The sequence below is a fragment of the Citrus sinensis genome, chromosome 5, assembly GCF_022201045.2.
Source record: "Citrus sinensis cultivar Valencia sweet orange chromosome 5, DVS_A1.0, whole genome shotgun sequence".
Taxonomy (NCBI): domain Eukaryota; kingdom Viridiplantae; phylum Streptophyta; class Magnoliopsida; order Sapindales; family Rutaceae; genus Citrus; species Citrus sinensis.
This window is the reverse complement of record NC_068560.1, coordinates 21,126,975-21,196,681: the sequence shown is the minus strand read 5'-3', so window position 1 is coordinate 21,196,681 and position 69,707 is coordinate 21,126,975. Positions and strand designations below refer to the sequence as shown.

Genomic DNA, 69,707 nt, shown 5'->3' with positions numbered 1-69,707 from the left:
AGAATTTGAAGTTGGAGGATATCCTTAATAACACAAGTTCATTTACTTTGGATTGGCAAGTCTCGGCAGTTTTTCGTATGTTCTTACTTGATCAGAACCAAGAAAACTACTGTGTAGTTCAAGGTTAAATCAAATTTAGTGTGCAGAATTGTATATTGCAACATTAGGAAAAAAATTTGAATGCATGCATAATGAGTGGGTGCTTGTAATGTGATAGATATAATGGGAAAGGAAAGACGGTTTAATGGACTGAAGCATGTATGGGGTTTTGATAAATTTATCCCGCTTAGAGATTTCAATGATGCTTCGAATGGATACCTTGTCGAAGATACGTGTGTTTTTGAAGCTGAAGTCCTTGTTAAAGAAAGAAACAAATTCAAAAGAGAGTGCCGATCTATAAAAGAAATTTCAATTAGTTGTAAGTGTGTTTGGAAGATCGAGAACTTTTCAAAGTTAGACGCAGGATATGAGGAATCACAAGTTTTCGATGCTGGAAATCACAAATGGTATCAAAGATTTTAATTTTTTTTTAAATTTCTACAGGTATAATAAATAATGAGTTCTTGGGACAAAGTTGTCAGTGAGTGTATGTTGGAGACTTAACACATATAACACTAAAAAAACACACTATTTTATTTGTTCAACAACACTCCTCACTAACTACAACTCTTATTTTTCACTCTCTACAACTTAGAGATTTTGTTACTTCACTTGATACATAAACTAAAGGGGAGAGAGGGTATTTATACATGAAACAAACTAATCACAACCATTCATTTATTCAACTAATACACAAATCATCACCATCCATTAAAACCTATTACTCACTTACTTCACCAACCACACCTACTACACCTAACACAAATAATTTAAACCTCACCAACCATACCTACTCATGGAAGGTTCCATGAGTTGGGCTTGAATTTATTCATCTTAGATCAAGTTTATGATCCAACATTGTACAATTAATAAAATACCGTTTCGGTATTTTCAGGAAGACAGAGCTACACCCATGGGAACTGGGCCCGATGCTGGTCTTTCCTTGTTCTTGGTTTTTGGAGATTCCACAGTTCGGAGTACTATTAAATTATACGCAGAGTTTACATTTCGAATCTTAGATCCAGTTCGGGCAATGCATGAATCTTCTTAAGGCACATTGCTTGTTTTAATACGCAACTAATTTAGTTGCCACTGGCAGCTTGACCGAGTGATTTTCAAGCAGTTTTCTTTAACTTTTGATTTTGAAAGTACCTTTAACCCAAAATAATAATAATAATAATAATAAGCTTAATTTGAGGCTATAGCATTCAATGAATGTGTATAATGAGAATGATTCTTTTTCTCTAGGAGGTAGAGAAAGGTTCCATGCACCAGGCGATAATAAGTGGGGTTGGTCGACATTCGTTTCATTGAGTAAGTTAAATGACCCAGAGAATGGGTACCTTGTGAACGACGTTTGCTTTGTGGAAGCTGAGATCACTGTGCTCAGAATCTCCGAGGCATTGTAATAATAGGTATTCTTCTTTGTTTCTCACAAAATAAAGAAATTCATTGATTTTTTGCTTACTTATGCGATCACGTTTGTTCATTGACATAATTCTTAATCCTGGAAGGAAATCTCTGACAATCTTAATCCTGAAATAAAATCACATCTGTCAAATATTACCAAGGGAGATGGTGACAAAAACTCTTAGTTTTTAATTAAAGAGAAGTATTGATAAGATAAATTTAGTACAATAGGGCAAGAAATTAATTAATATTACATAAAAGGAATATCATTTATGGACATTTAAGAATTCGAAAGAGGTAGTTTCTAAACTAAAAAAAGGATCAGTAGCTAAAGTACTACTTAGTTACGTTTCACAAAAATATGTTACTGCAAAATAAGATAATTAATTTGGTGAATATCAATGGTCATAACAGTCCACAACAGTGAATTAGATATTAGATTTTTATTTGTGCTTGATAAAAAAAGAGACAAGTTCTTGATTCTTCAAGGTTAATTGTTATACTCAACAATGTTTATTTTGTTCTTATTTAATTATTTAACTAAGAGCTAATCAATGATTTGGGGTCACCTTCACGTAATAAATGCCATGGGAAATAAAAGAAGCTTGAATTAGGTTTTGATCAATTCAGAATTAACGATGCTTCGAATGGATATCTTGAAGGACACAAGCGTGTTTTTAGAGCTGAAGTCTTTGCTAAGAAAGGAATAAAGGCAAAGGAGAGTGCCTTTCATGATGAGATTCACAACTGCTTCCATTTATAAGTATAAAGTCAGAGACAGAGATTGTGAAAAGGATGATTTATTACTGTAAAGCCAAGCAATTATATATACAAGTTCATGAAGCTGTACACAAGTTTACGAAGCTGAAAAAGAAAAGTTACAGAGGATTCCTTAGTCTATGGAATTGCAGAGATCACTCCTAAAGTCAAGCACAATCATGTGAATCATCTTAATTTAAGGAGGAGATTGATTCTATCCTTTTATGCCCCCGCAAGATGGTGCCATCAGTGACACCAATCTTGGATCGAAGTAAGGCAAAACGAGACTTAGCTAACGGTTTTGTACGGACATCGGCTAGTTGATCATTGGTGGAGACATGAGCAACTTGGAGAGAGCCAGCTGAAACTTTTTCATGCACAAAATGATAGTCGAGGGCGAGATGCTTCATCTGTGAATGAAAGACTGGATTGACACACAAGTGGTAGTGTCGTTAAGGTGCACCAAATTTAAAACCTTACCACTAATATAAATAATTAGTACAGAGCGAGTAAGGATCGATCCCACAGAGACTATGCTAGTTATATTTATTATTAACTCTAAAGCAATATTTGAAATAAAATAATAGTAGTAATAATAAGAGTAATAATAATATAAATTAATCTAACTAAAGAAAATGTCAATTATAAATAAAAAGGGGTTTATGAATTTTTAACTAAATAGTAAGAAGTAAAGAAATTAAAACTACGACAAGAATTTGATAAAAACTCTAATTAAAGGAGAAAGAAATAATAATGATGAAAACTTTGGTTAAAGGATCATTCGCCACCACCAAACATGCACATAATATATCAATTCTATTATCAATTTATATTGAAACTATCAACCGTAGACAACAATAAGCTCTGTTAGTCTCAATATTTCCTTAGTGTGTTGTTAGGCAAAACAAGCTCTTCATCTAATCTCTAACCATTAAATAATTTAAAACAAGCTCTTTAAATTTAAGATAATGGAAGCATTAAACAAAGAAAGATATTAGGTTGATTTAGGCAATAAACACACAAGCTCGGATTATTTAACTTAAGTTATGTTCTCCAATCAAAATCATTGATTCCAACCTGCTACTAATGATTAAAATATCAAGACAATTACGGATCAAGAATTTTAATCTAGCAATAAAATTTATTCAAGTCCTATCTAATTGGCCACTCAAATAAAACAAGAATAAACCATGAACATTAATTATAGAAGAACATAAACAATCTCAATTAAATAAATTGAATGATAGAATTTAAATTTAATTGCACAGCATGTTTAGGGTTTTGAATTCACCCTCAACCAAATAAAAATCTAGCCTAATATAATTGAATTGGGAATAAGAGAATTGACAAAACCAATCATGGAGATTAATTCAAGCGGCTGCCTTTTTCTTCAATTGAATTCCAACTGCTGATTTTTTTCTTCTTCTTGCGGCTGTTGATTTTCCTCTTGCTGTCGAATTGCATCTGCCCTCTTCTCTTTATTCAAAAGCAAAACTCCCTTTCATATTGTGCCCTAAATCCTCACATGAAAAGGATTAAAAACAAAAGTCAAGCCGCCACTTTTCTTTGGATTCACGTGCAAGGCCATTTTCCCTCTTTGTTTCACTTTGCTTTCCATAATTCAATGCCATGCACCTGACTTATTTAATTAATAAGCCAATAACAATTTGGCCAAAGCCCATCACAAGAATGTGTTTGCCTTATTAATTAAATTATTTCCAATGCTAATTCTTCTCATCTTCACGTGAACTTCAATTAGGCCTTGGCTGCTTGGATTTTCTTCTATTTTAACTCCCATTACTTTCCTTAAATTTCTAATTAGTTTCTTCTTTAAGCTCTCCTTACTTGAATATTCTGATTTAATTCCTCTTTATTTCCAAAATGCACCTAAAATAACAAAATATAAAAATTAACATAATAAAATATAATTTACTAAATTAAAAATTAACTAAAATAACTAGAATATTTAAGACCAAAACAAGAAGAGAATGGAGAAATTAATAGCAAAATATATGAAAAATATGCACTTATCAACAAGTATGCGACACCTATATTGTCACATAATAGACAAGGTGGCAGAGGGAGTTGGAGACGTAGCTCACTGAGAAGATTTGTAATCCATGTAAGTTCGGCTACTGCTGAAGCAACTGAGCGGTATTCAGCTTCTGTACAGGATCTAGCAATTGTCCGTTGTTTTTTAGAGCACCAAGAAATCGGGTTACCGCCAAGAAAAATGATATATGCTGATATTGATGTGCAATCATCTCGATTTCCTGCCCAATCAGAATCAGAATAAGCTGTCAAGGTCAGTTGTCGATGACGGTGGAGATAAAGACCATACGTAACAGTGTGTTTGAGATATCGGAGTAGCCGTTTTGCTGCTGTCCAATGAGTTTGACGCGAAGAGTGCATGTACTGGGCTAACTTATTGATTGCATAGGAAACATCAGGACGCGTGAGAGATAAATATTGCATTCCTTCAATTAAGCTGTGATACCGAAAGGCATCAACTGGGGGAGAGCCATCATTGAGGATGAGGTGAGTAGTGGAGCTAAGAGGAGTGGTTGTTTCTTTGATACTTTCCATGTTGAATCGAGCAAGTAAGTCACGAATGTATTTCTGTTGAGAAAGAAATAATCCGTTACTTGTGGGAATCACCTCTACACCCAAAAAGAAATTCAATGGCCCAAGGTCTTTGATTGAGAACTTGTGAGAGAGAGCGGTAATGACGTGGCGAATGAGAGTCATAGAGTTGCATGTGATTAACAAGTCGTTTACATAGACTAAAAAATAAACACGAATAGATTTGTTAGTATAAACAAATAAAGAAGAGTCTGAGTGACAGTTCACAAAATCTTGAGATAGAATGAAGTTCTTAAGCTCGGTGAACCAAGCGCGAGGAGCTTGTTTTAAGCCATAAAGAGACTTATGCAAGCGGCATACATGGTGAGGTCGGGAGGGGTCAATGAAACCGGGTGGCTGAGACATGAAAACTTCCTCATCAAGGTGCCCATGAAGAAAGGCATTATTGACATCTAGTTGATTAATTGGCCAACCAGATGAGATTGCAATAGATAGAACAACTCGAATAGTTGTGGGTTTTATCACTGGACTAAAAGTATCAGTATAATCTAAACCAGGACGTTGATTGAATCCCTTGGCAACTAGACGAGCCTTATATCTAGCAATACTCCCATCAGGATTTCGTTTGATTCGAAAAACCCATTTATAGCCAACCACATTGTGATGAGATTCTCGAGGCACTAGGTCCCATGTTCCATTTTTGGCAAGAGCATGCAGCTCTTCATGCATAGCATTTGTCCACTCTTTCTGTTTAACGGCTTGGGAGACAGAGGTGGGTTCTAGTGATAATGGTGTAGGATGCTTTGTCGTAGTAAGGGTGAATATAGTTTTTGGCCTAAAAATATTATTTTTTGAGCGTGTTTGCATTGGATGAGAAGGATGTGGAGTGTTGGTGTTTTCAGTTGGATGAGAAGAATTATTACCAGGGAGCGACTCATGGATGGAGGAGTTCGATAAAGTCTCGGGAGTGGTAGTCGGTAGAGATTGATCATCAACAAGCGGGATGTCACAAACTTGCATGGGTTCATGAGTATTGGAATTTGGAGGGGATGGTTGTGTGGGGCTAGACGCAATTGATAAAGGTATATTTGGATTATGCATGGAGGTTAGTTCACGTGAATCATGGGATTGACTATGAAAGGTGGTAGAAGTTGGGCCATTTGGAGTATTCATGGAAAAAGGATCACGTGAATTGGGGGAATGAGTGTGAAAGGGACGAAATTTAGGAATAGGAATATTGGGATCCTGGTTGATTGGCTGCCTGAGAGAATTTTCCAAATTGGGAGAATTGGAATTGGAAAATAAAGGACTTGATGGAGACGTATATTTGGAACACCATTTGGAAAGAGTATGGTTATTGACTTTATCATGATTTGTGCATGTAGACATAGATGGAAATATACTTTCTACGAATTGGACATGCCGAGAGTAATAAAATTTATGGTCAATGGGATCAAAGCAAATATATGCATTGTGTAAATTAGAGTACCCAAGAAATAGACAAGATTTTGACCGTTGTTCAAGTTTGTGTGTATTATATGGACGAAGCCATGGATAACATAAACACCCAAAAAATTTTAATTTAGAATAATTGGGAGATGAATGGAATAAACACTCAAAGGGTGATTTGTTTTGCAGGATAGGTGTTGGAAGTCGATTTATTAGATAGACAGCAGTTTTGAAGGCAAAGGACCAAAGAGATAAAGGCAATGATGCTAGATGAAGCATTGTAAGGCCAGTTTCGAAAATATGGCGATGACGGCGTTCGACGGAAGCAATGTGTTGAGGTGTATAAGGAGGTGAAACCAAATGTTGGATTCCATGAGTTTCAAAAATTGTTTTCAAACCTTGATACTCTTTTCCCCCATCAGTATAAATTGTATTAATGGATGACTTAAAATATTTTTCAACCATGACCTTAAACTTTGGAAAAATGGAGAAGACATCTGATTTATATGTTAAAGGAAATAACCATGAATATTTGGTGAAATGGTCTACAAAGATAATATAATAAGAAAAACCATCCATTGATCTAATTGGAGAAGGACCCCATACATCGGTGTAAATAAGATCTAAAGGATAACAACTCTTTAAACTAGACTTGCCAAAGGGTAATTTATGGCTTTTATTACACTGACATGAATCACAAAATGACGACTTAGAAAAGGCTGGGAGATTGTTTTGGGAGATAACTTGGTGGAGAATTTTGGTTGATGGGTGACCAAGTCTATCATGCCAATGGTTAAGAGAGGCTTTAATACTTATGCAAGCTTGCTTCATCATACTTGTAGAGACATCTCCAGCAGACCACTCATAGACATTATTCTTGCTCCATCCCTCCGCGAGTAGTGCCCCCGTGGTTAGATCCTTCACACAAAAGGAAGAGGGATAAAATTCAATGGATGCATTATTTGTTTTACAAAATTGTGAGACAAATATTAAGTTTTGCTTCATAGATGGGACACACAAAACATTCGAAAGTGAAAATGAGTGAGATGGAGTGGAAAGAATAGACTTGCCAACATGTTTAATATTTAGACCAGTGCCATCACCGATTACAATATCATCAGGGCCTTCATATGGTTGACGAAGAGATAGGTTGCTAATGTCGGAAGTGACATGATGAGATGCTCCAGAATCCAACAACCAATTAGATGCCATGTAATTGGAAGTGGTGGTTGGATTTGCAGTAGGTGCTGAGGCTGTAAAAAATAATTTCTTTGCAGCATTGCATTGACGTGCAGTGTGTCCCCGTTTCTCACAAAATTGACAAATCACAGTAGTATTCTTGCCCGAATTTGGATTTCCAAAATTATTTGAATTGAAATTATTACCTTGATTTCCAAGGGCGCTACCTTGATTTCCAAAATTGGGTTGTCGTTGGCTCTGGCTTCCTTTGTTGTTTTGGAAGTTTTTCTTGCCAAATTGATTACCATTTTTTTAGGAAAAGAAACGGGTAGCATTGGCAGTGATATTCCCAAGATTTCCAGCAGATCGAAGTTCCTCTCGTTTGAGAAAGGATTCATATTCGACAAGTTTGTCGTGAAGTTCATCGAAGCTGATCATGGTAACTCTCGCCCACAGGGCAGCTGCAAGTTCCTTGAATTCGGGACCCACGCCGTTGAGAGTTTGAGTAATAAGGTATTGATTTGGAACAAGTGCTCCAATTAAAGCCAATTCATCTGCAATGTCATGAATAGTAGCAAGATATTCGACTACTGGTTGTGAGCCTCGACTAATGAGGGTGAGTTGTTCTATTAACCCCATGGTTCTTGAGAATGAAGGATTGGCATAATTTTTTGCTAACCGTGTCCAGGCTTCTGTAGAAGTTTTGCATGACCGAACCACAGGGATAACTTTGTGGCTAAGAGAGCCAATGATGCCGAGCAAAAGGAGTTTATCTTGTCTTGTCCAAAGAATATACTTAGGATTTGAGACTTTATTGCCATCATTCTCAATATGTGAGGGAGGGCAAGGATTTGATCCATCAATATACCCAACTAAATCATACCCATAGAGCAAGGCATCGAACTGTGATTTCCATGAGTATTAATTCGAAGGAGTCAACTTTAAAGGAAGTTGGTTGGCTACATTGATGGCTATAAGGTTGTTTGGGTTTAGGGAGATGTTGGTAGCTATTTGATTTGAAGAAGAAGTTGTTGAGTATTCGTTGGTCATGGTGGAAGTATAAAAAAGAGATTAAGACAAGGATCAATGACTCGTGTGAGTAATAGCTTGCTCTAATACCATATAAAGTCAGAGACAGAGATTGTGAAAAGGATGATTTATTACTGTAAAGCCAAGCAATTATATATACAAGTTCATGAAGCTGTACACAAGTTTACGAAGCTGAAAAAGGAAAGTTACAGAGGATTCCTTAGTCTATGGAATTGCAGAGATTACTCCTAAAGTCAAGCACAATCATGTGAGTCATCTTAATTTAAGGAGGAGATTGATTCTATCCTTTTAATAAGCATGCATGGAAGATCGAGAACTCTTCAATTAATGTTCAGTCAAAGCGTTACGAATCAGAAATATTCATTGCTGGAGATCAAAATCTAGATTTGATGCTCAAGTCCAGACGTTCAGAGTTCATAAAATCTCGGTTCGAACTATAATCAAAGTTGTACAACTCTAATATATAATAGCCTAAATCTAGACATCTGTACCTGAACACGACTAATACTTAAGGTTGATTTATACATGTGCGTTATATTTCTAATGGTAATGCAGAAGAAATTTGAATAGGACAACTTGTTAAAAAGGTGCATCATGTTAAAACCACTTCTTCAAATGTATAATGTAAATGATTTGCTAAAATTTGTTTGTTTCTCTGTTCATATATATAAACTAAATGCTACATTTGAAAGTTAATGTTTTAATAATTTGTTAAGTGGAACCTCTTAGTAATTACGTACAACTGAATGCCGAGACTTAAACTTTACCCTTGTTGATTTTTTCAGGAAGATATACCTCTATCCCAAGGGACAGAGAGAAGGACCTGGCAGTCATATTTCTATGTACCTGGTATTTGGCTGACTTCTCAACCATAACTCGTGGTTTTTAAAAATACCTTTGTTTCACACTGCAAATCCAAGATTAAGTGTAGTCAAAGCATAATCATAAAACTTTACCCTTGTTATTATTAACCCAAACTTTAACAGGTATTGAAGTTCATCAATAAGCGTAGTAGCTAAATACAGATAACTTCAGGTTTCTATTGTTGTTCCTGCAGCCAGTACATGGTTTAGGAACTCAATCGAAGATTGGGGCTGGTACTAATTTGTTGAAATCAGTTACTTGAACAAGGCAAGCAATGGTTTTCTTGTGAACGATGTGTGCAATGCTGAAGCAGAGGTGTCTGTGCTTAGAATTTCCAAAGCCCTGTAATATACTCTAATAAGCATTGCTACTCTTGCAAGAAAATTGGGATGCCAATTTTTTAATTTTATTTCTTATAATAAGAGTTAATCTCATCGTAACCAATTATTTTGACAAAGAAATTCAATTGTTGCCGCTCAATAATTGGTGGTTAATTGGTTGTTAAGTCTCCAAATGGAGACTACATGGGGATGCCTTCTTATGGGTTTAGCCTGCGATATCTTATTCATTGTTGCTTTTTTTTTTCTCTCTGTATTCTGCCAGTCGCAATAGGTAAGGTACTATAGACTTTTTTTATCTTACGAGTGTGAAATAAAATGAATTTAAATCAATAAGTATTTACAGAACACTTAAGTGCTGCTCAACCATAGTACTAAATCGGGCTTAAATTTTGGAAGCTAATTATATAGTAGTTGACAATAGAAAATAGACAACTAAAATATTGCTTCAGCTCGTCGAAATACACGGTCTTTGAGTGGAGGGTACATATTTTTGTTCTTTGTACTGTAGTTGTTTTCTTGCCTCTTACCATCCATTCTTGCAACCAAGCAAAGAAATCAATATTCCTTGACCAAACCAAACAAATTAAAGAATCAATATCCCTTTTCCCCATTGCATTCCCCTTTCCATTCCATTCTTGCAACCATCATTTTCCAAAACTTGGTGAATACCAATAGTCATTCTGACTCTTTCTAGAAATTTAATGTTGAATTATATAAACCCTCAACCTTGATGCTTTATATGTACCACGGTCCCTTTTAGATATCTTAAAGAAGAAATATTACTCTTGAGAGCATACCCTAGCCCTTGAAGAATCTTATAATAATCAATCTTTCTTCAGTACTAGTTTTAGTACTTGAAGATTTATAAAAGTTTGGAGGAATTTGCTGTAATGGAAAATGACTTTGTAGACCAAGTTGGTATGTTCTCTGACTCTTTCCCCACCTCCCCTTCTCTATATATGTTTATATATGTGCATTGAAAATTTCTAGCATGTTATTTTCTGATCAATGTTAAAATTACTCTTGACAGCAATTCGAGATCCATTTCACATGTACCACCGGCACATTTCTTACTCAAAATAGAGGCATTTTCATCTCTTGTGGAGAATGACGTGGAAAATTATAAATCCTTGGAATTTGATGCTGGAGGCTACAAGTGGTGTGGCCCAAAACCTAATTGTACACTATATTCAGATCACCTTATTACTAAATTACATATCATAATCTAATATGTTATTTTGAATTCATGATGGTTTCAGGAAACTTGTTGTCTACCCAAATGGAAATAAAAATGAAAATGTGAAAGACCACATCTCAGTCTACTTGGCTATGGTAGGCACAAGTTCACTTGGCCTTGGTTGGGAAGTCTATGTGATTTTCCGCCTATTTGTGCTTGATCAGAAGAAAGACGAGTTCTTGATTCTTCAAGGTTAGTTATTACACTCAAACACTCAATAATGTTTATGATTGTTTTGTGCTGAATTATTTAAGTGAGACCTGACCGATGATTTGGGCCGGTCACCTTCATGTGATAGATGCCATGGGTAAACAAAGACGTTTTCATGGATTAAAGCTTGAATGGGGTTTTGATCAATTCATCCCGCTTGAAGAATTTATTAATGCTTCGAATGGATATCTTGTGGGAGATACATGTGTTTTTGGAGCAGAAGTATTTGTTAAAGAAACGAAAAAATGCACAGGAGAGTGCCTTTCCATGAAGAAATTGACATCTACCTCCAATTATAAGTATGTTTGGAAGATCGAGAACTTTTCAAAGTTACCGGACAAGATTTATGAATCAGAAGTATTCGTAGCTGGAGATCAAAAGTGGTATGTATACTTTCTGAAATGGTGTTCAAATCCGGACATTCAGAGTTCATAAAATTCGGATTTAAAATATAATCAAAGTTCTACATTTAACAGCAATTTAAAACTCTAATATATCATAGACTAAATCTAGACCCGAGCATGGCTAACACTTTAGGGTTCATTTGTACGTCTGCAATAGACTTCTGATGCAAAAGATATTCTTTTGAGTTTTGAATAATACAACTTGTTAAAAAGATGTATCATGTTAAAACCACTTCTTCAAATGTATAATGTAAAATGAATTGTTAAAATTTGTTTGTTTCTCTATTCACATATATAATATAAATGCCACATCTGAAAGTTAATGTATTGATAATATGTACAATTGAATGCAAAGACTTAAACTTTACCCTTGATTTTTTTTCAGGAAGATACTACTCTTTCCCAAAGGACTGGGAGTAGCTAGTGGCAGTCATATTTCTATGTACTTGGAATTGACTGACTCGTCAACTATAACTGGTGGTTCTAAAATATACGTGCATTTTACACTACGAATCCGGAATCAATTGGTGTCAAAGCATTATGAAAAAAAAGGTAAATTATTATAAACCCAGACTTTAATAGGTAATTCAGTTCAATAAGTTTTGTAGCTAAATGCAAATACCTTAAGGTTTCTATTGTCGTGTTCGCAACTGGAGAATGGTTAAATACCTCAATCGCATTGGGGGGTTGGTCAAAATTTATTGAACTCAATTACTTGAAAAAGGCAGGAAATGGTTTTCTTGTTAATGATGTGTGCATTGTGGAAGCAGAGGTGCCTGTGCTTGGAATTTCCAAAGCCCTGTAATATATATTCCAATGAGCATTGTGACTCTTGCAAGAAAATTGGGATGCCAATTTTTAATTTTATATCTTATAATAAGAGTTGATCTCATTGGAACCACCTCTTTTGGCAAAGAAATTCAGTTGCTGAAGCTCGATAATTGGTGGCTAATTGGTTCTTAAGTCTCCACATGGAGATTCCATGCAGTTGCCGTTTTATGGGTTTAGCATGTGATATCTAATCCACTGTTGCTTTTGTCCTCTTTGTATTTCGCTTTGTAGTCGCAACTAGTAAACTCAGTGGCAGACCCACACGTGGGTTAGACCGGGCTGTGGCCTGGTCTAGTCCAGAAAAAATCATTTATACCCCTTACTTTTTAATTAATTTAGTAAAATTAAATCATCCTAAAATGTTGGGATATGCATCCAAAAACTTTTCCAAGGATGTTTTAATAAAGTGTCATTCAGGGAAAATGTCTAAACTAGATGCAATTGCAATTGGCAATGAATTTGCCAAATTTGTGAAGAAAGAGATGGGGTCCTCTAAAGCAGGAGTTGGGAGATCTAAGGTAGGGGTTAGAGCATAAGACCTAATTTAGTGTCAGCCCCTTTTAAAAATAAAATATTGGGTGTGTTTTACACAATCTTGCACTTAATCATCATCTATGAAAATATGCCTTTATATAAATAAGAGAAAAAAAAACTTAACTTTCAAATCACATAAAAAAAAAAAATTAACAAACACTTAAGTACTGCTCAACCACAATACTTAATTGAACTAAAATTTTGCAAGTTAATTATATAATATTTGGTAGTAGAAAACAAAACAACTAAGATATTGCTTCAACTCGATGAAATATACATTTTCTAGTGGAGGATATTTTTATTCATTTGCATTATAGTTGTTTTCTTTCCCCTTGCCATTCCATTTTTGTAACCAAACCAAAGAATCAATGCTTGACCAAACCAAACAAATTAAAGAAATCAATATTCCTTTCCCTATTCTATTCCCCTTTTCTTTACCCTTAGCTTTCCATTCCATTCTTGCAACCATCAGTTTCCAAAATTTGATAAATATCAACAATCATTTTGACTCTTTCTGAAAATTTACTCTTGAATTGTATAAACCCTTAACCTTGATATGCTTCTATATACAATGGTCCCTTTTAGATATTTTAAAGGAAAAATATTACTCTCGAGAGAACTCTAACCCTAGAAAAATCTTATTATAATCAACTTTCTTCGGTACTAGCTTAGGTACTTGAAGAATTATAGTAATTTGGAGGAATTTGTTGCAATGGAAAAACAAGTTGGTATATTCTTTGAAATGGTGCGACAGACATCCAAACTTGAGGATAATTATATCTAATTAGGGGCCAAAAATATACAGGTGTGATATAGTTGATGCAAAAGAAATTCTATCATATGAAAACGATTTGTTCGTTAATATCTTTATTCATATCATCTAATTAATTAAATGCCTCATCTGAAAATTAACCCTTAGGCTATGTTTGCTTGGGGGTAGAGGAGTGGGGAGAGGAAAAGAATTTAATTTCTTTTTCACTTTCCACTATTTGGTTGGACCAAATTCAATAGAGTTGAATTTTCATTAAAATTCAATTTCCATCATATTGAAGAATTTGTATTCCTTATCAATGGGTAAGGATTTCGAATTTCTCATCTATTGGAATACAAAAATTCCATTATTATTCTCTAATAAAAATAATTTTAAATAAGTTAAAGTGAAAATAATTTATATTTATTTTTTTAAATTAAGAGGATAATTTATTTGAAAAAAGAAAAAGTACTAAGGTGAATCGCCAGACCGTCACCGAAGACTCGCTGGAGATGCATTTCACTATCAAAACCTGTACCAATGGAATCCTTGTGAGCCGATCTACAACTCTATGGAGTTAAAAATGCTAATATACATTGTTATTTACGTCAAATCTTGTTTAAATATTTGGGAATATTTTAGCTCCCATATTTCCAACTATATAGTATATTTTCTGCAAAATTAACACTTCCAATGAGTAAATCGTCCATTTTTTATCATTATTATATATTTAACACGATAAAAAATGGCGATCAGCATCAATAACGCCGGTCAATGGCGGCGTAATTTTTATTTTAAAAAATAAAATTATCTATTTAACTAGGTAATTTCAACCTGGAAGAGATGTAGAGGGCTTTTTTATTATTATTATTAATTTTTTTAATTTTAAAAATTCCATAAAAAATACTATGAAATACATTCATCCAATATAACAACACAACTTAAGTACCTAAATACCTATTTTTTTCCCTCTATCTCTCTCTCAATGTTTTGTTATTTTTTCTTTTTTTAAAAAAAAAGTTACAGACTTTTTTAATTTAATTCCTTGCTCGTTATAATACGTAGATAAATTGCTTAATTATAGTTAGATAGTCATGGAATAATTAACAAATTGTTGAGTCATAATCTGTATATTTTCGATAATATTCGAGCAATTAAAAAAATTAATTAAATAAAACCAAACGTAGATCGAGAAGGAATATGAGTATCATATAATATAAGGGCAGAGGCCGAGAGGCGTGCATATGGCCGTTCCACTATAAGGGCATTTTAGACTTTTCATCACATGTTTTGTATTCGGTGCAAAATTTAAATTCCTCAGAATTTCCTTTTTTTTTTTTTTGAAAAGAAAGTATGCCTTTCGATTGATTAGCTTAAGAACAAGTACATAATCTCCGGTGGAATTTCATCCAACCAAATTACAGTTTCCTTCTTTTGCAAAGCTAACTTTGTTAATGAATGAGCTGCATAGTTACAATCTCTAGGGGAATGTTGAGCTTTGAAATTCTGAAAATTCTGCAGATTTTCCTGAATGTCAGAGATCAACCATCCAATTTCAGTTAAGCTACTGGACTTCTTGTTGATTAAGTCAATAACTTCTAATGAATCTGATTCAAAAATTCCAAAAGTAATATGAGCTTTTTCAGCCACTTGTAGGCCCCATTCCATAGTTGTTGCCTCCGCCATTGCCACACTACCAGGAAGCCTCAGACTTTTAATTGCAGCTGCTCTGCAGTTTCCATCTGAGTCTCTCACCACAACCCCCAACCCTGCCATTTGATTCTCAACATCCACAGCCGCATCAACATTAACTTTTTGCCATCCATTTGGAGGAGGACTCCATTGCTTTTGCCTCTCAGCATTCCCCTTTGTCTTATAAACCATCTCCGGTTGTCTAATCTTTTTAAAAGACTCCACTATCGCCTCTGCATTTGCTACTACTCTGAGAGGGTTTTCTTGTTTCCCTTCAAAAAGCCATTTGTTTCTTGCCTTCCAGATAGCCCATAGTAAAGCTGCTACTTCAGCTCCCTCAACTTTAGCATGTTGTCGTGGCCAAAATTGCAGCAGCCAAACAATGTCACACCTGTGAACTCCACGCAATTCCTCTGCCAGATTAGAGAACCTCCAGATCTTCCTTGCTCTATGGCACTCTACCAAGGCATGGGACACCGTTTCTACATGACAGTGACAACTTTGGCACATTGGTTCTTGCAAAACCTTTTTTTTCCATAAGTTTTCTGCTGTGGGCAATGAATCGTGAGCTGCTCTCCATAAAAAAATTTTCACTTTTTCTGGAATTGCAAGCTTCCAGATCAAATGCCATAGGTTTTGATCATGATTTGAGCAGCTTGGGTCCTCAGAATAAAGTCATAAACAGTCAAGACCGAAGCGTGATGGGTGACGAAGATCGAACTTTCTGGCGGCTTGAATCAAAGAATCCATAGATTTTACTTGGGAGAAAAGAAACATCAAAATATAATGAAAAAATATACAAAATAAATAAACATAAAACCAGAAAAAAGAAGTGCATAAATACACTCACAGAGAGAGACTCAGGGAGAGAGAGAGAGTTCTAGAAAGAGAGAGAATGGTGCTGTGGGAGATCACATTGGGAACAGCGTATTTCTTGGGACTGAAGCGGACTTACAGGCTTGCTTTGAGGATTCAGCGTCGCGTTATCAGCCCTAAGCACCCTCGGATTCGTCAATTTGTTCACCGGTATACTTTTGTTGTTTTATTATTATTATTATTATTATTATTTAATTATTTTGTTTTGAGTTTGATTCTGATTAATTTGTAGCTTGATGGGTCAGCTATCAATAGGGTTATTAGCGGATGAGTCACAGATTGGGAATGGGCATTTTCAAGTGTATTTATTGATTAAGCTAGGTAGTTCAAGTTTTAATTTTCATTAATGGGTTCTGTAGCTATGCTCGTTAAGACAATAAGAGCTGGTGATTTTAGAGTCAAAAGAGGATTATGATGATAATGATGATAGTGTTGGTGGTGTTGATAATGATACGTATGACACTGATATGGGTATACTAACAATACATTGCGATGCAATGTTCTTTGTTTCACGATTTTATGATATTTTCCGAAATTGATCTTGGTAATTTGATTTAACTGTATGGTTGTGTTTGTTATTCGGAAGTTGGTTATTGATGCTTGCTAAAGATCTAATGTAAGAAATCAGAGGAGAGTAATGGAGTTTTATTGTGGTAGGAATTGATTCCTTGGAGTAATAATGTGGCTTACTACCAGCTTGGCTAGACAGAGAACAGCTTATTAGCTAAGGCAACGGACAGATGGAGCCAAAATTTTAGGTTTTCTAAGAATATGGAGAGGGTGAAGTAAATAAAATTACAAATTTGTAAAAGATCCTGAAAATCTGATTTCAAAAGTTTATCCAGATATATGTGTTGTTGTCTACTCATATCATATATTGCAGAGAAAGTAAGCCAGGTTTACCTTATAGAAACTAGTGTTGCGTGAACTTAACCATGGAGTAACTATATAGGAAGCAACAGATGTGAGCTTTCCTTGTGGCATCTTCTATGTACTTATATATTTCCTTAGGGAGTAATCCTATGCTGTCAAAAACGATAAAAGCGTATTGTCACGGGATGAGTGTTTTGCGCAGCTACCCGTGCGGCACTTAGACAACTTTGCCGAATGTTGCTAAGTAAGCCTAGAGATTCTCGAACAAGAGAAGAGAGCAATTGAGCCAAAGAAACTTGTATTACACAAAGAGAGATTACAATGCTTGTTGGATACAAATGCTTAATGCCATCCCATATTTATAGGGGAGGCTTTGCCTAACTTTGCCTAACTTTACCTAACTTTGCCAAACTTTGTCAAACTCTAGAGTATTTTACAATTTCCTAGCTATTTGCATGTGCTGGAATTGTATAAAGTATTCTAGAATATTTACATGTTCACATGTGCTAGAGTTGCCTAGAACCTTCCGGAATTGGGCCAAGCTAGCACTCTTGGCCTTGTGTTGGCTCTCTAGCCGGAAATTGGGGCAATTGGGCTAGCGAATTGGGCGGTCCGCAACATCCTCCCCCACCTAAGCTCGCGGCGTCCTCGTCGCGCTCTCGTGCTTGAAGTGCTGGATGTGCTCAGCGAATTGCCACAAATCATCTTCCCGTTCCCAAGTGGCTTCGCTCTCGGGGAGGTTTTTCCACTTCACCAAGTACTCACTATGTGCTGGCACGCCCCTCCTCGAAACCGTTCGGTCCGCAATGATGTAGTCCACATCTTTGTCGAACGCGGTGACAACGGCAGTTGGCGCGCGTCTCGATTCTCTGCAACTTGGTTCTCCCATGTCTTCATGATATGGCTTGAGAAGGCTCACATGGAAGACCGGATGGATCTTGAGTCTTGGCGGAAGTTGGAGTTGATACGAGACGTTGCCTACACGTCGAACAACTCGGAAGGGTCCCTCGTAGCGCCTCACTAACCCCTTGTGAACTTTCCGCAAAGTCTTGAATTGTTGGGGTAGGAGCTTGATCATGACTTGATCTCCTTCCTTGTACTCAACATGCCGTCTCCTTGTATCAGCCCATTTCTTCATTTTCCTCGCGGCTTTGTCGAGATAGGCTCGCGTGATGTCCGCTTCCTCATGCCATTCGCGGGCGAGCTTGTGTGCCGCGGGGCTTTTCCCTCCGTAAGTTGAGGCTATGGCATTGGGGATTATGGGCTGGAATCCCATGATGATCTCGAACGGACTCTTGCCTGTAGCCTCGCTTCGCTGCAAGTTATAAGAAAATTGGGCGATGTCGAGTAGCTTCGCCCAATCACGCTGGTGAGCGCTCACATAATGCCTCAGGTATATCTCGAGGAGGCCATTAATGCGCTCGGTCTGCCCATCCGTTTGTGGGTGGAAACTTGTCGAGAACTTGAGATCGGTCCCCAACATCTTAAAGAGCTCCGTCCACAACCGCCCAGTAAACCGAGGGTCTCGGTCGCTCACAATGCTCTTCGGAACTCCCCAAAGCTTCACAATGTGCTTGACGAATAGGCGGGCTGCCTCGTCCGCTTTGCAATCGACGGGTGCGGCAATGAATGTAGCATACTTGCTGTATCGGTCGACAACGACCATGATGCTACCGCAACCTTCGGACTTGGGCAGCGATGTGATGAAGTCCATGGAGACACTCTCCCATGGCCTTGTTGCTAGTGGTAGCGGCTCTAACAATCCCGCTGGAAGTTGATGATCCACCTTGTCTTGTTGGCACACAAGACAAGTTCGCACATATGCCTCGATGTCGTCCCTCATGTGCGGCCAAAAATACGAGGTTTGAACTAGTGCGGTGGTGCGCTCGATTCCTGGGTGACCAGCCCACTTAGAGTCGTGGCACTCCTTGATTACTTCCTTCCGCAAGTTTCCCCACCTTGGCACGAACAGCCGATCTCCCTTGGTGAGGAGGATGCCTTCCTCTTGCCAAAACCGCCTTGTCTTTCCCTCGAGCACCTTCTCCAGCAAATCCTTTGCTAGCGGATCTTGTTGGAGGCCTTCCTTGATGCGTGAGACAAGGTCGGACTTCGGTTGGCTCATGCTAAGTGTTGCCAATTCCGCCTTGCGGCTTAGAGCGTCCGCAACAACATTGGCTTTCCCCGGTTTGTACTCTAGCCGATAGTCGAATTCCGCAAGGAAATCCTGCCACCGTGCTTGCTTTGGACTCAACTTCTTTTGAGTTTGAAAGTAGCTTGTCGCCACGTTGTCCGTCATGATCGTGAAGTGTGAGCCAAGCAAGTAATGTCGCCACACTCTTAGACAATGGATGATGGCTGTCATCTCCTTTTCTTGCACCGTGTAGCGGCGTTCCGTGTCATTTAGCTTTCAACTCTCGAACGCTATTGGGTGGCCTTCTTGCATAAGGACTCCACCTATGGCGAAATCTGAGGCATCTGTTTGAACTTCGAAGGGCTTGGTGTGGTCCGGAAGAGCGAGGACTGGTTCCTCCGAAATTGCCTTCTTCAACTCCTCGAATGCACGTTGGCACTCTTCGGACCAATGCCACGTTCTGTTTTTCTTGAGCATATCCGTCAAGGGTGCCGCCTTGGCTGAATAGCCCTTAATGAAGCGGCGGTAGTAATTCACCAGCCCAAGGAATGAGCGAAGCTCGGGTACTTTCGAGGGAGGCTCCCAATCGAGGATGGCCTTTACTTTGTCATTCTCCATCATAATCTTCCCACCCGCAATCTTGTGGCCAAGGAACTCCACCTCTTGTTGGGCAAACGAGCACTTCTCTAGTTTGAGGAAGAGCTCATTGTCTCGAAATACTTGGAGGACTTGTTGCAAGTGTTGGGCATGATCCTCGAGTGTGGTGCTATACACCACAATGTCGTCCAAGTACACGACCACGAAGCGGTCGAGGAATGGTTGGAGTACCTTGTTCATAAGTGTGCAAAATGTGGCGGGTGCATTAATAAGGCCAAAAGGCATCACAAGGAATTCGAAAGACCCGTACCTTGTTGTGCACGCTGTCTTCGGTTCGTCTCCCTTGGCGATGCGCACTTGATAATACCCGGAGCGTAAGTCAAGTTTGGTGAAGTACCGTGCTTTGCCAAGCTGGTCGAACAAGTCCGCAATCAAGGGAATCAGATACTTGTTCTTGATAGTGATCTTGTTGAGTGCTCTATAGTCGATGCACATCCGCAGCGATCCATCCTTTTTCTTTTGGAAGAGGACCGGTGCACCCAATGGGGCCTTTGAGGGGCGAATGTAGCCTGCATCCAGCAAGTCTTTGAGTTGTCTCCGCAACTCCTCTAATTCGGGTGGCGCCATGCGGTAGGGTGCCAAGGCTGATGACTTCGCGCCTTGTTCCAGTTCAATCGCATGATCTACCTCTCGCGGAGGTGGGAGCTTCTTCGGAAGTTCTGGAGGCATCACATCCTTGTAATCTTCGAGGACGGCTTGAATTCGTGGAGGGACTTGGTTTGGCGACGTTCCGCTATTTCCTTCCTCATTTAGTTCCCGAATGGAGACCAAGAAGCTTGGGTCCTTCTTGAAAGCCCTTTTGAATTGCATGGCGGAGAGTGTCTTCTCCTCGGACTTGCCTCGCTCCGTGGGTACCATGCATGCTTTACTCCCGTCGAGGATGCTTAGGGAGTTTGTAGCGGGCAGTGGGAAGGCATAGACTTGGTTGAAGAATTCCATGCCGAGGACCATCTTGAAGTCGTCCATGGGCACGATGGAGAAGTCAAGCTTTCCGCTCCACGTACCAAGTGTGATGTGCACGCCTTGTGCGATTCCCGCAATTGGCTTGGCGGGTGAGTTCACAGCCTTCATTGTGCCTCCTTCCTTGGTGGCCTTGAGGCCTAAGCGCTTGGCCTCGTCTACGGACACGAAATTGTGTGTTGCTCCCGTGTCTAGCAGTGCGCGAACGGACTGACCGTTTACCTTTGCGCTTACATACATGAGCCCTTTCTTGACGAGTGTGGGCTGGTGGCGATTGAGTGCGCCGAGGCGTTGGAGAGAACCCATGCTGAGTTGGGGTTCCTCCGTGGACATTGCGGGGTTGCTCTTGAGTTGGGCAGCAAGAGCATTAAGCGACCTCTTCTCCGGACAGTCGCGTACCCAATGAGGACCATTGCATATGAAGCATGGGCTTCGCGGCTTTGGCGCCTCCTTCTTGCCCTCCGATTTTCCTTGCCAACTCTTGTTGCTAGGCTGCTTTTTCTGCCCCCAATCTTTGCGGTTGTTGCCCTTGTCCTTGCGACTCTCTCCCCCACCTTTGCCTTGGTTGGCCTTTTTGTCCTTGGATTGGGTAGAGTATTCGGTGAGCGACTCCGCAACGGCAATGGCGTCGTCAAGTGTTTGAACACCACGCCTATCAAGCTCGGTCTTGGCCCAATCCTTGAGGCCATCTTGGAAGTAGAAGAGTGAATCCTTGTCAGACATGTCGCTTATCTCCAACATGAGGGTAGTGAACTCGTTGATGTAGTCCCGAATGCTACCCGATTGCTTGAGCCGACGTAAGCGCACTCGCGCTTCCTTCTCCGCATTGCTTGGGGCGAACTGCTTTCGGAGTTCTTGCTTGAAGTCGGCCCAAGTGTCGATGGCGCAAATGCCCTTGCCCATCTCGCCATGCTTGCGACGCCACCATAGTTGTGCAGCGCCTCTAAGATAGGTGGGTGCAGTGCCCACTTTCGATGCTTCATCTCGGACACCCATGGCATCAAAGTATTGATCCAGCCCAAAGAGGAAATTGTCCACGATGGTGGCATTGAGTGTGCCATCGTAGGTGTCGGGCTTTGGCACGTCAATGCGGCGCGCATCACTCGAGTTTGCGGAAGCTGGACTTGTGGAGAGTGTGCGCTTGTGCCATGCCCAATCCGAGCGGACTCCATCCACTTCCGCACGGACAGCACGTAGTTCGTCCTGAACAAAACTACGAAGTTTGAGCAACTCATCATGGAAAGAACGAAACTCACCTCGGAGAATGTTCGCTTGCTCATGGATGAGAGCTTTTGTGGCCACCGTGAACTCGGCGTATTCTCCCTCGAGACCATCCACTCTTTCCTCCAATCCCACGAGGCTATCTTGAGCGGCGGACAATGCTATTTCGAGAGTGCCTACACGAGGCTCCAACGCATCCACGGATAGGGCCTTGGACTTGCCGCGAGTCTTGCCTTGGGCGCGTTCTCCCTCTCGGCCACGGCTTGGTTCCGGTGGAACATCCACACCAACAACACCCTCTTGTGCTACGTTCGAAAGGTTGGCCATTGCTTCGTGAGCTAATTTGCGTGCGTGCAAACCTTAGCTCTGATACCACTTGTCACGGGATGAGTGTTTTGCGCAGCTACCCGTGCGGCACTTAGACAACTTTGCCGAATGTTGCTAAGTAAGCCTAGAGATTCTCGAACAAGAGAAGAGAGCAATTGAGCCAAAGAAACTTGTATTACACAAAGAGAGATTACAATGCTTGTTGGATACAAATGCTTAATGCCATCCCATATTTATAGGGGAGGCTTTGCCTAACTTTGCCTAACTTTACCTAACTTTGCCAAACTTTGTCAAACTCTAGAGTATTTTACAATTTCCTAGCTATTTGCATGTGCTGGAATTGTATAAAGTATTCTAGAATATTTACATGTTCACATGTGCTAGAGTTGCCTAGAACCTTCCGGAATTGGGCCAAGCTAGCACTCTTGGCCTTGTGTTGGCTCTCTAGCCCGAAATTGGGGCAATTGGGCTAGCGAATTGGGCGGTCCGCAACAGTATGCTCTTTTGGGAGGCATTGCATGGATTTTGGTTTTCTTTTGGGGTCAATGATTCATAGAATTTCTTCTTGCTCTTCCCTTGTATTCTCTCTGCTCACTACCTATTTTACTGTTATCTCTTCTATTTCTCTTTCTTTAAAAACTTTTCAGCTGAAATTTCTACCTTCTTATGCCTCTTCAATCGGATTTTGATGGTTCTTGTGGAGTTGATTTTGTTAAATCTGAATTCAATATGTTGCAGCAATGCATCCTACCGCATGGGATTATCTTAGACTATGTGTCCACAATAACGACGGCTTGTCTTTGCCTACGTATTAATCATCTTTTTGAAAAGGTGGTTCATAAATTGGTATTCATTGTCTGAATTTTCTGTGTGAGTGCCATGCCGTTAGACCATCTCTTAAAATGGAAGTTTTCTTGCTAGATGCAACTATTGTATTCTGCTTGTTTACGTTTGAGTGTGCCCCATCTTGGCTATTCCAATGAACTTATTGCTTCGAATCTAATGAGCTCCATTGAAGCTTAGTTATACAGAGGTCAGCATATGTGTTTGAATACGGCTATAACAAAGTACCAATCTATATTTTAGCTGTGTTAATTATATAGGAATATGAAGGGAAAAACTTTAGTTTAGTACTTCAACTAGTTCATTGTGCATCCTGTCACTTCTACTTCAGCTTGGATGTAAACTGATGTGAATGGTTCACATTGACTTGATATCATGTGCAATACGAGAGACCACTGAGCTCTTCCCTCAAAGCAATTTTTCTTTCCTATCTGACTTAGAATGGCCCTGTGCATTTCATAATAAAATCAACTTCTAAATCTGTGATCTTATGACATATTGTATAGGCTAGGTTGGTGAATTTTTTATTTAACCAATTATGGAGCAAAGCCAATCCTTAAAAGATTAAGAGAAGTTACTATCAACTCAGTTGATCGTTGAATATCTGCAACTGCAACCTGCATTCTCTCGCTCTAGATTGGTGCATAATTTCTATTGCGAAGTTTTGCAAACCTCCAACTAGTTTTGTCTATGTGCCAATTATGGGACTTGAATTAACTTATCTTTTAGATTTGCTATACCAAACTTTTAACGAATTGTTTTTTGCTGTTTTGGCATTATGTTGAACACTTGATGTCAAAATAACATGTTTGCTAGCTTCTTGTAGTACCTGTAGGTGAAGCAGTCAGAGAGTCTCATATGTATTCCTGTGAACTTATTATCCAATCAAGCTACAATGCTTGGATACCAGAACTAATTTCATTATTATGAGCACATTCTTAAATTGCTGTCTCTCTTTGGGTGATATGTAGATTTTGGAGAAGCACAAGTACTAACGTCCAAAGCTGGAGGTCATAGCTGTACTCTTGTTAGTTCAAAGAGACTGTTTTGAAACGATACATTGAAAGTTCTTCTGTGCTTTTCTTTTTAATGAGCCGTTGTATTTTGATGTTTATTAGTAGGACGTTATTAACTTCATGAAAGTAAGTTACCAGGGCACACATCTTTGTTCCAGAATCCTTCCGATCTAGTTGTAATTATTCATGAAAGCCTCTGCATAAAACAGAAATCCTAAATTAGTTAATTGTTTCAATACTTTGGACTTTGAATTGATTTAGTATGCCTCATGAAACCAATAATTGCACATCCTCCACTCTTAGAGTCTCAGTGTGATATTGACCACGGTACTGCCTGAGCATTGTATTCTTCCCACTGGTTGGCTCATTGGATTCCATTCTACTGTTTAACTACTGCTGTTATGTCAGTTGCTAGCTGGCAAATACTGTTATTTCTACAATTGTTTTGAATAATAACAAATTTATTACTCCTCCAACTTGGAACTGCCATTGTTTATTGAAGACTGACCTTCGTTCTTCATTGATTTTTTCCACAGCCGAGTACGTGCTGCCTTTGATGTTGCTCTCAAGTTTCACAGGAACATACAAGAGAGGGACATAGAAGTTGGTAGAAATATTGGTAACTGGATTCTACGTTGGCTTGACCGAATGAAACCATCTGCCCAGATACGTGGTCCGCCTGAGAAACTGTCACATGGCCCCAGCATGAGCATGACCAACCATGGAATGAAGTCCTCGAAATTAACAATCTCCTGGAGTCCAAACATCTAGAAAGAAGGAATCTGATAGACATCTGTTTAGCTCATCAAAAAATATATGGCCTAAACCACCCTTTTCTACCATTGCCATGATGATGCGGCATCCAAGGCCTGCAGGAACCACAACCCAGTATAGGCATCTTGAGACAAATGGATATGATCTATTGAGTTTGAACTACAATAGAAATGGGTTTGATGGAGTGCTGCGAAAGGACATTATGCAGTGGTTGCTGCAAAAGTGAAGGTAGAAGCTTATCAGACACCTGTTACTTTCTGAAGTTTTAATCGCCAATAATTCAGTTATAATATCTCACTCAAACCGCTCGCATTACTGGACTCCTAAATTTGAAATTCATCCATCTTAGTTATGGACCTGTTGCTTGATGCACTAATTACTGAAGGGCTGCGTGCTGCGAAAGCTGGCAAAGATAGGTTTTAGTTGTTCTGCTTCTTTTCTCAAAGATATTAATTGTTCTCTCCGTTTTCAGTGACTAGGTTTTTTGTTTCCGAACCAGTAACTGCATAGTTGCTTCTGGTAATGTTTGTTTGTTTCTTTGTTTGTGATGCACATTCCTCCAGATTGGAAACGGCTGTGGTGATGGCGATCATCTTTCTCTGTACTTGGCTTTGGGAGATTCCACAGTCGAGGTGATTAAAGAATATATATGCGGAGCATACATTGCGAATCATCGATCAAGTGGGGGCAAAACATAAATCTTTTCGAGGTAAAATGTGTGTATTTACATGCAATTAGTATTTGAGGCAAATCCAAATAATATAACGAGAGCGTTCCTTTTACTCTAGCAGAGGATAAAGACTGGTTCCATACACCAAGCGATAACTGGGGCTGGCCAAGATTCATTTCATTGAGTGAGTTAGATGAGCCAGAGACTGGATTTCTAGTGAATGGCGTTTGCGTGGTGGAAGGCTGGAAGCTGAGGTCACTGTGCTTGTAATTTCCGAGCCATTATAACAAGTAATTAATTGTCCTCCAAATGGGTTCTTTTATTGTGTGATGCTGACTGCCTGGGCAATCTAGGAAATTTATTTCTCTTGTGGTTTTCCAAAATAACTCTTACGTTGTTTATTGTTTATGCTGTCCAGCTAACTTTTGGGAAATTTACAAAACAAGCCAAAAAAAGAAGGCATTTTTCAACTTTAAACCCTCAAATTTTTTTCTTTCAACATTAGCCAAATCACCACATTTTGGACGAAATTACCCTCCTCATTCTCACGTTTCCCTCAAGCAAATTCCTTCCCCTCTCACCAAAATCTCATCACCGGAAGTTCTATAGATTGTCGGCGGCAGCGTACATCGGCAGCGGAGAAAGTTGTTGGCACTTGAAAGAAGCTAAATCACGTTGAAAATCTTCGGAGATCTCCAAAATCAAAGAAAAAAATTGAAAACCCTAGGTGAGTTGTTATTGCCATTTTTCTTGTTGTTGTTGTTGCTGTTGTTGTTTGGGATGTTGTTGTTGTTGTTGGTGGTGTTTTAATGGCGGTGGTGGGTGAGATGCATGTGGGAAAGGGAAGAGAAGAGAAAGGGGGGAAGCCAACTCGCGCTGCGTCGCACGCGAGATGCGCGCGGCGTGCGCACCTCGCGCGCGCGAGATGGGCGTGCAGCGCGCATCTCGCGTGCGACAGGCGCATCTCGCGCGCGCGAGGTGCGAACGCCGCGCGCGAGATGCGCATGTCGCACGCGAGATGCGCGCGGCACGCCCATCTCGCGCGCGCGAGGTGCGCACGCCGCGCGCATCTCGCGTGCGACATGCGCATCTCGCGCGCGGCGTTCGCACCTCGCGCGCGCGACATGCGCCTGTCGCACGCAAGATGGGCGCGACACGCGCACCTCGCGCGCGCGAGATGGGAATGTCGCACGCGAGATGCGCGCGGCACGCCCATCTCGCGCGCGCGAGGTGCGCACGCCGCGCGCATCTCATGTGCGACAGGCGCTGCGTCGCACGCGAGATGCGCACGTTGCGCCCATCTCGCGCGCGAGGGCGCGGCCTCGCGCGAGCGAGTTGCGCTAGGCTCGCGCGAGGGAAGCCAAGCGCGCGCGAGTTGCGTGCAGGCAAGCAGCTCGCGCGCTTGGCTTCCCTCGCGCGAGCCTGTCGCACCAAGAGGCAGCACCTCTTGGTGCGACGGGCACCACCTGTCGCACCAAGAGGTGCTGCCTCTTGGTGCGACAGGCTCGCGCGAGGGAAGCCAAGCGCGCGAGCTGCTTGCCTGCACGCAACTCGTGCGCGAGCTGCTTGCCTGCACGCAACTCGTGCGCGAGCTGCTTGCCTGCACGCAACTCGCGCGCGCTTGGCTTCCCTCGCGCGAGCCTGTCGCACCAAGAGGCAGCACCTCTTGGTGCGACAGGTGGTGCCCGTCGCACCAAGAGGCAGTGCGCAGTGCTGCCTTAATTTTTTTTTTCTTTTGTTCATAATTTTTTAATGTGTGATACTTTTAACTTGTACCAGATAAATGGGCAAATCAAAATTAGCATTGCATAACCCACCCGGACCGATTAAAGAACCGGGAATGATGAAGATACCTTATGTTGATCACTTCCCTGGGCGTATCACGAGTATGTGCAAATTAGATGTCGTTGTTAATGCCATCCGGGAAAAATTAACAAGGCAACAGTTGAAGCTATTCAAAGACGATATATTTGGGCATTTCCTACAGTGCCGGAGCTATCCGTTCAGTGGCGTGATTGTGCACAATATATTGCTTCGGCAAGTGTCACATGGCGATGGAAATGACAAAGATGAGTTATGGTTTCAAGTTGGCGACCATTTGATACGGCTATCGATTGGAGAGTGGTGCCTAGTAACGGGACTTTGCTATGGCGAAAAAGTATTCCTGACGAAGCATAAAACAAATCATAGGTTACTTAATAAGTACTTTGGAGGCAGGATTCGCGATATAAATCTTGGCCAGTTCGAGGAAATATTTATGAACTTACGCTTCAAGACTATGAATGACACCGATGCGCTAAAAATTGCCATGTTTTACTTTGCTGATAGAGTGCTACACGGAAGAAAGGATCATTGTCAAATCAATTTCAATTTACTTAATGAGGTAGATGACATAAATCATTTTCGAAGTATTCCGTGGGGTCGTTTGTCATGGGAAACAATTTATAAAAGCATTGATAATGTATTGAACGGCAAAGCCAAAAAATTTAAGAAGGCAAGCGCAGAAAATCCATTGCATAGAATTGAGAAATACAACTTTTACGGCTTTACGTCGGCAGTGCATGTGAGTGAAGAAGTTTTTTTTATAACTTAGTTTTGTTATAATAAATATTTAATGACACGTTTTTTTACTTCATATCTTTCCTTGTTGAAGGCATGGATTTTTGAAGCGATCGAAGGACTACCATTAGAGTGGGTAGAGAAAATTAAGAGGAAGGGTGCTCGGATCGTGCGATGGAAGCCTGTGGCTTCTTCAAATATTAACTTCGGCGAAGTGTATTCATACCTGAACGAGCGTCTTGTAAGTCATTTATATGTATGTCTGTATATAAGTATTACATAATATATGGTTATACTAATTGGAAATTTGGTAATCTTTACGACAGGATGACACCATTTTCCAAACCCTGAAACCGGATGCAAAGGAGAGAGCCACAAATTATTGGAAGAGTGTCGAGGATTACGTGCCATATTTGCCAAGTTGGGTCCGTAATGTGGGTATCATCTATAGTATCATTGAAAACCGGGTGCAAAGTCATTTATATGTTTGTTTTTTAGGTATTTATTGTTTTCTGTTTTACTTGGTGCAGCACCAGCCTTCAATCAATGCGCCATCCAGTACAAGGCCAAACGAGGTGGATCCTGACCCCACGAGCCCAATAGGACTGGAGCAGAGTCCTGTTGAGGATGCCGGTGCTGCCGACGACCATTATGAATCCGCACATGATTCAGATGACAGAAATGAGCCAGAGGTAACTTCTGTCGTCCTGAACATTTACAATGCACATATACCTATCCGACATTTTGTCATTACTTTCTTATTTGCGTAAATTGTAGGCAAGGACTAAGTTCCGCAATGATTATTTCGTTGGACGACTGGATAAAATAGAGTCTTCCATTCACGAGTTGAGGTCGGAACTTCAGACTGGACACAGTTCCATTAACGAACTGAGGTCAGAACTTATGGCGGAACGCAGAGAAGCACAACAATATAGAGCAGCGGTCATGGAGTTTATGGCTTCGTTTGGCGCGGGTGCTTCAAAGGGCGCGTACAGTGATTCTCCGTTTGGCCCCGCACCCTCGGTGAGCAAGTTTCGTATGTTTTCGTTATGTTATTATGATTTCAAACCCGAACTTATGTTAATATGTTCATCTCCTCGAAACAACAGGCCCCAGATTGCTATGGTCCGAACGTTGATGCTGGCTATGGTACGCATACTGATGCTGGTAATGACGACGAGCACACCCCTATGTCCTTGTACAGTCTACATGGGGACATATGTGATGACAGTGTACAGATATTCACAGAGGCACCTCCCGGCGTTAGTAAGTTTGGGCGTCCGTACCGACCGTCGTATATATTTGGCAGTCCTTACTTCATTCCTCCTTTCAAGAGAGTTAGGAATGTCAGGGCTCTACCCGCACTCAACATTACGGACTATGAAATTGATGAAAGATCGAGTGTGGATATGAATCCGCTTATGGGACTAGAAGACTCAAGACTATGTGAGGAGTTTGATCAGTGGTTTGCCGGCAACATTTCCGTGGATCGGCCTGTCCAACAGTCTCGAAATTTCTTTGAAATACTCATGGGCAATGCTTCGATGGGGTGGCTTGGTGACGAGGTAAGCGTGTTTAATGGTCAGTACATTACAATACACAATAATATTTCTGCTGGCATGGATATTGATATAAATTAACTTGGTATAATCCCTTCACAGCATATTCACACGTATTACCGCTTGATCAGCGAGAAGCAACGGCGGTTTCCAAATGCACTACCACAACGCGTCACGCATACAGATACATACTTTTGGGCATGTTTTTAAATTTTATAATCATTAATTATAATTTCGATGTTTTAAATATCTCGAAATGTTATTAATTTTCTACTCATCGTGTAATAGGTGTTCCTAAAGCAATTATGGAACAATGGTAGTTGTGATGTCAATTCATTACAATATGGCAACAACTTGAGCAGCTATATGGATGGGCGGGAAGATCTCATGTCCAAACCGTTTACGGATGTCGATATGGTAAGAATTGTCACTCAATCTTATGGTAATTGTGTATAAAATATACTAATTTACCAATTTATTTATGTAGATATTCATCCCTGTGAATTTGGGCGGCGATCATTGGGTACTAGCTCGAGCGGACCTTCGCGCGAGGAGGATGCGGATTTACGACTCGTTGGTTACCTTTCGCGAGGACAAAACATATTTGCGTAAATTCAAACCTCTTCAGGTCGTCTTCCCTCAATGGCTTCAAGATGTTGGATTCTACAACCTTCGATCTGAGCTGCAGAGTGCCGACCCTTGGAAAGTAAGAATCGTTAAGGATGTGCCCCAACAATCACCTGGAAGTGGTGATTGCGGTGTATTTATGTTGATGTTTACAATGTATTTGATGTTCGGGCTAAAACTTGATTTTGATAGTAGCCACGGGCATTACTTCAGGAAGAAAATTGTTGTAGATATATTCACGGGCGATATTGCCTTGTAAGTCGTTGTATTGTATTAAGACTTGATGTATGGATGTAGATTATTTTTCTAATAGATATAAACTTTTGATATATTCATATATTTAGCTATAAGTAATTATTGATCAACTTTAGTACTCATTATGCAAATGAACATAACATAATATACCTCATTACATATAATTGTAATATAAATTATAATAAGAGTTCATAATTCATAATTAGTTACAACGACACAGTCAGTTTGGATTTGACACAATGGGATTTTTACATCTCTTGCGGTTATGACCTGGTTGGTTGCATCGACCACATCTCACAGTTCTTCGGTTAACATCCTCACCGATAGAAGGAATTCTTAACTCTGGACGACGACCAGGTGGTGGTGCTTCGATCGGTGGGTTAACTCTGATTTCCTGGATTTCTTCTGGAATGTCCCAATCTGTCATGTCCCCAACCGGTTCTACTGGTTCTGCATATGCCATGACCAATGAATCTTTAGAGTAATAATCAGAGCAAAGACTTATGTAATCCACACGGACGATCAGACAAGCAGCAATTGCATGCGCACAAACAAGCTGATCGAGTTGGAATACTCTACAGGAGCAAGTTCTTTCATGAATGTCAACTATCCCTTCCTTCATACCACCACCCAAAACATGAAATCGATGCTGAGACACTAGCCGAACGGTCATTCTTTCGGCCAAAATTCTCCTTTCGCCGACTATCTCATCTGCCCACGTCGTTAGACGAGTGCTCATCGATTCAGCGACAATTTTCCTATCATAAAACCATTGCTGTAATGTTTTTCTAAAGTGATCAACAAGATGAGTAATAGGAAATTTTCGCGGTTCCCTCATTAAAGAATTCACGCTTTCTGCAATGTTGGTGGTAAGTATGCTGTATCTCCTACCTTTAAATTCGGACCTTGCCCAATTACACGTGCCCACATTATTCTCTAAGTAATCAGCCGCGGCCGAGTGGAGCATCCACAACCCTTCAAGTTGTCTTTTAAATTCTTCGTGTCCATATGCCTTTGCTGCATTAATAAAAGCTGGCTCGAATTGATCCCAAATAGCTTTGGACATCCTGAATTTAGACTTAATGTTGCCTTTGACATGGTAAAAACAAACTCCATGACTAGCAGTGTGAAATGCTTTTAAAACGGCTCGCTTGATGGCAGTGCATCGATCAGAGATAAATACTAACTCTGGCCTATCGCCAATCACTCCGTGTAACTTCGTCATAAACCATTCCCAAGCATCATTGTTTTCTGAATCCATGACCCCAATAGCTAACGGATACAGTTGATTATTACCATCCAAACATGTTGCTACAAACATGCTTCCACGATATAGCCCCTTCAAATGAGTGCCATCTACAGCAATCACAGGCCTTATGTACTGTGTGAAGCCCTTAATGGAAGATCCAAGCGCAACAAAGTAGTATAAGAAATTATCATCTCCATCCCGCTGGAGGTGTGTCACTGTGCCCTCATTCGCTTTGGTCAAAACGTGAGAGTATTTGGGAAGTAAGTTGTATGACTCTGCAGGGTTCCCTCGTACTATTTCAAGACCGACTTCTTTAGCCCGATATGCTTGCTGATATGTTAACTGGACCCCGTATTCTTGCTGCATGTCTGTTCTAATGTCATTCGGCGTGTATATCCGTTTATCCTGAATAAATTTATCCGCAATAAGATGGCCAACAACCCGACTCCTAACTTGGCGGAGGCCACTAGGCAAAACCTCATTAGAGCACGTATGAACATTGTCAACTCTTCTCACTACCCAAGGAACATTATGCTCATCCGAACCTCTTGTTGCGCGAAGACGCCAATTACATGATTCCGAAGAACAATGAGCCTCAAAGCGTGTCGTTGTGGACCGTGCAATCTTGAAATCAAATTTTTCCCGCAAGGCCACTTTGCGCAATTCCAATATTAACTCATTCTTCTCAACGAACAACTTTCCCACACCAATGTCGGCAGAATTACAGCTTCTAACTAAGTCTGGAGCAACCAAGTTTGAAGGCAAAACTGGAGCAAGACTCACCAGAGGATCAACTGTTGTCCTCCTCCTCGAACGGGCCATCGGAGGAATAGGTCGATTCTCTCTATTGTTAACAGGAATATCATACTGATGCTCATCCTCATTATTGATAGGAATATCGGAATGACCAGTGTCCCTATCATCAACTTCAGTATTGGAGTTCATGCCTTGCACATTATCAGCTTCTGTGTTGTTGGTGTTATAACCAGGATCATCATAACTGCGGAACTCATTATTTTGAAATGGAGAGTAATGTTGCCCTAACAATGTCCCTAATGGTAACACATTATCTTCAACATCCGCTATCGTAATGCCATTATCATCAATAGTGTCATTGTTTTCGTTGACTGGTGAGTAATGTTGTTGGAACGACATTTGTTGTGGTAACACCTCTTCCTCAATATCAGGGACAGACTCGTTTGCTCTAAACGAACTTTCACTTTCCACAAGTGGCTCAGGATTTTCGGCCGGAACTCGAGGATGTGTGGTGACAAATATAGGGATGCATCCATAATTGACCACATCAGAGGCCATGTGCAGCACAACATTAACCATTTCATCATTAAATATATCCATAGGTAGTGAACATGCACGATACATTGTGTTACTAGATCTCAAAGTTGTCTTCATCGACAAACTATATTCAATAGGATTTATCTGTAAAACTTCATACACCCTTGCCATAAATTGCTCAAACGTACAATCTTTCCGAACTAAAAATGCTGTATTCTTCGCATTCACGTACTCCGTACGGCCATCTGCTAATGTCTCCCACCAACCGTCATAACATAATTGAAGTACAACGGAATCCATTAAACCTAAAAAAAAAGGAGAGAGCAAACGAGATAAGATTTCACGCTACAAAACCTAGTAAAAATGAATATGCAGTACATTTATGTGGATGATATGAAGTATACAATTTTTGATTTACTTCGTCTCATCGTAAGCTTCGAAATGATATATTATACGCCTAAAACGGACACATGTAGCCGAAGTTATTACTTTCGGAAAATAACTTAAATTTAGTGAGACAGGCAGTGGGACAGGTGCCTGTCTCACATAAAACCAGCAAATTTATGTGAGACAGGCGCCTGTCCCACTTGCCTGTCTCACATAAAACCAGTGGTAACAAGTGAGACAGGCGCCTGTCCCACTTGCCTGTCTCACATAAAACCAGTGGTAACAAGTGAGACAGGCGCCTGTCTCACTTGCCTGTCTCACATAAAACCAGTGGTAACAAGTGAGACAGGCGCCTGTCTCACACGCCTATCCCACTTGCCTGTCGCACATATTTTGGTGAGACAGGCAAGTGAGACAGGTGCCTGTCTCACATAAAACCAGTAGATTTATGTGAGACAGGTGCCTGTCTCACTTGTTCTGGGCTTCTGTTTCACTCGATTTTTCAGGGGTTTCAATGATTGATTTTCATTTCTCAACTCAAACTAACTACTTTAACAAGTCACATTGTTTTGTTAATGAAAAATAACAACATTTGCAATAAAAACTCACATCAATTTCGAACTCAAATGATAAAATCAATAGATTAAAAGTTTAGGTTATGGTAAGAGTATAAACTAACCTTAAGAAGCTTTCCAATTGATAATTATATCTTCAATTATGTAATACTTGTTTGATGAAATTTGCTAATTTATTGAGAGTAATGGAGTTTGTTGAGTGATGAAATTTGTTAAGTTGAAAAGGAAAAAATGGTGGAAGTGCTGGAATTAATAAGGGAAAGTGGCATGCCTTTGTAAATTTGATGAAAATGATGAGGGTAATGTAGTCCAAAAATAGGGTGTTTGGCTAGTTATGATAGAAAAAAGTTTGAAGGGTTAAAGTTGAAAAATGACTAATTTTTTTGGCTATTTTTGTAAATTTCCCCTAACTTTTTAGTGTGATTTTGGTTTTCTATTTCTCTGCATCTCTTTAAGGAGAAATTCATTATATCCCCTAAGCTGTAATGCTCTCTTCTAAGATTTTGATTTTAAAAAAATAAGAAAAAAGAAAAAAAAATGTAGTTGAAACGAAGAAAATTAGGATGCAAGAGAACTAATAATTTCACTTAGTAAGCAAATTAAAACAAAGTAGAATAGAATCTTGTTGAATTAATATTGGATAAATTGATAACTCCAATTAAATAATAGTTTTTGTCATTGTAACTTAGAGTCAATATGGTAAATTAATAATTCGATAAATTTTATTAGATAATATATTTAAAAAAATTATTTTTCTATAGGACCCAATTAATACATGTATTAATAATTAATTAATTTAAAGCTAAATATATATGACATGTCTATGATTTTTTTTTTGTTGTACTGACATAATGCTTTATGCATTTAATTGATCATTATTACTTTTTATACAAGAGAAGTTATTGTTGTATTATATGTGTTGTGGTAAGAGAAATAAGAGAGAGAGAGAGAGATCTATTGCCTCCAAAAAATCTCTTTTGATGAATCACCATGTAATCGTGATCTAGTCATGCAATCTAACCAAAGAATTATCAAGTGATTGATTTATTCAATCAAAGATCAAATCAAAATCTTATCATACAACGTGATAAAATCACTAAATTCTCTAATTATACTACCTCAAGATCACTAAATTCTCTTTACTCAAAAAAAAAAGATCACTAAATTTTTGAATTATACTAGCTCAAAATCACTAAATTCTCTAATTATGCTACCACCATATTTCATAAAAAAAAATTCAATTATCAACGTGATATTATATCTATAAAGATAAATAATATTCATTAATTTATGGCTATAGCCAAAGTGCCAAACTGCCAATCATTTTGTTAATAATCCAGGGAAGCAAGAAAATAAGGCTTTTTGCGGTTGATTAAAGTCCCCGCAAACAAACCATATTTACTGGTAGTGGCGTGGATAATGCTAATTAATTACTAAATTAATTATACTAGCAATACTACCTTAGGATATTTTGTTAAATTCTCTAGTAATACTACCTTAGGATCACTAAATTTTCTAATTATACTAGCTCAGAATCACTAAATTCTCTAATTATGCTAACACTATATTTCATAAAAGTTCCTGTTATCAATGTGATATTATTTCTATAAAGACAAATCAATATTTATTAATTTATAGATATAGCCAAAGTACCAACCATTTTGCTAATAATCCAGGGAAGCAATTGATCCACTACAAGCCATATTTACTAGTAGTGGCGTTGATAATGCTAATTAATTACTAGTACTATTTCTACAATGAGCTATTTTGAATTGCCGAACTCTAATTTCTCAAGTTACGTCAGTCAAATTTCCTCGCGAAATCATCATATCTCACAAAAAACCTCTGTTCTTGGACCGAGGCAATGGCGTTTCCTGCGTATAGTAGGAGCTTTAGTTTTTTATTTGAAAGAAATAATGAAGAAAAAACATGTCCTTATCAGTACCACCAACTCAATTTGCAAATTAAAAAAAACGAAAAAAAAATTAATCGAAAACAGAGCAAGCCAATATGAATTCTTTTCATCTCAGCCTGCTCAAAAACAGAGCAAGATAAAGCTTAAATAATAATGTGAAAGCTCAAAAACAGAGCAAGATGAATCTTTTCAATAATGTGAAAGTAAATAAAACAATAAGGTGAAGAGTTATGAATTTTCCTAATGCTTGCGTAAACAATCACGACCGAGGAAAACTTTCCAGAAATAAGAACAGAAATTTTAATGCAACCTACAATGAGATGATAGAACGAGTTGTCATTCACATATTGCTTATTCATCAATCTTTTCACCTTTGGTTAAAGTCGGGAGGTAACACTCAATTTATGCAGGAACCAACAAACAAAAGATGCATTTTTTGGTAGTATGAAGACAATTGAACCAGCGAGCGTGATGCGCCCCCCACCCCCCCAAAAAAAAAAAGAAGAAGAGAATTGGTGACCCAGGTCATATGACTTTAGTATGCGCGGTAGTATCATTTTTTATAAATTTCTGAGACTTTGTTTTGGGGTTGTGGTTATAAGCTTTCGGGTCCCACGTCACATGATTTTCGGCCAAGCAGAATTTAGTTTCCCTTTTGTCAGTCAATTTGTTTCAGAAATTTTGATGGTGATCAAATCAAAATTGATGCTTCTATTCATGTATCAGTGCAATAAGTGAGCTAGTGATAATCGTGGCTCTGTTTTGGACTTGAATACCTTCGAAGAGCTAGCTAGCGGTCTTGTAGTTGTTTAACATTATATGCGAGGGAGGAAGGTTATGTTCTTTTGTGGTATCACTGCTCCATTAACACTTTACCCATGTTTGAGTATCATATTGGCATTTTTACGTTGATTAACTAATTAACATAAATATATCATCTAAGCTGCTATGCACAACGCTATGGTTGGATCTAATTAGGATTCAATAATATCGTATTTTTCAATATTAACTTGGGGATATTCTGTTCGATCTAGACTTACTTTGGCTTTGAGTCAGCTTCTTGTTATTTCTAATCAATCGGTGTTAATTAAAAATTACTTAAATGTATAGCCATTGCAAGATACACTTCACTACCACCGGCTCATTACATTTGATAATCGAAAATATTTTATAATATTTGATAGTAAATTGCAATGATAGTACCAAATCGGGCCTAAATTTTGGAAGCTAATTTTATAATATTTGATAATAGAAAATAGAACAACTAAAATATTGCTTCAGCTCGTTGAAATACAAATTTTTTGAGTGGAGGGTACATATTCTTGTTCATTTGTATTGTAGTTGTTTTCTTGCCCCTTACCATCCATTCTTGCAATCAAGCAAAGAAATCAAAATTCCTTGACCAAACCAAACAAATTAAAGAATCAATATCCCTTCTCCCCATTGCATTCCTCTTTCCATTCCATTCTTGCGACTATCAGTTTCCAAAACTTGGCGAATATCAATAGTTATTCTGACTCTTTCTGAAAATTTAATGTTGAATTGTATAAACCCTCAGCCTTGGTGCTTTATATATACCATGGTCCCTTCTAGATATTTTAAAGAACAAATACTACTCTTGAGAGAAAACTCTAACCCTTGAAAAAATCTTATTATAATCGAATCGTTCTTCAATATTAGTTTTAGTACCTGAAGAAATGCAGTAGTTTGGAGGAATTCGTTGCAATGGAAAATGACTTCGCAGACCAAGTTGGTATGTTCTCTGACTCTTTCCCCAGCTCCCCTTCTCTATGTATGTTTATATATGTGCATTGAACATTTCTAGCCTGTTATTTTACGATCAGTGTTAAAATTACTCTTGACAGCAATTTCAAGATCCATTTCAAATGTACCACCGGCACATTTCTTACTCAAAATAGAGACATTTTCATCTCTTGTGGAGAATAATGTGGAAAATTGTGAATCTTTGGAATTTGATGCTGGAGGCTACAAGTGGTGTGGCCCAAAACCTAATTGTACACTATATTCAGATTACCTTATTACTAAATTATATATCATAATCTAATATGTTATTTTGAATTCATGATGGTTTCAGGAAACTTGTTGTCTACCCAAATGGAAATAAAAAAAAAAACGTGAAAGATCACATCTCACTCTACTTGGCTATGGTAGACACAAGTTCACTTGGCCTTGGTTGGGAAGTCTATGTGATTTTCCGCCTATTTGTGCTTGATCAGAACAAAGACGAGTTCTTGATTCTTCAAGGTTGATTATCACACTAAAAAATGTCTATGATTGTTTTGTTTTTAATTATTTAAGTGAAACCTAATCGATGATTTGGGCCGAGTCACCTTCATGTGATAGATGCCATGGGAAAAGAAAGGCGTTTTCATGTACTGAAGCTTGAATGGGGTTTTGATCAATTCATTCCGCTTGAAGAATTTAACGATGCTTCGAATGGATATCTTGTGGGAGATACGTGTGTTTTTGGGGCAGAAGTATTGGTTAAAGAAAGGAACAAATGCAAAGGAGAGTGCCTTTTCCTAGCGAAATTGACATCTGCTTCCAATTATAAGCATGTTTGGAAGATCGAGAACTTTTCAAAGTTAGAGGCAAAGCTTTACGAATCAGAAGTATTCGTTGCTGGAAACCAAAAGTGGTATGTATACTTTATGAAATGGTGTTCAAGTACGGACGTTCGGAGTTTATAGAAATCGGAATTAAAATATGATCAAAGTTGTACATTTAACAGCAGTTTACAACTCTAATATATCATAGACTAAGTCTAGACCTAAGCATGACTAATATTTAGGGTTCATTTGTACATGTGCAATATATTTCTGATGCAAAAGAAATTCTTTTTGAGTTTTGGATAATACAACTTGTTAAAAAGATGAATCATGTTAAAACCACTTCTTCGAATGCATAATGTAAAATGAATTGTTTAACAAATTTATTTGTTTCTCTATTCATGTATATAATTAATGTAAATGCCACATCTGAAAGTTAATGTTTAATTGAATCCAGAGACTTAAACTTTACCCTTGTTGATTTTTCTCAGGAAGATAAAACTCTATCCCAAAGGACAGGGAGTAGGTAGGGGCAGTCATATTTCAGTGTACTTGGCATTGGCTGACTTGTCAACTATAACTCGTGATTCTAAAATATACGTGCATTTTACCTTGCGAATCCGGGATCAAGTGTTGTCAAAGCATAATGAAAAAAAAGGTAAATTATTAGAAACCCAAACTTTAACAGGTAAATACAAATAACTTCAGGTTTCTGTTGTTGTTCTTGCAGCTAGTACATGGCTCAGTACTTCAAGCGAAGATTGGGGTTGGTCAACATTTGTTGAACTCAGTTACTTTAACAAGGCAGAAAATGGTTTTCTTATGAATGATGTGTGCATTGTGGAAGCAGAGGTGCTAAGAATTTCCAAAGCCCTGTAATATCTAACTAATAAGCGTTGTAACTCTTGCAAGAAAATTGGGATGCCAATTTTTTTATTTTATTTCTTATAATAAGAGTTAATCTCATTGTACCCATACCTTTTGGCAAAGAAATCCAGTTACTGACACTTGATAATATTGGTTATTAAGTCTTCACATGGAGATGCCTTCTTATGGGTTTAGCATGTGATATCTAATCCACTGTTGCTTCTGTCCTCTTTATATTTTGCTTTATAGTCGCAATAAGTAAACTTGACTATGGCTTTGGTATTACAGGCTTGTTATCATATAAATTTGAAATAAAATCAATTTAATTTTCAAATAACATCAAAAAATATTTATCAATTACTAAAATACTACTCAACCACAATACTAAATCGGGATTAAATTTTGGAAGCTAATTATATAATATTTTATAATAGAAAACAGAACAACTAAAATATTGCTTCAACTCGTTGAAATATACGTTTTCTAGTGGAGGATATTTTTGTTCATTTGTATTATGAATAATGATATTGCCACAAACTCTTGTAAATATTTATTTTGTACAAACTGATGTGGCATTAATTTATTGGTTGAATTAAATATCTCTTAACCCACATGATTTATTTTTATTATTTTATATCGTCATTCAATCAATGAATTAATGACACATCAGTTTACACAAAATAAGTTTGTAAAAAAGTTTATGGTTGTATCATCACTCTTGTACTATAGTTGTTTTCTTTCCCTGACCATTCCATTCTTATAACCAAACGAAAGAATCAATATTCCTTGACCAAACCAAACAAATTAAAAAAATCAATATTCCTTTCCCTATTCTATTCCCCTTTCCTTACCTTTAGCTTTCCTTTCCATTCTTGCAACCATCAGTTTCCAAAATTCGGTGTATATCAGTAGTCATTCTAGCTCTTTCTAAAAATTTATTCTTGAATTGTATAAACCCTTAACCTTGATATGATTTATATATACCATGGTCACTTTTAGATATTTTAAACGAAAAATATTGCTCTTGAGAGAACTCTAACCCTTGGAAAATCTTATTATAATCAATCTTTCTTCAATACTAGTTTTGGCACTTGAAGAATTATAGTAATTTGGATGAATTTGTTGCAATGGAAAAACAAGTTGGTATGTTCTTTGAAATGGTGCTCCGGTCCGAACGTCCTTACCAAGTTTGGATTTAAACTATGAAAATGCAAAAAGTAATTAGCAGGTGCATGAATTAATGCAATAGTAGTTTAACCACTATAAGCTTATTTATAGCTATATACAAATAACTTTAAGGCTTCCTATTATTGTTGTTTCATGCAGCAAGAACATGGTTCAGGTCCTCAATTGAAGATTCGGATTGGCCAAGATTTTCTGAACTCAGTTACGTAGACGAGGCAGGCAATGGGTTTTCTTGTGAATGATGTGTGCATTGTGTGTGCCTGGGATTTCCAAAGCAATCTGGTAATATAACGAATGAGCATATTTACTTGCAAGAAAATTGGGATGCCAGTTTTTATTTGTAATTTCGTATAATAAGAATTAATTTCATTGTACCTACAGATAGTTTTCGTGAAAGAAATTCAGTTGCTGACACTCTCACTGTGGTTTGGTTTTCAAGCCCCTACATGGCGATTAGATCGGTTCAGTTTGTGATGTCTAGTTCAATGTTGATATAATTGTCTCTGCATTTTGCTTTATCTCTCTTTAATATATCTTTTGAAAAAACAAGGGGGGCAAAAAATTTTCACACCCTTTAAGACATGCATTATGAGTCGTGCATCACAAAGTACTTTAAGAATTAAAAAGTGTGTTGCTAAATGCACGACTGGTTGATATGCTTTATTGGTTATAAATACCCATCAATCAAATACGTCAAAAAATTGAGAGATGAAATAGCGAGCACGTGAAGAAATTTTGTTAATTATGCTCTCATTGACTTACTTATTAGAATTTTTTAATCCTTTTAACTTCATTCTATTTATATTATCTGTATACATAATCTGAATACTTCCCAATTTGATCTACAACAAATTGGGAGTTTATGAAATTGCGATGCATTCCGATTACGTACAACCTTTTTATAGGAGCATTACTGAACACATTCAAGCTATACTCCCACTAAAGAATGGGAAAAAACTGAAAAGAGATTAATGAGGTGTATTTAAAAGATCTCTTTCACTAAAGAGTGGCCATCATTAACAAACAGAAAACCCAACAGTTGAGACGAGGCCAGGAGAAAACTGAAAAAAGACGTAGAATTTTCTTCTTTTTATTATTATTGTTTTTTAAAAATTTTAAATATGCTAAAAAAAAACACTACGAAATACATTCATTCAATATAACAACACAACTTTAAGTACCTAAAAGACCTATTTTTGTCCCTCTCTCTCTCCCTCTCTCAATGTTTTGTTAGTTTTCTCTTTTTTTTAAAAAAAAAAGTTACACATTTTTTTTAATTTAATATTTTGTTCGTTATAATACATAAATAAATCACTTAATTATAGTTAGATAATCATGGAATAATTAACAAATTATTTAATCATAATTCGTATATATTCGATAATGTTTTGAGCAATTTAAAAATTAATTAAATAAAATCAAATATAGATCGAAAATTAATAGGGTTATTTTTACATACCTCCCCTGAGGTTTCACCTAATTTCAGTTTAATAGAAAGTATCTCCGTATTTTTACTCCCCTCCCCTGCAATTAGTATAAAGTCATGTATAGCATCAGTACACAAGGCTAAAATCGTAAAAGCTCATTTAAAATTAAAAAAAAAAAACTTAAAAAGTTCACTCTACTAGTATGGGCAACCGCGAAAATGAGAGTAGCATCACTTCATTTATCCGGTCCAAATCATTAACCAAAAAATAATGGCTTCACAAAAGTGCAAAAGATTAAGATTAACATTTGGAAGCCACAAATGGCATGGCCTAAAACTTAGTACACTAATATTAAGATTACCTTATTACTTAATTATATATCATAATCTAATATGTTATTTAATTCATTATGGTTTCAGGAAACTTGTTTTGTACCCAAATGGAAATAAAAAAAAAAAGGTGAAAGATCACATCTCACTCTACTTGGCAATGGCAGACTCAAGTTCTTTTGGTTTCGGTTGGGAAGTCTTTGTGATTTTTCGCCTGTTTGTGCATGATCAGAACGAAGACACGTACTTGATTCCTCAAGGTTGATTATTAAACTCAAGAATATTTGTGATCATTTTGTTCTTAATTATTTAACTGAGAGCTAATCAATGATTTGACGTTACTTCATCATGTGGTAGATGCAATGGGAAATGAAAGACGTTTTCATGGGTTGAAGCTTGAATGGGGTTTTGATCAATTCATCCCGCTTAAAGAATTTAACGATGCGTCAAATGGATATCTTGTGGGAGATACATGTGTTTTTGGAGCAGAAGTCTTTGTTAAAGAAAGGAACATAGTCAAAGGAGAGTGCCTTTCCATGAAGAAATTCACATCTGCTTCCCCTTATAAGTATGTTTGGAAGATCAAGAACTTTTCAAACTTGGAGGCAAAGCGTTACGAATCAGAAGTATTCGTTGCTGGAGATCAAAAGTGGTACGTATACTTTCTGAATTGCTGTTCAAGTACAGACGTTCGAGAGTTTTAAAAATTCGGATTTGAACTATGACAAGTTGTACTTTTAACAACGATTTACAACTCTAATGTATCATAGACTAAATGTAGACATTTGTACCTGAGCATGACTAATACTTAGGGTTCATTTGTACATGCGCGATATATTTCTGATGCCGATGCAAAAGAAATTCTTTTGAGTAGTTTTGAATAATACAACTTGTTAAAATAATGCATCATGTTAAAACCACTTCTTCAAATGTGTAATGTAAAATGATTTGCCAAAATTTTTTTATTTATCTATTCATATATATAATCTAAACATCACATCTGAAAGTTAATGTTTTGATAATTTGTTAAATGGAACCTCTTAGTAAATATGTACAATTGAATGCCGAGACTTAAACTTTACCGTTCTTGATTTTTTCAGGAAGATAGAACTCTGTCCCAAGGGATACGGAGTAGCTAGTGGCAGTCATATTTCAATGTACTTGAAATTGGCTGACTTGTCAACTATAACTCGTGGTTTTAAAATATACGTGCATTTCACACTGCGAATCCGGAATCAAGTGCAATCAATACATAATGATTATAAAAGTAAGTTATTATTAACCCAAAGTTTTCAGGTATTGAAGTCCATCAATAAGGGTTGTAGCTAAGTACATATAACTTCAGGTTTCTATTGTTGTTCTTGCAGCTAGTGTATGGTTCAGGACCTCAATCGATAATTGGGGTTGGCACAAGTTTATTGAACTCAGTTACTTGAACAAGGCAGGCAATGGTTTTCTTGTGAATGATGTCTGCATTGTCGAAGCCGAGGTATCAGTGCTTGGAATTTCCGAAGCCCTGTAATATATACTATAATGAGCATTGTTACCCTTGCAAGAAACTTGGGATGCTAATTTTTTAATTTTATTTCTTATAATAAGAGTTAATCTCATTGTACCCATATATTCTGGTAAAGAAATTCTTATGCTGACATTCAATAATTGGTGGTTAATTGTTTGTTAAGTCTCCACATGGAGATTACGTGGGGGATGCATTCTTATAGGTTTAGCTTGTGATATCTAATTCATTGTTGTTTTTTCCCTCTATATTTTGCCTTATAGTCGTGATAGGTACGGTATTATAGATTTTTCATCATACAATTGTAAAATAAAATCAATTTAACATTCAAACCATATCAACAAGTGTTTACCAGGCTTAGGCTTGCTGGCTTACAATGTCAAACCATGCCTAAATTTGAAATTAATTATATAATATTTGATAATAAAGAATAGAACAATTAAAATATTGCTTCAACTCGTTGAAATATATGTATATATTTTTTTAGTGGAGGGTATTTTTGTTCATTTGTATTGTAGTTGTTTTCTTTCCCCTTACCATTCCATTCTTGCAATCAAGCAAAGAAATCAATATTCCTTGACCAAACCAAACAAAATAAAGAACTAATATTCCTTTCCCCATTCCATTACCTTGTCCTTTGCCCTTTCCATTCCATTCTTGCAACCATCAGTTTCCGAAACTTTGTGAATATCAATAGTTATTCTAACTCTAAAAATTTAATGTTTAATAGTACAGACCCTCAACCTTGATGCTTTGTATATACCATGGTCTCTTTTAGATATCTTAAAGAAGAAATATTACTCTTCAGAGAATACTCTAACCCTTGAAAAATCTTATTGTAATCAATCTTCTTCAGTACTAGTTTTAGTACCTGAGGAATTTTAGTAATTAGGAGGAATTTGTAGCAATGGAAAACGACTTTGTAGGCCAAGTTGGCATGTTCTCTGACTCTTTCCCCATCTCCTCTTCTCTATGTATGTTTATATATATATGTGCATTGAACATTTTTTGCCTGTTGTTTTCTGATCAGTGTTAAAATTACTCTTGACAGCAATTTCAAGATCCATTTCACATGTTCTTTGAAATGGTGCTCCGGTCCAAACGTCCTTACCAAGTTTGGATTTAAACTATGATCAGAAAGACGTCCAAACCTAAGGATAATTATATTTAATTAGGATTCAAAAGTATACACGTGTGATATAGTTGATGCAAAAGAAATTCTATCATATGAAAATGATTTTTTTGGTTAATATCCTTACTCATATCATCTAATTAAATGCCTCATCCTGGAAATTAGCCGTTAGTTGATTTTTTCTGGAGGATACAGCTCCATCCCAAGGAAATCAAAAGTGGAACCAGCGGTCATTTTTCTTTGCTCTTGGCATTGGTTGATTCCTCAACTATAACTCATGGTTTTAAAAGATACGTGCATTTTACGCTGCGAATCTGGGATCAAGTGCAGGGAAAGCATGAAAATGCAAAAAGTAATTAAAATAATGTATCTTTCATTGCTGTTGTGAGATATGTCTATCCATCCACCTCTTGATTAAAATAATGTATCTTTCACACTAATACTTTAGCAAGTGAGTTATGAAGGCAGCTACATGATATCTGACGTATGTTTTTATCACACCCTTTAAGACATGTTTATGAGTTCTGCATCACAAAGTACTTTAAGAATGTTGAAATGTTAAAAACAGAGCAGACAAATTTGTTTGGCTCTCGAGAAAATGAAAGAAAATGAATATTCCAGATCTTTATTTCTTTGCTTACTATTTTCTTAGTTACAAATCTCGGCTATCATGATTATATATATATACATGCTTCTAATCACAGAGCTGAACTTAAAACAATACTAACAGAATACAGAGACTACATAACAGACTTTGCTGAGCTGTCATTCTAACTCCTAACTGCTAAGCTGACTGGATATCAGATCACACGTGCCAAGTGTGTACATTCTTTGGATGATTGATGGGCTTCCTTAACAGCCCCCCTCAAACTCAAGGGACATGGATGCACCTTGAGTTTGGCTCTAAAGTAATTGAAGTGAGTAAATGTGAGAGGCTTTGTCAAGATGTCTGCAATCTGCTCTTCACTTGGAATATAGCAGATTTGTAGCTCTCTTGCCAGCACCTTATCTCTAACAAAATGCATGTCTAACTCAATGTGCTTTATCTTGAGTGATAGACAGGATTTTTAGCTAACTCTGTTGCACTTACATTGTCACACCAAATTGTTGGTAACAATGTGCACTCAATCTTAAGCTCATTAAGTAGTGACTGTATCCAGGTAATTTCTGCACTTGCAGAGGCAAGTGCTCTATACTCACTCTCTGCACTTGACCTTGTGACTACAGTTTGCTTCTTTGATGACCAAGACACCAGGTTGTTTCCAAAATAAATGCAGTAGGCTCCTATCGATTTTCTATCATCAACATCACATGCCCAATCTGCATCAGTGTATCCTATAATTTTCATTTCCCCTCCAGCTGAAAATTTTAATCCATAATCTTATGTTGCTTTCAAATATCTAAGGACTCTTTTGCAAGCTAATATATGTTGAAGAGTTGGTGCTGCTACATATTGGCTTAGTTTATGAACTGAAAAAGAAATTTCTGGTCTAGTTAAAACCAGATACTGCAGGCCTCCAACTAAGCTTCTGTAGATTGTTGCATCTTCAATATACTGTCCTAGATGCCCTTTAACTTCCTTCTGAAGTTTGTAACCTGTAACCATTGGCGTGTCACAGCTCTTGCAATCCAACATGTCAGCTCTATTTAGTAGATCTTTAATGTATTTCTTCTGTGACAAATACATACTATCCTGAGCATAAACAACTTCTATTCCAAGGAAGTATGATAATGTTCCCAGATCTTTTAAAGCAAACATTTTACTAAACTCAGAGATGAACCTTTCCAATTCCTTACTATTTGCACCAGTGATCAAAATATCATCAACATATATCAGAATCAGTATTATTGACCCATGTATCTCCTTAAAGAAAAGAGATGTATCAGCCTTAGAGTTCTGAAAATTCCAGATTGTGATTAAGGAGTTCTTCAGCTTGTCATACCAGGCCCTGGGAGCCTGTTTCAGACAATACAAAGCTTTCTTCAATTTGCACACATGACCAGGTTTTTGCATATCAACAAATCCCTCTGGTTGACACATGTATACATCCCCATTCAACTCTCCATTTAGAAAAGCATTATTCACATCAACTTGTCTAACTACCCACTTGTTCATCATAGCTAGGCTCAACACAATCCTCATAGTACATGGTTTTACAACAGGACTAAAAGTCTCAAAATAGTCAACTCCTTCAGTTTGCTGAAAACCTTTGGCAACTAGCCTAGCTTTGTACTTAGCTATGCTACCATCAGTGTTCTGCTTAATCCTAAACACCCATTTATTGCCAACAATTTTGTGTTCAGCTGAATATGGAACTAATGACCAAGTGTTATTCCTGATCAGTGCTTCATACTCATCTCTCATGGCTTGGTACCAGTTCTGATCACAAAGAGCTTCTTGAATTATATCAGGTTCCTTATTGGCTAAAGTTGCAGTGTATAGCTTGGGTTTGAAGATTCCAGATTTTAATCTAGTAGTAATTCTATGAGAAGGTTGTGGGGCAAGAATTTTGTTTGTGACATGTGCTGCATTTTGTTGGATGTCTATTTGGTTTTCAGGTTGTGTTTGAAGTGGTTCTGGATTTCGTGAAGACTCTGGATTTTGTGAAGGTAAAGAAAATGATGATGATTCTGATAGAGTGTGGTTACCTTGTTCTTGTTGACATGGAATGTCTGTATGTACAAGCATAGAAGGTGTTTGTTGATGTCCTGCTGAGCTTACTGAGTAAGCATCTTCAAAGCTGCTGTGAGGTAAGAAAAGGGTGGATAACTGATAGACTTGCTGTGGAGAAAAATTAGACACTGATACTGGTGTTTCAGAGTTTTTGTTTTGTTGAGACAAATTGAAAGCCTTATCAGTGGAGTAAGGAAACACTATTTCATCAAATATCACATGTCTCAGTATGTGAACTTTACCAGAACTAGTGAGACACTTATAGCCTTTATGAGAAGGACTATAGCCAATAAAAATGCACTTGCTGGTATGGAAATCAAACTTGTGTTTATTGAAATCTCTCAAATATGGATAGCATAGACACCCAAAGCATTTTAAGAAGTTATAGTCTGGTTTATGAGCAAATAACTTTTCATAGGGAGAGATTAGATTCAGTAAAGGTGTTGGAAGTCTGTTTATATGATATACAGCTGTATGGACAGCATCCCACCAAAATTTGAAAGGGAGATTTGCCTGAGCTAAAAGAGTTAATTCCATCTCAACTATATGCATATGTTTCCTCTCAACCAAACCATTTTGATGATGAGTGTATGGACATGAATGCCTAAAGAGAATCTCATTTTGGTTAAGAAATTCATTAAACACTCTATATTCTCCCCCCCAGTCAGATTGCAACATCTTGACCTGAGTATTAAACTGATTTTCAACTTGGATTTTAAAAAGCTTGAAAACCTCAAAGGCTTCTGATTTGAGTTTAAATGGGTAAATCCAAGTATATCTGCTGTAATCATCAATGAAACGGATATAATACCTATAACCATTCCTAGACACAGTAGGTGATGGCCCCCATAGATCAGTATGAATTAGTTCTAACACCTGTTTGGTTTTTGTTTCAGTGGTTGGAAAGTGCTGTTTGTGGACTTTACCTAGCTGACAAGCTTCACACAAAACATGTACAGAAGATAGAACAAATTTTTGAGAGACTTTAAGCTTAGAACAAGAGTTAAGCAAATGCATCAAAATGACAGAACTTGGATGTCCAAATTGTCTATGTAATATTGTCATATCATCAGGTTTCTAGTTATAATTATTTTGAACAGCATGATAACAAGCTTTATTAAGAGCTGTACAATTGTGAGAAGTTGAAGGAACATTCAAAAAGGACAACATAGACACTGGTTTATTCAATTGAAAGTGAGACATATGGGATGCAGGTGAGGAGTTTTTGGTTTTCAACAGCAGCTTGTATAGACCTTTCTCAACAAAACCCTGCAGAAGCACTTGTCCCTTCATGTCCTTTACAAAACAAACATTACAACAAAATTCAACAGATAAAGGGTTGTCAGATGTTAATCTAGAAATGCTCAACAAATTTTTGGTAATTGATGGAACAAGTAACATGTCTTTAAGTGCTATAGCAGTGTGTGTAGGCTTTAGATTTGAGTGTGATGAAGCTCTATATGACAAAAAAGAATTTCCAATATGAGAGATGTGCAAACCTTGACCATTTCCAATAATAAGCTGATCCATACCTTTATATTCCTCCCTGAGATGCAGATTATCCATGTTATTAGTCAGATGATGAGTAGCTCCATTATCCAAGTACCAGCCATCATCAGCAGGTCCTTCACAATTGGCTACAAATGCTGCTGCAGGAATATAAGAACCACTTCCAGAGTAACTGTTAGCAGTAGAGGAAGAATAAGCATTTGGTGACATGTAATTGAGATTATCATAGTCTTCATATCCTTGATAAGGAGTAAAGCCCTCAAAATTACTGAAATAAGTTGCTCTTGGTCCTTTACCCTTTCCAAAACCCCTTGGTGTAGGCATGTAATCTTCAACAAACCTATGCCAACAAACATCAGCAGTGTGACCAGTCTTAAAACATATCTGACATGTTATCTCTTCTGAATTTCCAAAACTTCCTTGCATTCCATTTGAGCCAGTGAATCCACCTCTAGCAACTTGTGATGGATTTCTAGGTACTTGAAAGGAATTAAAAGTATTAGTTTGTCCAGGAGAGTATCCTCTACCATATCCTCCTCTGAAACCTCCAGAATGAAACCTCTGAGGGTGAACATTACCTCTTCCCATAATATGATTCCTACCACCAAAGTTTCCAAAACCACCACCAGTATATCCTCCTCTTCTAAAACTACCTCTGGATTGAGCATAATACATCTTGGGATAGTATGCATAATTTGCATTAAACATACCTTTATCTTCCTGTTCTTGCTCTAGTCTAGTTTCATGTGTAAGTAACAATGCATAAGCATCATCATACTCTATTTTAGATCCAGTTATGAAAGTGGCAATATCACGAAAACTAGATCCTAGTCCATTCAATATGGTTAACATAAGATCCTTTTCTGTTATAGGACTTCCAGCACTAGCAAGCTTGTCAGCTATAGATTTCATTTTTATGCAATAATCTTCAACATTTAAAGACTCCTTTTTGAGATTATTCAATTCATATCTAAGCTGGAGAACCATAGCTTCAGACTGAACACCAAATTTCTTTTCTAGAGTTTTCCAAACATCAAATGAACTTGCACAATTGATAACAAGGCTTAGATTACCTTCATTTATTGATGACAGCAACCATCCGAGTAAGGTTTGATCCAGTGATCTCCAATTTTGATATTCTGGATTATCAACCTTCTGAGTAGATCCATTAATACCAGCAAGAATAAGATATCTCTCAGGTGCTGGTTTGTCTCCTGTGATGAAGTCCTCCAGTCGATTTCCTCTAATTGAAGCTAGAACTTGTGAATGCCATAGCAAGTAATTTGAGCGATCTAATTTGATTGGATTCGTGAAAGAGAAATTGATTTGAGCGTATTGATTTGTATTATTTGTTTGCTGGTTATTAGAGCTTGCTCTCTGTGGCTCTGATACCATATTGAAATGTTAAAAACAGAGCAGACAGATTTGTTTGGCTTTCGAGAAAATGAAAGAAAATGATTATTCCAGATCTTTATTTCTTTGCTTACTATTTTCTTAGTTACAAATCTTGGCAATCATGATTATATATATATATACATGCTTCTAATCACAGAGCTGAACTTAAAACAATACTAACAGAATACAGAGACTACATAACAGACTTTGCTGAGCTGTCACTCTAACTCCTAACTACTAAGCTGACTGGATATCAGATCACATGTGCCAAGTGTGTACATTCTTTGGATGATTGATGGGCTTCCTTAACAAAGAATAAAAAAGTGTGTTGCTAAATGCACGACTGATTGATATGCTTTTATTGGTTATAAATACCCATAAATCAAATATATCAAAAAATTGAGAAATAAAATAATGAGCACTTGAAGAAATTTTGTTAATTATTCTCTTATTGACTTACTTGTTAGAAATTTTAACCCTTTTAATTTCATTTTATTTATATTATCTGTATCCATAATCTGAATACTTCCCAATTTGATCTACAACAAATTGGGAGTTTATGAAACTGCAACACATTCCGATTATGTACAAATTTTTTATAAGAGTATTATTGAACACATTCAAGCTATACTCCCACTAAAGAGTGGGAAAAAACTGAAAAGAGATGAATGAGATGTATTTAAAAGATCTCTTTCACTAAAGAGTGGTCATCATTAACAAACAGAAAACCCAACAGTTGAGATGAGGCCGGGAGAAAACTGAAAAGAGATGTAAAGTTTTCTTCTTTTTATTATTATTTTTTTTAAAAATATTAAATATGCTAAAAAAATACTATGAAATACATTCATTCAATATAACAACACAACTTTAAGTACCTAAAAGACCTATTTTTGTCCCTCTCTCTCTCTCTCTCTCTCTCAATTTTTTTGTTAGTTTTCTCTTTTTTAAAAAAAAAAAGTTACACATTTTTTTAATTTAATATTTTGTTCGTTATAATACATAATAAATTACTTAATTATAGTTAGATAATCATGGAATAATTAACAAATTATTTAATCATAATTCGTATATATTCGATAATAGTCGAGCAATTTAAAAATTAATTAAATCAAATCAAATATAGATCGAAAATGAATACGAGTATCATAATTATGTAACCATTGAGGTCGAGACTAGTTGTCACCATGAGAAAAGGGCGCGCAAGCATATGCGTCAATGGCCGTTCCAATAGAAGGGCATTTTAGACTTTTCATTACATATTTGTCATGTTTATGGAATTTTAATTTCGTTGATGGCATATTCTGTGCAAATTAAATTCCTCAAAATTTCCTCTTTATATACATATAAAAGCTGACACGATGGACGGTTGAACCCTCAAGACCGAAGCGGGATGGGTAACCAGGATCGAAATTTCCGGCGGCTTGAATAAAAGAATCCATAGATTTTACTTGGGAGAAAAGAAACATCAAAATATTATAAAAAAATACACAAAATATGCCATTAAAAAAATACTATAAAATACATTCATTCAATATAAAAACACAACCTAAGTACCCAAATACCTATTTTTTCCCTCTATCTCTCTCTCAATTTTTTGTTAGTTTTTCTTTTTTATAAAAAAAAGTTACACACTTTTTTAATTTAATTTTTTGCTCGGTATAATACATAGATAAATTGCTTAATTATAGTTAGATAGTCATGGAATAATTAACAAATTATTGAATCATAATCTGTATATTTTCGATAATATTCAAGCAATTAAAAAATTGATTAAATAAAACCAAATGTAGATCGAGAATGAATATGATTACCATAATTATGTAACCATTGAGGTCGAGGCGCGTCCGCCTGTCAATGGCCATTCCAGTGTAAGGGCATTTTAGACTTTCCCTCACATGTTTTGTCATGTTTATGGAATTTTAATTTCATTGATGGCATATTCGGGGCAAAATTAAATTCCTCAAAATTTCCTCTTTATGCACCTATAAAAGCTGACACGATGCCTTCCAAAAACCAAAAACCAAAAAAAAAAAACTGACACGATGAACAGTTGAACACTTGAGACCGAAGCGTGATGGGTAACCAAGATCGAAATTTCTGGTGTTGGTGGTGGTGATAATGATATGTATGATACTGCTATGGGATATACTAACAACGCATTGCAATGCAATATTCTTTGTTTCACGGTTTTATGATATTTTTCAAATTTGATCTTGGTAATTTGATTTAACTGTATGGTAGCGTGGGTTATTCGGAATTTGGTTATTGATGCTTGCTAAAGATCTAATGTATGAAAGCAGAGGAGAGTAATGGAGTTTTGTTGTGGCTAGGAATTGATTTCTTGGAGTAATCATGTGGCTTACCACTAGCTTGGCTAGACAGAGAACGGCTTATTAGCAAAGGCAACGGACAGAAGGAACCAAAATTTTAGGTTTTCTAAGAATAGGGAGAGGGTGAAACAAATAAACTTACAAATTTGTAAAAGATCCTGAAAACCTAATTTCAAATGTTTATCCAGATGTCAGTGTTGTTGTCTACTCATATTATATATTTTTAGCAGTCCAACATAACGATTTTTAGTAATTTTTATACTCAACTAAAAATTATGAAATTAAACATACAATAAGTAGACATAATAAGGAAAATTGGCGAAGTCAGACATGCTGCTGAAATATTTGAAGGATTATTGTCGTTGTGCATCATAGCAGCAATGCTAACAATTGCCGACAATGCGCAGTATCACATCCACAAAGCCGCTCACGGATGCTCGAAATACGTCGGTAATGATGTGTGGTACGTCGCGATGGAGAGAAGGGACAAGAAGATTATGGAATAGCTCTTCAATGCTTCCTCCAATTAGATGTTGTCTTGCCTTTCCAGAAGCTTTGCTTATGAAGATTCAAGCAGATGTAATATGTTCATTTTCTTATCTTTTGTACGTGAATCTATTTAAGCCTTTAAATTGTTTTTTGGAAAAACAAAAACTTTGTCCAATCATGAATTTAGGAAATTGATTAAGGCTAATAAGTTTAGTGAAGAGGCCGCAACAGCGGCTGCAAACAATCTAGGCGGGGAAGAAGGAGGTGTTCTTCTTAACATTTCTTATCTAATTTATTTATTTTAAGATTTTTTATAATTATTTATTTTTAAGATTTTTTTATAATTATTTATTTTTATATGCAACTTCTATTATCAAATTTATTTATTATTATTTTTAAGATTTTTATTTGATAGTTATTTATTATTTTTAAGATTTTTTTATAATTACCCCTTTGCAACTAAAAGTCTTTTATGGGTAAAATAGTCATTTGATGAGTATTCCATTAAATACACTAACGGTGTAATAACGTGAGTGGAGTGGTGATACACCTTGTAAACTTCGGGTGGATTGTTGCAAAAAAAAAAAAGATTTGTGTATTTTTGATAAAGTGCGAAAAATCAGGTGGTCGGTGGATATTTTCCCTAAAAAGAATTACACCTTATCTCAAATAATGCTAATTAAAATAAATTTGCAACAAAAGATAAACAATTAAATAGATAAGCATAATTAAATTCAAACAAATAATTAGAGATGGGTGTTACATTGGGAGTGGCCAAAATTTGTTAAACTCGGTTACTTGAACAATACTAGCAATGGTTTTCTTGTGAATGATGTGTGCATTGTGGAAACAGAGGTGCCTGTGCTCGGAACTTCCAAAGCCCTGTAATATATACTCTAATTAGCATTGTTACTCTTGCAAGAAAATTGGAATGCCAATTTTTAATTTTATTTCTTATAATAAGAGTTAATCTCATTGTACCCATTTATTCTGGTAAAGAAATTCTTATGCTGACATTCAATAATTGGCGGTTAATTGTTTGTTAAGTCTCCACATGGAGATTAGATGGGATGCCTTCTTATGGATTAAGCCTGTGATATCTAATTCATTGTTGTATTTCTCTCTCTATATTTTGCCTTATAGTTGCGCTAGGTAAGGTATTATAGGTTTTTTATCTTACAAGTGTAAAATAAAGTTAACCTATCTTTCAAATCACATCAATAAATGTTTACTAAATACTTAAGTGCTGCTTAACCACAATAGCAAATCAGGCCAAAATTTGGAAATTAATTATATAACATTTGATAATAAAAAACAGAACAATTAAAATATTGATTCAACTCGTTGATATATACATTTTTTTGATTGGAGGGTATTTTTGTTCACTTGTATTGTAGTTGTTTTCTTTCCCATTACCATTCCATTCTTACAACCAAGCAAAGAAATCAATATTCCTTAACCAAACCAAACAAATTAAAGAAATCAATATTCCTTTACCCTTTCCATTCCATTCTTGCAACTATCAATTTCCAAATTTTGGTGAATGTCAATAGTCATTCTGACACTTTCTGAAAATTTAATGTTACCATTCCATTCTTGCAACTATCAATTTCCAAATTTTAGTGAATGTCAATAGTCATTCTGATACTTTCTGAAAATTTACCCTTTCCATTCCATTCTTGTAACTATCAGTTTCCAAATTTTGGTGAATGTCAATAATCATTTTGACACTTTCTTTCCCATTACCATTACATTCTTGCAACCAAATAAATAAATCAATATTCCTTAACCAAACCAAACAAATTAAAGAAATCAATATGACTTTGCCCTTTCCATTCCATTCTTGCAACTATCAGTTTCCAAATTTTGGTGAATGTCAATAGTCATTCTGACACTTTCTGAAAATTTAATGTTACCATTCCATTCTTGCAACTATCAATTTCCAAATTTTGGTGAATGTTAATAGTCATTCTGACACTTTCTGAAAATTTAATGTTACCATTCCATTCTTGCAACTATCAATTTCCAAATTTTGGTGAATGTCAATAGTCATTCTGATACTTTCTGAAAATTTACCCTTTCCATTCCATTCTTGTAACTATCAGTTTCCAAATTTTGGTGAATGTCAATAGTCATTTTGACACTTTCTTTCTCATTACCATTACATTCTTGCAACCAAACAAAGAAATCAATATTCCTTAACCAAACCAAACAAATTAAAGAAATCAATATTCCTTTACCCTTTCCATTCCATTCTTGCAACTATCAGTTTCCAAATTTTGTGAATGCTAATAGTCATTCTGACACTTTTTGAAAATTTAATGTTACCATTCCATTCTTGCAACTATCAATTTCCAAATTTTGGTGAATCTCAATAGTCATTCTAATACTTTCTGAAAATTTACCCTTTTCATTCCATTCTTGTAACTATCAGTTTCCAAATTTTGGTGAATGTCAATAGCCATTTTGACACTTTCTTTCCCATTACCATTCCATTCTTGCAACCAAACAAAGAAATCAATATTCCTTAACCAAACCAAACAAATTAAAGAAATCAATATTCCTTTACCCTTTCCATTCCATTCTTGCAACTATCAGTTTCCAAATTTTGGTGAATGTCAATAGTCATTCTGACACTTTCTGAAAATTTAATGTTGAATTGTATAAACCCTCAACCTTGATGCTTTACCTTTTTAGATATTTTAAAGAAGAAAGGTTACTCTTGAGATAACTCTAACCCTTAAAAAATCTTATTATAATCAATCTTTCTTCTATACTCTTTTTAGTACTTGAAGAGTTATAGTAGTTTGAAGGAATTTGTTGCAATGGAAAATCAAGTTGGTACGTTATCAGGCTCTTTCCCCAGCTCCCTTTCTCTATGTATGTTTATATATGTAAATCGAACACTTTTAGCTTGTTATTTTCTTATCAGTGTTAAAATGACTCTTGACAGCAGTTTCAAGATCCATTTCACATGTACCACCGGCTCATTTCCTACTCAAAATACAGACATTTTCGTCCCTTCTAGAAAATAATGTGGAAAGTTATGAATCTTCGGAATTTAATGTTGGAAGCCACAAATGGTATGGCCTAAAACTTAGTACACTAATATTAAGATTACCTTATTACTTAATTATATATCATAATCTAATATGTTATTTAATTCACGATGGTTTCAGGAAACTTGTTGTGTACCCAAATGGAAATAAAAAAAAAAAGGTGAAAGATCACATCTCACTCTACTTGGCAATGGCAGACTCAAGTTCATTTGGTTCCGGTTGGGAAGTCTTTGTGATTTTTCGCCTGTTTGTGCATGATCAGAACGAAGACACGTACTTGATTCCTCAAGGTTGATTATTAAACTCAAGAATATTTATGATCATTTTGTTCTTAATTATTTAACTGAGAGCTAATCAATGATTTGACGTTACTTCATCATGCGGTAGATGCAATGGGAAATGAAAGACGTTTTCATGGGTTGAAGCTTGAATGGGGTTTTGATCAATTCATCCCGCTTAATGAATTTAACGATGCTTCAAATGGATATCTTGTGGGAGATACATGTATTTTTGGAGCAGAAGTCTTTGTTAAAGAAAGGAACATAGTCAAAGGAGAGTGCCTTTCCATGAAGAAATTCACATCTGCTTCCCCTTATAAATATGTTTGGAAGATCAAGAACTTTTCAAACTTGGAGGCAAAGCGTTACGAATCAGAAGTATTCGTTGCTGGAGATCAAAAGTGGTACGTATACTTTCTGAATTGCTGTTCAAGTACAGACGTTCGAGAGTTTTTAAAATTCGGATTTGAACTATGACAAGTTGTACTTTTAACAACGATTTACAACTCTAATGTATCATAGACTAAATCTAGACATTTGTACCTGAGCATGACTAATACTTAGGGTTCATTTGTACATGCGCGATATATTTCTGATGCCGATGCAAAAGAAATTCTTTTGAGTAGTTTTGAATAATACAACTTGTTAAAATAATGCATCATGTTAAAACCACTTCTTCAAATGTGTAATGTAAAATGATTTGCAAAAATTTTTTTATTTATCTATTCATATATATAATCTAAACATCACATCTGAAAGTTAATGTTTTGATAATTTGTTAAATGGAACCTCTTAGTAAATATGTACAATTGAATGCCGAGACTTAAACTTTACCCTTCTTGATTTTTTCAGGAAGATACAACTCTATCCCAAGGGATACGGAGTAGCTAGTGGCAGTCATATTTCTATGTACTTGGCATTGGCTGACTTGTCAGCTATAACTCGTGGTTTTAAAATATACGTCCATTTCACACTGCGAATCCGGAATCAAGTTCAATCAATACATAATCACTATAAAAGTAAGTTATTATTAACCCAAAATCTACAGGTATTGAAGTTCATCAATAAGGGTTGTAGCTAAGTACATATAACTTCAGGATTCTATTGTTGTTCTTGCAGCTAGTGTATGGTTCAGGACCTCAATCGATAATTGGGGTTGGCACGAGTTTATTGAACTCAGTTACTTGAACAAGGCAGGCAATGGTTTTCTTGTGAATGATGTCTGCATTGTCGAAGCCGAGGTATCAGTGCTTGGAATTTCCGAAGCCCTGTAATATATACTATAATGAGCATTGTTACCCTTGCAAGAAACTTGGGATGCTAATTTTTTAATTTTATTTCTTATAATAAGAGTTAATCTCATTGTACCCATATATTCTGGTAAAGAAATTCTTATGCTGACATTCAATAATTGGTGGTTAATTGTTTGTTAAGTCTCCACATGGAGATTACGTGGGGGATGCATTCTTATAGGTTTAGCTTGTGATATCTAATTCATTGTTGTTTTTTCTCTCTCTATATTTTGCCTTATAGTCGTGATAGGTACGGTATTATAGATTTTTCATCATACAATTGTAAAATAAAATCAATTTAACATTCAAACCATATGAACAAGTGTTTACCAGGCTTAGGCTTACTGGCTTACAATGTCAAACCATGCCTAAATTTGAAATTAATTATATAATATTTGATAATAAAGAATAGAACAATTAAAATATTGCTTCAACTCGTTGAAATATATGTATATATTTTTTTAGTGGAGGGTATTTTTGTTCATTTGTATTGTAGCTGTTTTCTTTCCCCTTACCATTCCATTCTTGCAATCAAGCAAAGAAATAAATATTCCTTGACCAAACCAAACAAATTAAAGAAACTAATATTCCTTTCCCCATTCCATTACAAATAGTAGTTTAACTACTATAAGCTTACTCATAGCTATATACAAATAACTTTAAGGTTTCCTATTATGTTGTTTCGTGCAGCAAGAACATGATTCAGGTCCTCAATTGAAGATTGGGGTTGGCCAAGATTTGCTGAACTCAGTTACGTAGACGAGGCAGACAATGGTTTTCTTGTGAATGATGTGTGCCTTGTCGAAGCAGAGGTTTATGTGCTTGGAATTTTCAAAGTAATGTGGTAATAAAATGAATGAGCATTTTACCTGCAAGAAAATTGGGATGCCAGTTTTTATTTGTAATTTCGTATAATTAATAAGAATTAATTTCATTGTACCTACAGACAGTTTTCGTGAAAGAAATTCAGTTGCTGACACTCTCACTGTGGTTTGGTTTTCAAGTCTCTACATGGCGATTAGATGGGTTCAGTTTGTGATGTCTAGTTAAATGTTGATATAATTGTCTCTGCATTTTGCTTTATCTCTTTAATATATCTTTTGAAAAAACAAGGGGGGCAAAAAATTTTCATTGCTGTTGTGAGATATGTCTATCCATCCACCACTTGATTAAAATAATGTATCTTTCACACTAATAACTTTAGCAAGTGAGTTATGAAGGCAGCTACATGATATCTGACGTATGTATTTATCACACCCTTTAAGACATGCGTTATGAGTCGTGCATCACAAAGTACTTTAAGAATTAAAAAGTGTGTTGCTAAATGCACGACTGATTGATATGCTTTATTGGTTATAAATACCCATCAATCAAATACGTCAAAAAATTAAGAGATGAAATAGTGAGCACGCGAAGAAATTTTGTTAATTATGCTCTCATTGACTTACTTATTAGAATTTTTTAATCCTTTTAACTTCATTCTATTTATATTATCTGTATACATAATCTGAGTACTTCCCAATTTGATCTACAACAAATTGGGAGTTTATGAAATTGCGACGCATTCCGATTACGTACAGCCTTTTTATAAGAGTATTACTTAACACATTCAAGCTATTCTCCCACTAAAGAGTGGGAAAAAACTGAAAAGAGATGAATGAGGTGTATTTAAAAGATCTCTTTCACTAAAGAATGGCCATCATTAACAAACAGAAAACCCAACAGTTGAGACGAGGCCCGGAGAAAACTGAAAAAAGACGTAGAGTTTTCTTCTTTTTATTATTATTGTTTTTAAAAAAATATTAAATATGCTAAAAAAAATACTATGAAATACATCCCGTCAATATAACAACACAACTTAAGTACCTAAAAGACCTATTTTTGTCCCTCTCTCTCTCTCTCTCTCTCAATTTTTTTGTTAGTTCTCTTTAAAAAAAATAAATAAGTTACACACTTTTTTTAATTTAATTTTTTGTTCGTTATAATACATAAATAAATTACTTAATTATAGTTAGGTAATCATGGCATAATTAAAAAATTATTTAATCATAATTAGTACATATTCGATAATATTCGAGCAATTTAAAAATTAATTAAATAAAATCAAATATAGATCGAAAATGAATACGAGTATCATAATTATGTAACCATTGAGGTCGAGACTAGTTGTCACCGTGAGAAAAGGGCGCGCAACCATATGCGGCTATGGCCGTTCCAATAGAAGGGCATTTTAGACTTTTCATTACATATTTGTCATGTTTATGGAATTTTAATTTCGTTGATGGCATATTCTGTGCAAATTAAATTCCTCAAAATTTCCTCTTTGTATACATATAAAAGCTGACACGATGGACAGTTGAGCTCTCAAGACCGAGCGGGATGGGTAAACCAGGATCGAAATTTCCGGCGGCTTGAATAAAAGAATCCATAGATTTTACTTGGGAGAAAAGAAACATCAAAATATTATTAAAAAATATACAAAATAAATAAATATATAATTTTTTTTAAAAAGTTCATAAATAGACGCACAGAGAGAGACTCAGAGAGAGATAGAGAGTTCTAGAAAGAGAGAGAATGGTGCTGTGGGAGATCACATTGGGAACAGCGTATTTCTTGGGACTGAAGCGGACTTACAGGCTTGCTTTGAGGATTAAGCGTCGCGTTATCAGCCCTAAGCGCCCTCGGATTCGCCAATTTGTTCACCGGTATATATGTGTTACCGTCGTTCTTATTATTATTTGATTATTTCATTTTGTTTGGAGTTTGATTTTGATTCATTTGTAGCTTGATGGGTCAGCTATCAATAGGGTTATTAGCGGATGGGTCACAGATTGGGAATGGGCATTTTCAATTATATTAATTAATTAATTAAGCTGGGTAGTCCAAGTGTTAATTTTCACTAATGGGTTCCGTAGCTATGCACGACGATAAGAGCTGGTGATTTTGGACTCAAAAGAGGATTATGATGATGGTGGTGTTGCATTGTTTCGCGGTTTTATGATATTTTTCAAGGTTGATCTTGGTAAGATGATTTAACTGTATGATAGTGTGTGTTATTCGGAATTTGGTTATTGATGCTTGCTAAAGATCTAATGTAACAGAGCAGAGGAGAGTAATGGAGTTTTGTTGTGGCTAGGAATTGATTTCTTGGAGTAATCATGTGGCTTACTACTAGCTTGGCCAGACAGAGAACGGCTTATTAGCAAAGGCGATTGATAGAAGGAACCAAAATTTTAGGTTTTCTTAGAATGGGGGAGAGGGTGAAACAAATAAAATGACAAATGTGTAAAAGATCCTGAAAACCTAATTTTGAAAGTTTAGCAAGATATTAGTGTTGTTGTCTACTCATGTTAAATATCGCAGTGAAAGTAAACCAGGCTTCCCTTATAGAAACTAGTGTTGTGTTATCTTAACTATGGAGTAACTATATAGGAGGCAACTGACGTGAGCTATCCTTGTGGCATCTCCTAAGTACTTATGTATTTCCTTTGGGAGTAATCCTATGCTATCAAAAACCATAAAAGCATGTGCTCTTTTGGGAGGTATTGTCTGGATTTTGGTTTTGTTTTGGGATCATAGATTCATAGAATTTCTCCTCGCTCTTCCCTTGTATTCTCTATTCTCTCACTACCTATTTCACTGTTCTTTCTTCTATTTCTCTTTATTCGAAAATGTTTTTAGCTGAAATTTCCACCTTCTTACGCCTCTTCGATAGGATTTTGATGGATTGTGTGGAGTTGATTATGTCAAATCTGAACTAAATATGTTGCAGCAATGCATCCTGCGACATGGGATTATCTTAGACTATATGTCCACAATTATGATTGCCCGTCTTTTCCTATTTATTAATCATCTCTTTGGAAAGTCCACAACTATGATGGCCTGTCTTTGCCTATGTATTAATCATCTCTTTGAAAAGTTACTTTGCTGGTGGTTCATAAATTGTCATTCATGGTCTGAATTTTCTGTGTGAGCACCATGCCACTAGACTATCTCTTATTCTCTTAAAATGGAAGTTTTCTTGTTAGATGTAGCTATTGTATTCTACTTTTTTACTTTTGAGTGTGCCTCATTTTTGCTGTCCCAACAAACTTATTGGTTCCAATCTAATGAGTTTCATTGAAGTTTAATTGTACAGAGGTCAAATATGTGTTTGAATACAGCTATAACAAAGTAGCTATCTGTATTTTATTTGGATTAAAAGTATAGGAATATGAAAGGAAAAACTTTAGTATGGTCCTTCTACTAGTTCATCATGCGTCCTGACACTTCTACTTCAGGTTGGATGTAAACTGATGTGAATAGTTCACATTGACTTGATATCATATGCAATATGAGAGACCACTGAGCTCTTCCGTGAAAGCAATTATTCTTCCCTTTCCGACTTAGAAAGACCCTGTGCATATCATAATAAAATCAGCTTCTAAATCTGTGATCTTATGACATATTGGATAGGCTAGGTTGCAGAATTTGTGATTTAACCAATTATGGAGCTAAGCCAATCTTTTAAAGATTAAGAAAAGTTTTCGCCAAATAGATAATAACTATGAACTCACTTGATCCTTGAATATCTGCAACTGCAACCTGCATTCTCTAGTTCTAGATTGGTGCATAATTTTTATTTCTAAGTTTTACATAACCTCCTATTAGTTTTGTCTGGGTCCCCATTATGGGATTTGAACCAACTTACCTTTTAGATTTGTGATGCCAAACTTTTAAATGGAATTTTATGAAACGTGTTTGTTGTTTTGCCATCATGCAACCCCTTGATGTCAGAGTTGTAGTACTTTTAAGAGAAGCAGATAGACAGTCTCATGTGTATTCCTGTGGACTTGTTATCCAATCAAGCTATAACGCTCAGATACCAGAACTAATTATGAGCACATTCCTACATTGCTCTCTCTCATTAGGTGGTATGGAAATTTTGGAGAAGCACAAGTATTCATGTCCATATCTGGAGATCCTAGCTGTATTCTTGTTTAGTTCAAAGAGACTGTTTTGAAATGATAGCGTAAAGTTCTTCTGTGCTTTTCTTTTATGAGCCATTGTATTTTGATTTTATTAGTAGGATTTTATTAACTTCATGACAGTAGGTTCCCGAGCACGTAATTTCACTCCAGAATCCTTCCAATCTAGTTGTAATTATTCATGAAAGCCTCTGCATAAAATGGAAATTCTGAATTAGTTAATTATTTCAATACTTGAATTGATTTAGTATGCATTATGAAACCAATAATTGGACATCCTTCACTCTTAAGAGACTTAGTGTGATGCTGACCACAGTCCTGCCTGAGCATTGCATTCTTCCCACTGGGTGGCTCATTGGATTTCACTGTACTGTTTACCTTCTGCTGTAATGTCAATTACTAGCTGGGAACTACTGTTATTTCTACCATTGTTTTCAATAATAACAAATTAAATACTCCTCCAACTTGGAACTATCTTTGGTGTTGAAGACTGACTTTCATTCTTCCTTGATTTTTCCACAGTCGACTACGCGCTGTCTTTGACGTTGCACTCAAGTTTCACAAGAACATACAAGAGAGAGACATAGAAGTTGGTAGAAATGTTGGTAACTGGATTCTACGTTGGCTTGACCGAATGAAACCATCTGCCCAGATACGTGGTCCCCCTGAGAGACCGCATGGCCCGAGCATGAGCATGACCAACCATGGAATGAAGTCTCCGAATCCAAAAACTCCTGGAGTCCAAACATCTAGAAACAAGGAATCAGATAGACATCTATTTAGCTCATCAAAAAATATATGGCCTAAACCACCCTTTTCTACCATTGCCATGATGATGCGGCATCCAAGGCCTGCTGGAACCATAATCCAGTATAGGCATCTTCAGACAAATGGATCTGATATGTTGAGTTTGAACTACAATAGGAATGGGTTTGATGGAGTTCTACGAAAGGACATTATGCAGTGGTTGCTGCAAAAGTGAAGGTAGAAGCTTATCAGACACCCGTTTCTTTCTAAAGTTTTAATCGCCAATAATCTGTTGCTTCATATCCCTTGGTTTTTTGAACTCCTAAATTTGGAATTGATCCATGGGAGTTGTGGAACTGCTGCATGATGCAGTAATTACTGAAAGGCTGCGTGCCATGAAAGCTGGCAAAGCTAGGTTTTAGTTGTTTTGCTTCTTTACTCAGATAATAATTGTTCTCTCCATTTTCAGCAACTCTAGGTTTTGTGTTTCTGAACCATTTACTGCATAGTTGCTTCTAGTAGTGTTTCTTTGTTTCTTTGTTTGTGAAGCAAATTGCTCCAGATTGCTAGATTCAATAAATATTGCTCTTGTTGCAAGTTTGTAAATCCAGTCAAGTCTCTTGTAGTCTTGTGCTAATTGATACCAAAGTGGAGAATATTCAAGTAAAATGGACAAGACGACGAACTTTGCAGTGGAGGAAAATTAAACAAAATTCGAGGAAATTGTAAAGCAAGCGTTAGTGTGTGTCCGCATTACTAGAATCATTTGACCCAGATGAATTCTTAACTCAGTGATCCCAAATGATTCAGTTAGGTAATTTATAAACACTAATTCTGCATTTACTTGTCAGATAGGCTGCAATCGGAATCAACTGGAATGGGAATGATAAATGAGAATAAGAATAAGTTGTTTACTTGAGTTGCAAGAATTGGAATAGGAATGGGCTAGAATCCCATTGATAGATTTATTTTATCTTGAAATCAGACTTGAAATAAGTTGAATTATTTCAAGTTATTAAAATGTCTATAGTTAATTATAATAATAATAATCATCGTCGTCGTCCTCATCAAGTATATTAATTAGTTAATAATATTATTAATAATTATTAAATAGTATATTAATTAATAGTAATAATATATTAATTATTATGATTATTTATTCAGAAACTATAATTATTAATAATTATTATATTAATTAATTAATTATTTTATATTAATTAATTAATTATAATAATATATTAATTAATTATAAATGAGGACAAAGTGGTATTTTCAATTTTTGGGAGGGCAAAATGCTCAATTAGGGGAATGAGGAATGGGAGACTCATTCCCAACCTTTCCTCATTTCCAAATTATGGTGGACTCTACAATTCTTATTATGATTTCTGACTCTATTTTGCGAAGTAAATATTGTTAATTATTCTAATTCCTTAATTTGGTAAGTAAACACAATATAAAAGCTTTTCTTCATCATCAATCATTGAATGGTGACTAAATAGGATTGGTTTGGATTCAAGTCTCCCATATGTCATCATCTCTTGTAAATAATTTGAGGTTGGGGTGAGATTTGAAGTACCAAATTGAATTTTAAAATTTCATCTTAAGCGATGCAGTGGTTTGAAAATCACTGTAAATTTTTTAACTCCGCTCAATTGATTTGAATGGTGTTATAAGAACAGATAATAAAAATTATAAGTTTTTGTATAAATTTATTTTAAACAAACTGATGTGGCATGATTAAATTAATACGATTAAATATTCCTAATCCACATAATATATATATTTATTATTTTATATTCCATTCAATTAATAGATTTATACCACCTCAGTTTTTAAAAAATAAATTTATATAACTCTATAATGACTCATATTATAGTTGTGGGCATTTAGATTCCCGGTTGTCATTAATTATCATATCACTCTCTCATTGTAGAGAACAATTATTGTTCAATTGAGAAACGGAGAACAAAAAATGTTCATTTGATTTGGATCTGGACTATTTAGATACCCGATCCAGTTCTGGAGCCCAAATGGAGCCCAGTTTTAAAATAGCAAGAGAAGTGAAGCAGAAACCTTCTTCTCATTTCCGCTATTGAAAATTCTTCCGACGATTAACAGGTACGAAAACTTCTGCATTAATATTCTCACGATCCTTTAAATTTATATTAGTTTTCCGTTTGGAGGATCTGATATGAATATATCTGTTAGATTTGTTTGACTGCAGGTTCAAACACAACCTGCTTGATAAAATTTCTCACGGAGTTTTAATTTTATTGTCAATTGCATATGTTTTAATGCTGCTGCAGCGAAAATTCATAATGACACCTAAGAAATCTTGTATGTCTTCATACAAGCTTCACTTGTGTTGAAATTTGTATTATTTCTTTCTTTTAATGGCCTTGTGTTTGATTGAAGCAATAGTGTTGGACCCTTCGTCCGATTGATTGCATTGAAAAAAAAAAATTGGTTTTTCTTGTATGACAGAGAGTGAGATGGGGTTTGCTAGAGTTAACAAATTCTAATGCTTTTGGCAAGCGCAAGTCATGATTGTGGAATTGATTATGATAGGTGTGTTGAATAAATCGAAGACAGAAGCTAGAAAGTCATTAGTAGGAATTTGATTAAGAGATTCTCTCAAGCCTTAAATGGAGAAGTGGAGATGAGGTCCAGAATAGAAGATATGAAGAGAAAATTTGAAAAATGAAAAACACCTTGTGAAGAATACCAGTTGGCTTTCAGTGAAAAAGAGCTTGGAACGAGTAGTGAAACATATTTTTCCAGTGATGTGAAAGTGCAAATGTTACTGATAGGAAGCTATTGGAGTTTAGTGGGAATAATTTTCATTTGGGCCCGATTAGGTACTAGCAATAGTCTGAATAGGATTCTTCTGGAGTGCTCTCCATTAAGAGCAGAAAAGACTTCGTTTAACTCTTGGTTCCTTAGTGTGCTGGAAACTGAAGATGATATTTAGTGTTTGGAGTGATGATGTTGGAAAATGTTCATAGTTTTTGGAAGTCTCATATTAGAACCTGAAAGACTTAATAGTGGAACCTGCTCTTGGCTGTCCCTGATTCTTTCAGTTGAACATTAATATCACCATTGCCCAGCACCTTTGCCTTCTGCATGTGCATGTAGTCAATTTTGTTACTTTTGAAGAGGGAATTTGAACTATTTTCCTATTTTGATAACTAGGTTTGTTTGTTATGCATCACTATGCATGCTATGCAAAACTAGTTAGCATTTGTTCCAAGTCGTAATTGGAAGATATTGATTTTCCTTGTTGTGGTTTGCAGACAGTTGAAGCTGAAAATCGAAATGGAATTAGCGGACAGAGTAGTTGGGTTCTTATTATCTTTTATCAGCTTATCAATATTCACCTACTACACATTTTGGGTCATCATTCTGGTCAGTATCCAACACATTCTTAAATATATCTTTCTGGCTTTTTATAAACTTCGCATAGGACTGATTTTTGTATATTCTCATATTGTGGGTTGTTCAGCCATTTGTAGACACTGATCACTTCATCCACCAATATTTCCTACCTCAAGAATACGCCATAATTATACCTGTATTTGCTGGTGTGGTACTTCTCTGCTTCTTATGCATATTTATTGGGTTTGTGATCCTCAAGTCCAAAAAGAAGAAGGCATGATGCAAGGTTTTCATATGCTTCCTACACATTTAATTTTGTCCTTTGGTTGTTGGCTTAGTTTGTTTGGTAGAGATGCTTCTCAAATAGCTTGTTGATAGGTTCATTTTGGCATCTGCTCTAGTTTAATTTGTCAATGTGTTGAATAGGAAACTTTTCGAATTTGATTTGACTAATTCTAAATGATAACTTGGATTTAATCTGACCATAAAATCCAGTCTGTAAAACATCTGTCTTGAGCTTGAGTTTCCAATTATATTAGATGTTTGAGAAGAATGCTTTTTGGAAAACAAAATATGTGCGTGTGTGTGTATGGTTTTGCTAAGTCACACGAGCATATCAGCCAATAAATTCTACACTCTTCTCTCCTTTGCGAGACTAAATTATTATATTTCTTGAAAGTCAAAATAATTGAATTTGTCAATTATATTCAATTATCTTACATGTGCATGGCTTGAACTTTTCAATTTAAGTGGACTTTTTCCTTTTCCCTTTCGATAACTGTACTTGACAGATGTACATTTGATAATATTGGTAGTTTGGTACTATTGTAAATGGATAACTGCTGCTGCAAAATTTGTGTGGCCAATTTGAAAATAACACAGGAAGATGTGGACTTTTTCCTTTTCCCTTTCGATTAGTGTACTTGACAGATGTACATTTGATAATATTGGTAGCTTGGTACTATTGTTAATGGATAGCTGCTGCTGCAAAATTTTTGTGGCCAATTTGAAAATAACACAGGAAGATGAGAATTCAAACTGAGATTAACAAAGTTCTCGATCCTAAACATCAATAGTCTCATCTAATTCAAAACCAATAGTAATATGAGCAATAGTCTTATATGATTCTATAAAAAAAAAAAATTCAAAATTAACCCGAATTCGGCAATATATACTAACAATATTCCGAAACCAATAGTAACATCATCTAAGCAAAATGCTCCATATCACCAATAATCTAGGGCTTGTCCTTTCATTAACATGATTAACAACTAGATGATCCGGCATAAGAATTCGGTCTTCCATTTGTGTCTGTATTAGCTAGATACCTGGTTAAGTACAGTGAAATCAAGTAAACACATACACCACAAACTCCATCTTAATTAGTCCAACATTATGTTTGCGTTTGCAATCTATATCTCCATAGGAAATTGGCTTGGCTTCGCATTAAGCTTTTGTTTTAAATATTATCATGAACGGGGAATCGATACTCTTCCTGTCTACGTGAGCAGGGTTCGAGTTTCTTCGTATTAGTTCTACTTTAAGCCAATATCAAAAATATATATCACTCAGTACTTTTACGGTTTTGTGATTATCAAAACCAAGATCTTACCAATTAACAATATTGAGTAATTCACTAACGACTATTCTAATAAATCAATAAGTAGGAAACATAAAAACCGAAGCTAAGTAACACAAAATGATGATGATGATCAAAGTCTAGGGACAACACTTTCATACATGCACATACAGATCAACATATTAAGCCCAAGAATTATCAAAAGCAGCAGAAGTAATCGCCTGTGCAAACTCCTGAAAACTGATCCTTCCATCGCCGTCGGTATCAGCCTCCCTGATCATCCCCGTCAACTCCTCCGCCGTCAACTCGTGCCCCAGCTTGGCCATAGAATGGGCCAACTCAGCAGCGGTGATGAATCCATTACCGTCCCTATCAAACATCCTGAACAGCTGCCTCAGCTGCTCCTCACTGTAGGGTGACTTCGACGAGAGCAGCTCTGGAGCCACCAGCGCCACGAACTCCGAGAACTCCACGAGACCGTTGCTGTTAGTATCCGCCTTCTGAATTAGGGTTTCCAGCTGGTCGGGGCTCGGCTTCAGCCCTAAAGAACGCAACAGTGAGCCTAACTCGAGCTGTGTGAGGCTCCCGTCGTTGTTCCGATCAAATGAACGAAAGATTTCACGTAGCTCCGCTATTTGATCGTCGTCTAGATTCATCGGTTGCTTGTTGCTCATATTATAATGTATTTTTTAACCACAATAATTACACTGAACCCTAACCCTAATCTAATGAATCCTAAAGATTAAGAAAAGGTTGAAAATGAAGAAAATGAAGGAGAAAAAGATCGTGGGTTTGGATCAAAACCTGATGATTCAGTAGCCATTGTT

General features: G+C 36.6%; 10 protein-coding genes and 1 pseudogene across 13 annotated transcripts in view; 8 read left to right on the top strand and 3 right to left on the bottom strand.

Annotated features, from left to right (window-relative positions):
* Positions 1-9,685: 9,685 nt before the first annotated feature.
* On the top strand, positions 9,686-12,271 carry LOC102615580 (MATH domain and coiled-coil domain-containing protein At3g58370-like). The gene is made up of 5 exons (XM_052441195.1): positions 9,686-9,708; positions 10,765-10,893; positions 10,994-11,163; positions 11,270-11,564; positions 11,971-12,271. The coding sequence occupies exons 1-5, from the start codon at positions 9,686-9,688 to the stop codon at positions 12,149-12,151; spliced, it is 798 nt and encodes a 265-aa protein (XP_052297155.1). The 3' UTR covers positions 12,152-12,271.
* Positions 12,272-15,069: 2,798 nt separating this feature from the next.
* On the bottom strand, positions 15,070-15,903 carry LOC127902329 (uncharacterized). Its single transcript, XM_052441194.1, has one exon. It carries the CDS (start codon positions 15,901-15,903, stop codon positions 15,070-15,072), a length of 834 nt encoding a protein of 277 aa, XP_052297154.1.
* A 327-nt stretch (positions 15,904-16,230) lies between these two features.
* Positions 16,231-25,297, top strand: LOC102616756 (uncharacterized; annotated as a pseudogene).
* Positions 25,298-26,200: 903 nt separating this feature from the next.
* On the top strand, positions 26,201-30,745 carry LOC127902328 (uncharacterized). Its single transcript, XM_052441193.1, has 10 exons — positions 26,201-26,468; positions 27,521-28,304; positions 28,395-28,541; positions 28,627-28,734; positions 28,831-28,992; positions 29,078-29,323; positions 29,410-29,865; positions 29,962-30,057; positions 30,148-30,276; positions 30,347-30,745. Exons 2-10 carry the CDS (start codon positions 27,525-27,527, stop codon positions 30,743-30,745), a joined length of 2,523 nt encoding a protein of 840 aa, XP_052297153.1. The 5' UTR covers positions 26,201-26,468; positions 27,521-27,524.
* Positions 30,746-30,852: 107 nt separating this feature from the next.
* LOC127902090 (uncharacterized) lies at positions 30,853-34,627 on the bottom strand. Its single transcript, XM_052440554.1, has 2 exons — positions 34,350-34,627; positions 30,853-33,588 (listed from the first exon to the last, which is right to left on the bottom strand). The coding sequence occupies exon 2, from the start codon at positions 33,581-33,583 to the stop codon at positions 30,962-30,964; it is 2,622 nt and encodes an 873-aa protein (XP_052296514.1). The 5' UTR covers positions 33,584-33,588; positions 34,350-34,627; the 3' UTR covers positions 30,853-30,961.
* Positions 34,628-37,750: 3,123 nt separating this feature from the next.
* On the top strand, positions 37,751-39,758 carry LOC127902092 (uncharacterized). Its single transcript, XM_052440564.1, has 6 exons — positions 37,751-37,913; positions 38,026-38,155; positions 38,256-38,425; positions 38,525-38,819; positions 39,222-39,388; positions 39,461-39,758. The coding sequence occupies exons 1-6, from the start codon at positions 37,886-37,888 to the stop codon at positions 39,607-39,609; spliced, it is 939 nt and encodes a 312-aa protein (XP_052296524.1). The 5' UTR covers positions 37,751-37,885; the 3' UTR covers positions 39,610-39,758.
* A 2,940-nt stretch (positions 39,759-42,698) lies between these two features.
* LOC127902327 (MATH domain and coiled-coil domain-containing protein At3g58340-like) lies at positions 42,699-44,060 on the top strand. Its single transcript, XM_052441192.1, has 4 exons — positions 42,699-42,798; positions 42,896-43,190; positions 43,639-43,805; positions 43,906-44,060. Exons 1-4 carry the CDS (start codon positions 42,699-42,701, stop codon positions 44,058-44,060), a joined length of 717 nt encoding a protein of 238 aa, XP_052297152.1.
* A 12,098-nt stretch (positions 44,061-56,158) lies between these two features.
* On the top strand, positions 56,159-58,436 carry LOC102618610 (MATH domain and coiled-coil domain-containing protein At2g42480-like). 3 transcript variants are annotated; one of them, XM_052440567.1, is made up of 6 exons: positions 56,159-56,424; positions 56,537-56,666; positions 56,763-56,932; positions 57,030-57,324; positions 57,773-57,939; positions 58,018-58,161. In XM_052440567.1, exons 1-6 carry the CDS (start codon positions 56,409-56,411, stop codon positions 58,041-58,043), a joined length of 804 nt encoding a protein of 267 aa, XP_052296527.1. In that variant the 5' UTR covers positions 56,159-56,408; the 3' UTR covers positions 58,044-58,161. The 3 variants fall into 3 exon arrangements, with proteins under 3 accessions (XP_052296527.1, XP_052296525.1, XP_052296526.1); XM_052440565.1 differs by having other exon boundaries at positions 56,171-56,424; positions 58,040-58,436; XM_052440566.1 differs by having other exon boundaries at positions 56,172-56,424; positions 56,540-56,666; positions 58,040-58,436.
* A 2,133-nt stretch (positions 58,437-60,569) lies between these two features.
* Positions 60,570-64,536, top strand: LOC102613629 (uncharacterized). Its single transcript, XM_006471465.4, has 2 exons — positions 60,570-60,917; positions 63,702-64,536. Exons 1-2 carry the CDS (start codon positions 60,787-60,789, stop codon positions 64,159-64,161), a joined length of 591 nt encoding a protein of 196 aa, XP_006471528.2. The 5' UTR covers positions 60,570-60,786; the 3' UTR covers positions 64,162-64,536.
* A 1,328-nt stretch (positions 64,537-65,864) lies between these two features.
* Positions 65,865-67,854, top strand: LOC102613343 (dolichol-phosphate mannose synthase subunit 2). Of its 2 annotated transcripts, none has more exons than XM_006471464.4 (3): positions 65,865-66,044; positions 67,220-67,331; positions 67,429-67,854. In XM_006471464.4, the coding sequence occupies exons 2-3, from the start codon at positions 67,242-67,244 to the stop codon at positions 67,579-67,581; spliced, it is 243 nt and encodes an 80-aa protein (XP_006471527.2). In that variant the 5' UTR covers positions 65,865-66,044; positions 67,220-67,241; the 3' UTR covers positions 67,582-67,854. The 2 variants fall into 2 exon arrangements, with proteins under 2 accessions (XP_006471527.2, XP_052298507.1); XM_052442547.1 differs by lacking the exon at positions 65,865-66,044 and adding an exon at positions 66,155-66,263.
* Positions 67,855-68,987: 1,133 nt separating this feature from the next.
* Positions 68,988-69,707, bottom strand: part of LOC102613046 (probable calcium-binding protein CML11) — a 1,013-nt gene continuing 293 nt past the window's right edge. Inside the window, exon 1 of the mRNA XM_006471463.4 lies at positions 68,988-69,707. This exon is cut by the window's right edge and continues 293 nt beyond it. Coding sequence (XP_006471526.2) covers positions 69,063-69,554 — 492 coding nt within the window. The 5' untranslated portion in view covers positions 69,555-69,707 and the 3' untranslated portion in view covers positions 68,988-69,062.

Bases quoted from the DNA above. Each gene is read 5' to 3' on its own strand.
- LOC102613629 (XM_006471465.4), top strand. From the start codon at position 60,787: ATGGTGCTGTGGGAGATCACATTGGGAACAGCGTATTTCTTGGGACTG. The intron at 60,918-63,701 runs GTATATATGTGT...ATTTTTCCACAG, and splicing joins ATTCGCCAATTTGTTCACCG to TCGACTACGCGCTGTCTTTG.
- LOC102615580 (XM_052441195.1), top strand. From the start codon at position 9,686: ATGTGTGCAATGCTGAAGCAGAG. The intron at 11,164-11,269 runs GTTAGTTATTAC...TTCATGTGATAG, and splicing joins CGAGTTCTTGATTCTTCAAG to ATGCCATGGGTAAACAAAGA. The intron at 11,565-11,970 runs GTATGTATACTT...ATTTTTTTTCAG, and splicing joins GTAGCTGGAGATCAAAAGTG to GAAGATACTACTCTTTCCCA.
- LOC102613343 (XM_006471464.4), top strand. From the start codon at position 67,242: ATGGAATTAGCGGACAGAGTAGTTGGGTTCTTATTATCTTTTATCAGC. The intron at 67,332-67,428 runs GTCAGTATCCAA...TGGGTTGTTCAG, and splicing joins CATTTTGGGTCATCATTCTG to CCATTTGTAGACACTGATCA.
- LOC127902328 (XM_052441193.1), top strand. From the start codon at position 27,525: ATGGGCAAATCAAAATTAGCATTGCATAACCCACCCGGACCGATTAAA. The intron at 28,542-28,626 runs GTAAGTCATTTA...TCTTTACGACAG, and splicing joins CATACCTGAACGAGCGTCTT to GATGACACCATTTTCCAAAC. The intron at 30,277-30,346 runs GTAAGAATTGTC...TTATTTATGTAG, and splicing joins CGTTTACGGATGTCGATATG to ATATTCATCCCTGTGAATTT.
- LOC127902329 (XM_052441194.1), bottom strand. From the start codon at position 15,903: ATGTGCCAAAGTTGTCACTGTCATGTAGAAACGGTGTCCCATGCCTTG.
- LOC127902090 (XM_052440554.1), bottom strand. From the start codon at position 33,583: ATGGATTCCGTTGTACTTCAATTATGTTATGACGGTTGGTGGGAGACA.
- LOC102618610 (XM_052440565.1), top strand. The intron at 56,667-56,762 runs GTATGGCCTAAA...CGATGGTTTCAG, and splicing joins AATGTTGGAAGCCACAAATG to GAAACTTGTTGTGTACCCAA. The intron at 57,325-57,772 runs GTACGTATACTT...TGATTTTTTCAG, and splicing joins GTTGCTGGAGATCAAAAGTG to GAAGATACAACTCTATCCCA.
- LOC127902092 (XM_052440564.1), top strand. From the start codon at position 37,886: ATGGAAAATGACTTCGCAGACCAAGTTG. The intron at 38,156-38,255 runs GTGTGGCCCAAA...TGATGGTTTCAG, and splicing joins GATGCTGGAGGCTACAAGTG to GAAACTTGTTGTCTACCCAA. The intron at 39,389-39,460 runs GTAAATTATTAG...TTGTTCTTGCAG, and splicing joins AAAGCATAATGAAAAAAAAG to CTAGTACATGGCTCAGTACT.
- LOC127902327 (XM_052441192.1), top strand. From the start codon at position 42,699: ATGGCAGACTCAAGTTCTTTTGGTTTCGGTTGGGAAGTCTTTGTGATT. The intron at 42,799-42,895 runs GTTGATTATTAA...ATCATGTGGTAG, and splicing joins CACGTACTTGATTCCTCAAG to ATGCAATGGGAAATGAAAGA. The intron at 43,191-43,638 runs GTACGTATACTT...TGATTTTTTCAG, and splicing joins GTTGCTGGAGATCAAAAGTG to GAAGATAGAACTCTGTCCCA.